This window comes from Aquarana catesbeiana, linkage group LG13 (assembly GCF_042186555.1).
Source record: "Aquarana catesbeiana isolate 2022-GZ linkage group LG13, ASM4218655v1, whole genome shotgun sequence".
Classification (NCBI taxonomy): Eukaryota; Metazoa; Chordata; class Amphibia; order Anura; family Ranidae; genus Aquarana; species Aquarana catesbeiana.
The window spans coordinates 184,731,814-184,803,902 of NC_133336.1; the positions used below are offsets into that span (position 1 = coordinate 184,731,814).

General features: G+C 45.1%; 1 protein-coding gene across 1 annotated transcript; it reads right to left on the reverse strand.

Moving 5' to 3' along the window:
* Positions 1 to 13,907: 13,907 nt before the first annotated feature.
* On the reverse strand, positions 13,908 to 38,611 carry ENSA (endosulfine alpha). Its single transcript, XM_073610138.1, has 3 exons — positions 38,438 to 38,611; positions 24,749 to 24,874; positions 13,908 to 14,778 (listed from the first exon to the last, which is right to left on the reverse strand). Exons 1-3 carry the CDS (start codon positions 38,492 to 38,494, stop codon positions 14,608 to 14,610), a joined length of 354 nt encoding a protein of 117 aa, XP_073466239.1. The 5' UTR covers positions 38,495 to 38,611; the 3' UTR covers positions 13,908 to 14,607.
* Positions 38,612 to 72,089: the final 33,478 nt, after the last annotated feature.

A 72,089-nucleotide genomic window follows, 5' to 3' on the forward strand; every position in this document is an offset into this window, starting at 1 on the left:
GAATTTTTTACTGTAACCTTTTCTTAACATTTTGTGCAATAAATTGGACATAACGTACTTCACCAAGGAGGGCCCCTTTGTTTTTTCTGTTGCTCCGGTATACTGGAGAGCTGAAGGTGGCAAACTGCTGTAGTATCCTGATCACATCACTATACTTCTTGGGAGCAGCGGTGAGGATCGAACGTTGGAGAGGACAGCAAGCAGACTTGGAGTGAATATCGCATGCCCTGGGACGCCCACTCAGTCGCTCGGTACCCCTGTAGGGGTGTTCATCTCTGGTGAGTGGGGTGTGATAGGGGGGCGTGCACCTGTAAGTCACTGTCCTGATTGTAAGGCACGGAAGTCACTGCAGTGTCCCCTAAAGTTTCAAATCTACAGCTTTTATAAGGGTGAATTTTGTCTTCTCCATCTTGGTCAGTAAAGAATGACCCCTGGCATGGACTTTTTTATGGACTAATGTGTGCTGAATGTGTAATTTTATAATTGGTCTTATGGCTGCTGTACGAACTTTTAAACAACTCTAAACAACTGTAATATACCCACTAGTAGTGTGCAATAGGGTGTCACAAACAAGTTTTCTATGTTTTTATGGTTCACACACAAGTGGCAGGGTGTCCTAATATTTTTGGTATTGTTAGGAATCTTTTTCACACACACATGGTAATGATACGTAGAGACCACAGTATCACCAACACACACACATCCAATTAATTATTTTTCAGCATAATAATTATATCACCTCTGGCGTTTTTTGTCCCAAAACTTTTGATTTTTGAGGAAACACTTATTGTACATTCAATCACAGTTCATTCTATCACTTATACTATGCACTTATTTATCTACTCACTGGGAGGATTTTAATTTACTAATTTGATGTATTACTAGAGTTGAAATTATTGAGATTGCGGCATCTGTTTTGTGTTTAGGGGTATTTTTATTGACTCATTGTATATAGAGTTAGGGGTCACTTATTATTACTTCATTAGTCTATTGAGGGCAGCGCCGTCTTTATTCCATTATCACTTTATTTACTTTCATATTGGACCTGTTGGGGTACTAATTGGGAATAGGCAGCAGCTCTCACACTGTCTTAAGCGCGGATTTTTCTACTTATAATGGGAGGAATGGTGCCCCAGCCTAGGTGTCAATGGGAGGAATGGTGCCCCATCGTTGGTGCCGGTGGGAGAAATGGTGCCCCATTATTGGTGCCAGTGGAAGGAATGGTGCCTAGTCATTGGTGTCAATGGGAGGAATGGTGCCCAGTCATTGGTGTTAATGGGAGGAATGGTGCCCAGTCATTGGTGTCAATGGGAGGAATGGTGCCCAGTCATTGGTGTCAATGGGAGGAATGGTGCCCAGTCATTGGTGTCAATGGGAGGAATGGTGCCCAGTCATTGGTGTCAATGGGAGGAATGGTGCCCAGTCATTGGTGTCAATGGGAGGAATGGTGCCCAGTCATTGGTGTTAATGGGAGGAATGGTGCCCTCCCATCCTTGGTGTCAATGGCAGGAATGGTGCCCCACATCCTTGGTGCCAATGGGAGGAATGGTGCCCAGTCATTGGTGTCAATGGTGGCCCATCATTGGTGTCAATGGGAGGAATGGTGGCCCATTGGTGTCACTTGGAGGAATGGTGCCCCATCATTGGTGTTAGTGGGATGAATAGTACCTCATCATTGGTATTATTGCAAAAGAGGAATGTCCCCTATGGGACTTTAATGCAGCCTAATATCAACAGCAAATATATAAAAAAGGATTTTTATTGTACAAATAAATTGAAAAACTCTTATCATTGGTATTATTGGGAAGAATCATACCCCACTGTTGGTGTCAGTGGAAGGAATTGTCAGAGGGATGAATACTATCTCTTAAGTGAGAGGACTAATAAAACTAAAAAAAGGACCATATAAAAGCAAGCAAATGTCTGCATTCGGCCCACAGTTTAGTGACCACTGCTCAAAGTCTCATTCACATGGGTGTATTTATGCAGGATCTTGTTGCCGTACACTATAGGCATGTAACGTGTGCTAACCTTGTGAGTGGTTACATATAAATAGATCCTCCAACTGACCCTGGTTAGACACTGTGTGGTTGTCAGTGTTTCTGCAAAACTTTGGATGCACACAATGTGCCAGCAGCTAGCCACAGCACAGAGCGTTGCTGCGTCCAAAGGCGGCATTTAGCGGCCTCCGAATGCAGAACACTATTAAAATCCCATTATCCACATGAATGGAGCATTCTTTGATCAATGGTTATAGGAAATAAAAAGGTTATGAAATTGTCAATCTATTAAATGCGTGGACTATAAATTCCTACCATTTAGAGTAACGCCAGTTTTGTTGAGGAAGAAAAAATAACCCCCTCTGTGTGATCAATGTACATTGCAGGGATTTTAACAGACCTTTTTTTTTTTTTTTTTGCAGTTTCCTGTTTTGAAGGAATGGCTCTGTGCTTATGTCATTCTGCAAAGTGAATCTGAAAGGGAGCCACTTTCTCCTTATTAATCAGCTGATGCACTCACAGTGTTCTAATGAAGAACTATGCAGGGTCTATATCTTTTTAGAAGTAATTAATCCTTTGGGAGCAACTAACCAAAAATATAAAAGTTTTGTTGCAGAGGATGCCTAAAATCTGACTTGTATCTTAGGGCAGACTTCTGGGAAAAATTAGTGAGCCAATCACACAAGCAGGAGGCGTTCTGTAGAACAACTGTGTACAGAAGGCCTCCCAGTTGCCATATGGTCTTGAATTTTACAGAAAAGTACAGTGGCTGCAGATTGAAAAGGAAAGGAGAATTTTTAAACCTTAAATTACTATAATGGCTTGTGTAACAACTGTATATGCTAAATAATTTTCCCACGAAAGTGGCGTTACCCTTTAACCACTTAAGGTCCGCCCTATAGCAGTTTACTGCTACAGGGCAGCACCTCTGCACTGGATCACGTATATACATAACACTCTGGGAGAGGAAGGGGCAGTCAGGTATAGTACAGGTGTGTGTGTGTGTGTGTGTGTGTGTGTAAGACCAGCGTCCCGCTTTTTTTTTTTTTTTTTTTACTGACCTTTTTCCGGTATGGTGTTTTTGGTCTTTTTTTTTTTAGCGGCATTATGCAGAGGACGGTGCTGGGGCTTCCTGTATACAGTGCTCAATCTGCTTTTCAATAGGTGTGTAAATCTTAGAACTGGATGGATAAAAATACAAATCCCTTGGCAGTTTAACCCCATAGAGCGGGCGCTTCCTGGCCCTTTAAGGGGTTTAGAATACCGGGAGGCGGAGCTGCCTTTATGATCATGTGACCGCCATGATTGGCTATCACATTATGGGAAAGCTACCGATCGCAAGCAGCAATCGGGAGCTTTCGGTTAGCTGGAGGTAACTGTGCTGGGACCGCGCTCTTGGCACAGCTGTATTTGCATGAATGCACGCAAATATGCGACCAATCAGCGTCTCTCCCTGTCAGGGGTGGGGGGTCTGTGCTGATAATCAGCACATTGATTATCAGTACAGCCCTCATCAGATGTGCAGATCAGCTGCCAATCAGTCCCCCATCAGAAACACCTGTCAGTTCCCTAAGTGCCAATCAGTGCCCACCACAGTGTCAATCAGTAAAACCTGTCAGTACCTCATCAGTGCCATCTATTAGTGTCCATCAGTGACACCTGTCAGTGCACATCAATTCTACATATCAGTGCCGTCAGTGAAGGAGAAAAAATTTTATAACAAAGAAAAACGTTTTTTTTTTCAAAAATGTCGGTCTTTTTTAGTTTGTTTAGCAAAAAATAAAAAAACCCCAGTGGTAATCAAATACCACCAAAAGAAAGCAAGAAAGCTCTATTTGTGGGAAGAAAATTATAAAGATGTATTTTGAATACAGTGTTACATGACCGCGCAATTGTCATTCAAAGTGCAACAGCGCTGAGAGCTGAACAATTGTCCTTGGAAGGAAAGGGTGAAAGTGCCCGGTATTGAAGTGGTTAATGTGTCTTTTATATCTGCCAAGAGTTCAACGTTAAGATATGAACACAAAAATAAAGTTTTCCTGCAAAATACGCTGGATTCATCACTTTATTTTAAAAAAAAAATTTATATATATATATATATATATATATATATATACTCTTTGTTATATTGCAGCCATTTGCTAAAATCATTTAAGTTCTTTTTTCCCCTCATTAATGTACACACAGCACCCCATATTGATAGAAAAACACAGAATTGTTGACATTTTTGCAGATTTATTAAAAAAGAAAAACTGAAATATCACATGGTCCTAAGTATTCAGACCCTTTGCTCAGTTTTTAGTAGAAGCACCCTTTTGATCTAATACAGCCATGAGTCTTTTTGGGAAAGATGCAACAAGTTTTTCACACCTGGATTTGGGGATCCTCTGCCAGTCCTCCTTGCAGATCCTCTCCAGTTCTGTCAGGTTGGATGGTAAACGTTGGTGGACAGACATTTTTAGGTCTCTCCAGAGATGCTCAATTGGGTTTAAGTCAGGGCTCTGGCTGGGCCATTCAAAAACAGTCACAGAGTTGTTGTGAAGCCACTCCTTCGTTATTTTAGCTGTGTGCTTAGGGTCATTGTCTTGTTGGAAGGTAAACCTTCGGCCCAGTCTGAGGTCCTGTCCAGGATATCCCTGTACTTGGCCGCATTCATCTTTCCCTTGATTGCAACCAGTCATCCTGTCCCTGCAGCTGAAAAACACTCCCACAGCATGATGCTGCCACCACCATGCTTCACTGTTGGGACTGTATTGGACAGGTGATGAGCAGTGCCTGTTTTTCTCCACACATACCGCTTAGAATTAAGGCCAAAAAGTTCTATCTTCGTCTCATCAGACCAGAGAATCTTATTTCTCACCATCTTGGAGTCCTTCGGGTGTTTTTGAGCAAACTCCATGCAGGCTTTCACGTGTCTTGCACTGAGGAGAGGCTTCCGTCGGGCCACTCCACCATATAGCCCCGACTGGTGGAGGGCTGCAGTGATGGTTGACTTTTTACAACTTTATTCCATCTCCCGACTGCATCTCTGGAGCTCAGCCACAGTGATCTTTGGGTTCTTCTTTACCTCTCTCACCAAGGCTCTTCTCCCGGACGGCCAGCTCTAGGAAGGGTTCTGGTCATCCCAGACATCTTCCATTTAAGGATTATGGAGGCCACTGTGCTCTTAGGAACCTTAAGTGCAGCAGAAATGTTTTTGTAACCTTGGCCAGATCTGTGCCTTGCCACAATTCTGTCTCTGAGCTCTTCAGGCAGTTCCTTTGACCTCATGATTCTCATTTGCTCTGACATGCACTGTGAGCTGTAAGGTCTTATATAGACAGGTGTGTGGTTTTCCTAATCAAGTCCAATCAGTATAATCAAACACAGCTGGACTCAAATGAAGGCGTAGAACCATCTCAAGGATGATCAGAAGAAATGGACAGCACCTGAGTTAAATATATGAGTGTCACAGCAAAGGGTCTGAATACTTAGTACCATGTGATATTTCAGTTTTTCTTTTTTAATAAATCTGCAAAAATGTCAACAATTCTGTGTTTTTCTGTCAATATGGGGTGCTGTGTGTACATTAATGAGGAAAAAAATGAACTTAAATGATTTTAGCAAATGGCTGCAATATAACAAAGAGTGAAAAAATTAAGGGGTCAGAATACTTTCCATCCCGTGTGTGTGTGTGTGTGTGTGTGTGTGTGTGTGTATATATATATATCCAGTTCACTCCCCTCCCTAATGTTATATTTGACCATCCACACAGCATGCTTGGAAAAGTAGTGGGCACTCTGTTTTTGTTGGTCAGCAGTATTAACCACAGACGGCCTGTCTGCAGCATCCCTATCCTTTACCCACGTCGGCGTCACTTAAAGTGCTTCCACTGCTGTAAAGGAGCCAAGATTGGTCAAGTGTGCTTCTGATACAATATACAACTTGTTAAGCCCTCTTGGCGAGAAAAAAAATGTTTAAACGCAGCAAAAGACAAAGCTCAACATTCAGAAACAATCCAAGAAAGATGCTCTCTCAGCACCAGCAATTAAGCTTCAATTTAAAATCAATCTGCAAGACCTATTTTCCAATAAAACAATGCAGGACACTGGCAATGACAAGGTATTAAATACATTTCTAGAGAGATGCTGAGTAAATGCTGAAAAGCGAGCCCTGGGAACAATGACACCAGCTACACGTCTCTTTACATTTCACCTAATGTGGTTATCGTTTCAGCTCCCTGTCCCTTCTCTCTTTTTTTCCCCCTTTTTCTGACAGCTCAGACAAGCTTTATTAATTCTGCACTTTGGCTGTAGAAGAGATTGCAGACAAACTGGTACAACTTTATACAAGGTGATACACAGAGATGAAACAAATCCATCTACATAAAGTTGTACCAGTTTATCTGCAGTCTCCTCTATAGCCAAAGTGCAGAATTTATAAAGCTTATCTGAGCTGTCAGAAAAAATAAGAGAGAGAAGGGGCAGAGAGCTGAAACTACACACAGCAGATCTCAGTGAGAGGAGCTCTGAGAGCTTATTGGCGGGAAGGAACACACCCCCTGGGAACACAGGAACAGAGCTGAGGCTGTCAATCAGAGGCTGTGTGCTGGAGCTCCTTCTCCGATTACCTTTATTCTCTTGGTGTTAGGAAGTGACTAAGGCTGATAGCAGAGATAGGAAGCAGCAGAGGGAAATTACACTTAGTGCTTTTGTAAAGACAAGTACACACTATAGAAGGATATACGTTGTTCATAAATCGTGTCTGAAGTTTACAACTACAATACGTGTATAAACGTTGCGGTTTGCAAGTTGAAGCCATTGGCCATAACCCTAGTATCTTTTTCTTCACCTGGTGGCTTTCTCATGAAAGCGATCTAAGCGCACCAGAGAAATGATGCGATTGTGTGGCTGGCTGGTCACAGAGGCTATAAAAGACTAGATCATCTTTGATTGCCTCTATGCCTTGGAGGACCGGAGCGACTTCATGACTTCCAGTCCAGGGTGGAAGTAAATTTTTTTTTTAAGCAAAAGATCACATTTTTGGGGGATTTTTTTTTTTTTTTTTTATAAAAGCAAGTTTAACCACTTGACAACTGGGCACTTAAACCCCCCTCGTGACCAGACCAATTTTCAGCTTTCAGTGCTCTCACACTTTGAATGACAATTACTCAGTCATGTAACACTGTACCCAAATGAATTTTTTGTCCTTTTTTTCATACAAATAGAGCTTTCTTTTGGTGGTATTTGATCACCTCTGGGTTTTTTATTTTTTGCGCTATAAATGAAAAAAGACCGAAAATTTTGAAAAAAAAACGCATTTTTCTTTGTTTCTGTGATGAAATTTTGCAAATTAGTAATTTTTCCTCATAAATTTTGGCCACAATTTATACTGCTACATATCTTTGGTAAAAATAACCCAAATTAGTGGATATTATTTGGTCTCTGTGAAAGTTAGAGAGTCTACAAGTTATGGTGCAAATCATAAAAAATTGATCACACCTGAAGTACTGACGGCCTATCTCATTTCTTGTGACCCGAACAAGCCAGGAAAGTACAAATACCCCCCAAATGACCCCTTTTTGGAAAGTAGACAATCCAAGGTATTTAGTAAGATGCATGGTGAGGTTTTTGATGTTGTCATTTTTTCCCAAAATTCTTTGCAAAATGAAGATTTTTTTTTTCTTTTTTTTTTTCCCCCCACAAAATTGTCATTGTATTAGGTTATTTCTCTCACATGGCATGTATATACCACAAATGACACCCCAAAATACATTCTGCTACTCCTCCTGAGTATTACAATACCACATGTGTGGGACTTTTTCACTGCCTGGCCACATAGAGAGGCCCAACATGCAGGGAGCGCCATCACGTGTTCTAGGAGCATAAATTACACATCGAATTTGTTGACTACCTATTACACTTTTGAAGGCCCTGGAGCACCAGGACAATGACACGTGACACTGACGTGGCACTGGTGACAAATGGCACTGATACGTGGCACTGATGACAGATGGCACTGATACGTGGCACTGACACTGATGTGGCACTGATGACAGATGGCACTAATACATGGCACTGATGACAGATGGCACTAATACGTGGCACCGATGACAGATGGCACTAATACATGGCACTGACAGATGGCACTAATACGTGGCACTGATGACACGTGACACTGATGACAGATGGCACTAATATGTGGCACTGATGATACGTGGCGATGATGACAAATGGCACTGATGACAGATTGGCACTGATGACACGTGGCACTGATGAAAGATGGCACTAATATGTGGCACTGATGACAGATGGCACTAATACATGGCACTGATGACAGATGGCACTAATACATGGCACTGATGACAGATGGCACTGATACGTGGCACTGATGACAGATGGCACTGATACATGGCACTGATGACAGATGGCACTAATACGTGGCACTGATGACAGATGGCACTGATACGTGGCACTGATACGTGGCACTGATGACAGATGGCACTGATACGTGGCACTCATGACACTGATGACAGATGGCACTGATACGTGGCACCGATGACACGTGACACTGATGACAGATGACACTATGTGGCACTGATGACAGATGGCACTTATACGTAGCAGTGGGGACAGATGGCACTGGGGACAGATGGCACTGGGGACAGATGGCACTGGGGACAGATGGCAGGGACATGACAGCAGGGACAGATGGCAGGACAGATGGCACTGGGGACAGATGGCTGGGGCAGATGGCAGGAGCAGATAACTGTGCTGACACTTTTTTTTTTCTGTTTACTCACCGCCGCAGCGGTTCCACTCTCCCTCCTCACACGCTGTCTCTGTGTGAGGAGGGAGAGCCGGCGATGAGAGATGATCTCACATGTTTACATATGAGATCCTCTCTCATTGGCAGAGCGATCGCACTGTAAACGGCCGCTGTCATTGGCCGTTTATGGCGATCTGTGACTGGCTGTGTCCGAGGGACACGGCCAGCACAAAACTTCCCCGATGCGCGCCCGCGGGAGCACGCAACGCGGAAGTAAAAGGGAGGACGTCCAGGGACGCCCTCCCTGCAATTGGAGTCCGCGCTGTAGCCGTCTTTCGGCTATAGCGCAGACGCCTAGTGGTTAAAGGAGAGCATTTGGGGTTTTTTTGACCCCAGATCTTTCCATAAAGGGGACCTGTCGTTCTTATTTCTACAATGGATGTTTACATTCTTTGTAATGTAAATAAAAATTATTAAAAGAAAAAAAAAACTGTAAAAATAAAATTAATAAGAAAAAAATATTTAAAGCACCCCCATCCCTCCGTGCTCACACGCAGAAGTGAACACGTGCGTAGGTCACACAATTGTAAACGGTGGTCGTACCACATGTGGGGTATCGCCTTAAACGTTCAAGCTAGAGTAATAATTCTAGCACTAGACCTCCCCTGTAACTCTAAACAGGTAGCCTGTAAAATTTTTGAAAGCATCTCCTAAGTACCGTAGTTTGTCGCCATTCCACAAACGTTCGCAATTTTTAAGCATGACATGTTGGGTATCTATTTACATCGTCTTACATATTTTACAAAACAAATGGGGTATATATTTTTTTTTTTTTTTTCATTAAAGTGTATTTTTTCCAAAAAAATTGCGTTTGAAAAACCACTGTGCAAACACCATGTGATGTAAAAAATTGCACCGATATCCATTTTATTCCCTAGGGTGTCTGCTTAAAAAAAAAAAAAAAATTACATATACATATATATATATATATTTATATATATTTTTTTATTTTTAATTTATTTGGGGGGGGGGGGGTTTAGAAGTAATTTTCTAGCAAAAAATACAGATTTAATCACTTCCAGCCCAAGGATGTCCTTGACTTTCAGTGGGAATATCTGAATGATGCCTGTAGCTGCCGGCATCATTCAAATATCCTCCTTTTTCAGCCCGCCATTCTGCGCACCGTAAGAACGATCATAGCGGCAGTTCAGCCATTAGATCATTCTTACAGGCGACGGCGAATCAGCTGCCGTCGGATGACGATCGTAGAGATTTCTGGTGGCCAGATAGTCACCTCTATGACAGTCGGAGGCCCGGGCCCCACGTTACGTCACGTCCGGGCTGCACTTGTAAACAAAGCTGTGATCGCAGCTGGAGAACATGGGATCATGAATTTTTTTTTTTGATCTGATGCTTTCCAGCCTGGAGGAAATATGTGGGGTCTTATTGACCCCGCATCTCTCTATAAAGAGGACCTGTCACACACCATTCCTATTACAAGGGATGTTTACATTCCTTGCAATAGGAATAAAAGTGATCAAAAAAAATTTAAAAAAAAAAATTAAGAGAGAAAGTGTAAAAATAAAAAAATAAAGTAAAATAAGCAATAAAAAGATTTTTATTTTTTTTTTAAGCGCCCCTGTCCCCGGTAGCTCGCGCGCAGAAGCAAACGCACACATAAGTCCCGCCCACATATGTAAACGCAGTTCAAACCACACATGTGAGGTATCGCCTTTTGAGTGAGCAACAATTCTAGCACTAGACCTCCTCTGTAACTCTAAACTGGTAACCTGATTTTTAAGTACCGAAGTTTGGCACCATTCCATAAGTGTGCGCAATTTTAAAAAACATGAAATGTTGGGTATCTATTTACTCGGCGTAAAATCATCTTTCACATTATACAAAAAAAGTGGGCTAACTTTACTGTTTTGTTATTTTTTTAATTCATGAAACGTTTGAAAAATTGTTGCGCAAATACCATGCGACATAAAAAGTTGCAACGACCGCTAATTTTATTCCCTAGGGTGTCTGCTAAAAAGAAGATATATAATGTTTGGGGGTTTTGAGTAATTTTCTAGCAAAAAAATTATGATTTTTACATGTAGGAGGAGTGCCAGAATAGGCCCGGTATGGAAGTGGTTAAACTTGTAAACAAAAAGTGCCAGAAAAGACTTAGTCTTTAAGTGCTTAAAACATAACTGCATTTACATAATGAAAAATCTACTACTCCTCCTACACTTGGAACTAGTATATAAAACTAGACACAGACTTGCCATCAGCACCACCTTGCTCAGAATCAGCAGCTCCTGCAGTAGAGTGCTGATCTTAGTGAACATTCAGCCTTAGGCTACAGCAGCCTGCCCATTGGCCAGGTCATCCGGATTATACATTCTTCAACTGGAAATGTGGGTGTCGATAGCATTGGGACAACCCTCTGTAATATTCCTGCTCAGTGAGAGTGAACCACTGGTAGGGTGTTCTGATGTAGGAGCCTCTGTGCTGGGTCCCCACTGCGTTACCTCTTGCAAAAGAGAAGTGACCACTATAAGAGCTTACCACACTGGTCATGATTAGGAACCTCACCTTTGGTCATTTACAACTCTTTAGGGGGGTGGCAAGAGTTAAAACAAGGAGCGCACCTGAACTAGCATAGTTCATAATGCTGATTAAAGGCGATGTAAACCCAGCATCTATGGCAGCCTTTCTCAGCACAGAGGAACCCTTAACATAACTTTCTGCTCAAAGTGAACCTCTGCTAAAAATGACTTTATCCACAACTGTGTGATGAACGATCCTTACGCTTGTGGTCATTGGGAAGGATTTGCCTCCTACAGATAAAAGATCGATGATGTCAGTGGGAACTTGTTTGAGAGGCAAAACGTGCTCATTACTCAAGGAACTCCTAGCAACCTCTGGAGAAACCTTGATCTATGGCATCAAGACTCACTGTATACATTTTCTTGAGCAAAAAGAAAAAAATGTTTCTTACCACTAGATCCGGTACAGCACTTCCCGATGCAGGTGGACAACGGTGAGCCACTGCTTCACGATTAGCAGAAGTGCCCTCAGCCTGCCATGTAAGCTACTTCAGTTTGCCAGACCTGATAAGAAGTGTGATGGCCAAATGAAGGAGCACATGTGACAGGGTGACAACATCGCTTCTAATTTTGAAGCAGTAGCTTAGCGTTGTCATCCAGCAACAGAAACACTTTGCAATTCCTGGATTTCAGCTTTAAGCAAAATGTCTTTTGTAAAAAAAAAAAAAAAAAAAAAAAAATTGCCTAAAGCTGAAATCCAGGAATTCAAATATATGTATTTATTGGCGTATAACACTTACTTTTTCACCATGAAAATCGGGTGCAAATAGCGTGCGTGTGTGTGTTATACACCAATACTTCATTTTAAGCTTTCTCGGAGGAGACTGGGGGGGGGGGGGGGGGGGCGGGACGAGCGCTGTCACATACATACAGTGAGAATCTCCTGTTTACTTGGTGGCCTTTGTAATAGAAAGTCTCGTCTCCATTGGACCACCGATCCGTCTATCATTGGAGATTCTCACTGTGGGCAATCGGTCGGCGCTCGTCCCGCCCCCCTCTCTGTCCCCTCTAGGCTGCAGATGGGCATCGATCAGGCTGCACTGATGGCAATGGTGAGGCTGCTGCACTGATGGCAATGGTGAGGCTGCTGCACTGGTGGCAATGGCGAGGCTGCTGCATTGGTATGGACTGATGAAGCTGCACTGATGGCATTTGTGAGGCTGCAGATGGGCATTGATCAGGCTACATTGATGGCAATTGTGATGCTGCAGATGGGCACTGTCCCTTATTTTGCTTCAAAGTTCCTTATTTAAAATTTTAATTTTTTTTCCTAAAACTTCCCCCCCCTAAAATGAATGTGCATGTTATACACCGATAAATACGGTAATTTGTAAAAAAAAAAAAAAAAAAAAAAAAAAAAAAAGGCAGACGTACCATAAGTCAAGTCAAAAAGGTGCCTGCCGCCTCATAGCCTTATCTCTAATATTTACATGTGCTCCAGGAAGATAAGTTTAGAAGCCCTGACGCTGCAAGGAACTGCTATGCCCGCCCCTCCTTCTGCCCATTCACAGAAGCCTTTGTATTATGTGAACTCATTCACATAATGCAAAGGCTTCTGTAAATGGGCAGCAGAGGGGAGGGGTGGGCATAGCTGCTCTGTGTGTTTCTGTCCTCTCACAGCCAGAATGTATCCTTCTGGAGTGCAATAAACATGTCACAAATAAGTATCTATTAGCGAGAAGTCCCAGTGGATGTGACATGCACCTAAGCCCCGGTTCACACAGGGGCGGCACGACTTGCAGGTCGCCTCACCAAGGCGACCTGCACACGACTTCCACGGCGACTTGCAAAACGACTTCTGTATAGAAGTCTATGCAAGTCGCCCCCAAAGTAGTACAGGAACCTTTTGCGTCGTTCCTATTAGAACGGTTCCATAGTACAGAACGGGAGGCGACTTGTCAGGCGGCTAGGTCACCTGACAAGTTGCCCCTGTGTGAACCGGCAGTAACTGGACTTGCCTTAACTGAAATCCTGGAATTTATATTTAAGAAAAAAAACTGTATATAATAAAGCATGATGTCAAACATGCTTTAAAAAACAGATTTGTGGTTTACATATGCTCTAAGGGTTCCTTCACAAATGCATAAAGCATATAGTTTTGTGTGCATCTGTACGCAGCTCTATAAAAGTCTATGGGCCCATTCAGACAGCGGTGCTGTGTTTATCAGCATAAAAAAAAAAGTGTTCAGCTGCCACCATCACTGGTTATAGCAAACCTGTAAATATCAATAATGTGTGAACAACGGTTGATGATTACACACTATAAAATGTCAGCCCTGAATGAGCGATTCATGCCACAGCACCGCTTGCGGCAATCATTCAAGAATGACTGAAGACCGGTCATTCTGCACGTGCGATGCATGAAGAATCATTCAGGGCGACGTGTGAACTTCAATAGTGTGCGATTCACATCCCATTGGAATGACCCCCAATGATCAAAAGGGGCTGCCTCTGACAAACATAAGTAACAGGTTCTCTTCAAGTTCCATATACCACCTCTGAAAAGAACACATCACTTATAAGGGTAACTGTTTAATTAAAAGCACAGAACCACCACAGAGAGTACAATTTAAAATTGTGAGTGTCAGTTTTTACTTTGTAGCTCCATGTGGCGTTAAACCAGGGCAAAGATACAGGCTCATCACAATGTACCATTTGCACAAAAGACAGACAAAGCCTACGTAAAGGATTTCATGACATCCGCTGGATTCCATAGTAGCTCACAATTACAGGGTAGATTTTCACGCTCTCTATTATCTTACACCACTGAAAGGTCGGACAATTTTTATGGTCTTTCTAATCCAGCCGAGGCCCTGATGAGTGGGTCATAGGCCTCATCCGCAGAAGACAATCGACTCCGTTCACTCACATGGTCAATTTTCCAAAGGGTGGCAATATCGCCACTGTGACAAGTCTCTAGCATGCCTGTGTCACACATACAAAGGAATGCAAAACCCATAGATATATTTTACACTATATAACAACAGTCAGTTAATTGTCTTAACCAATATATCTGCACCAAGAACTCATCACACTTTGTCCATCACCCACTGCAAGTCTCTAATCAGGCAGCGGTCTTGCTGGCTTGCTTGGAAAGCGATCAGAAGCTTATACTCAGGGAGGAACGGCCAGTGAAGCATTGCAGGACAATGAGGCACCGGCCTTTCCAGCACTGACAAGGTGACGTGTTAATGTGAGAGTCCAGCCATCCCAGCTCTATGGTACAGTGAACTGTGGACATGTCCGATCTGGGAAGGGGCAGGCTACCCGGCTAGCTTGCTGGTAACGAGTGATGACTTCCTCTGCGGAAGGTCCTGCGGCGTTGGGATATGATCACCAGTGACTAGGTTTTTATCTTGCCCGGCGCATGGCAGCTGCTTGTTCTTCATCTTGGCCTTTGCCATGTTGTAGTCTCCAGAATCAAAGTACTTTTGCTGCAAAAAGAAACAGAAGATGTCAAGAGCGGCCTTTAAAAGAAGAAAAAAGCCACATTATATTCAAAGATCGCTGCACTAAATATTCATATCTAAGGGCTAGAGGTCATCTAGTGTGGTCTATGGAAACAAGTCATAGAGCTCTGAAAAAAAATGTAGTATAATTAGCTGTGCAGTTATTCCATTAATCTCAGGATGCGATTGCTTTAAACTGCTGCTTTGCCTTAATTTTTATTACAGGTATTTTTATAGCGCTGTCAATTTACGCAGCGCTTTACATATATATTTTACATTCACATCAGTCCCCGCCCTCAAGGAGCTTACAATCTAAGGTCCCCATCTCACATTCATACATACTAGGGCCAAATTTAGACAGGAGTCATTTAATCTACCAGCATGTCTTTGGAGTGTGGAAGGAAACCGGAGTATCTGGGGGAAACCCACGCAGGCACAGGGAGAACATGCAAACTACAGGCAGGTAGTGCCGTGGTTGCAATTAAAACCGACACCCCCTAGTGCTGCCAGGCTGAACCACTTAGCCACCAAGGATGAGCTCAGGCGTGTTGGCACAGCCCACGTGCAGAGCCCGCCAGGAAGTCAGCACTGCGCTGACATTGTCCCGATCTCTGCAGCCACGCATCGGGACAATGTCTCACTGCCTGTGATTAGCGCAGTACAGTGACGACTTCCTGGCGGGCTCTACACGTGGGCTGTGCGAACACGCCGGAGCTCATCCTCATTAGTGACCATGCTGCCTTTATTATTGGTGCCATCATTTTGCTCTCCAGGGCCACTGTAAAACAAGAAATTCCACCATATAAATTTACTTAACGCGATTGTAAAAGGCAGAAGGTTTTTCACCCTAATGCATTCTACGCTTTAGGATAAAAATCCTTCTGTGTGCAGCAGCCCCCCTCATATTTACCTGTGCCCCATCTAGATCCAGCGATGTTGGAGTGTCTCGGACTCCCCTCCTCATTGGCTAAGACAGCAGTGCGGCACCATTGGCTCCCGCTGCTGTCAAAGTCAGTCAGCCAATGAGGAGAGAAAGGGGGTGGGGCCGGGCTGCAGCTCGGGTGCCCCCATAACAAACTGCTTGCTGTGGGGGCACCCAACAGGAGGGAGGGGCCAGAAGCTTCAGCCAGGGACCAGAGAAGAGGAGACGAGGATTGGGCTGCCCTGTGCAAAACCACTGCACAGAGCAGGCAAGTATAACATGTTTGTAATTTTTAACTAAAAATACGAGACTTTCGAATCTCTTTGAAGTGTAAAATAATCATTCCCTTCTGGGTGATCTATATGGAGAGATTTTACCAAACTTTGTTCCTACCTTTTCTTATTATTGTGTGTTTGTCTGTGTCCATGTGCTGTGTGAATCTGTATGGGGGCGTTTGATAATTATCAATCAGCTGCAGAACTTGCAGGGTTCTAACGGAGGAAAGTAACACGGTCTGCATCCCTTTAGATGGGATTTCCCTTTAGGAATAGCTCAAAAAAAAAAACAAAAAAAAAAAAAAAAACACCTTTTTGTTGCAGGGGATGTTCAAAATCTGACTTAGTGCAGACTTCTGGGAAAATCAGTGAGCCAATCACACAAGCAGGAAATGACATTTCTGGAGGTGTTCTGTGTACATAATTCAATTAAAATACGACTTGTGTTGCAACTGTATATGCAATATTATTGATTGTTTTACTTGCTAATTTATTTTCCCATGAAAGTGGAGTTACTGTTATGGAAAATACAATACCTTCCCTTACAAGTGGCTGCTATGGTACAGTGTTCACATCTACCTGTGTGTATAAAATATTTATTTTTTGCAGGCAGTCTTCTGCTTTACCAGGCTGTATGCAAGGATGCACCAATACCATTTTTTTTTTTTTTACGAGTACGAATACTTTTTGTTTAGTACTCTCCGTTACTGAGTACTGATACCTACCGCAACAGTTTGTTTACACTTCAGCTGTCAGGAATGGTACAAAGTCATTTACAAATGAAATACAATTTTTTTTAACTTTGCGCTTTTTAGAATGTGAAACAAGTAAATATATATGTTACAGGTGTAAAAATATTAACGAACAAAGAAAATGAAAAGTTTTAATTATTAATAATTTATAAAATTGAAGTGAACAAAAAAATAAAAAGAAAAGAAAAGAAAAATCAGCAGGAAAATAATAATTACATGGAGGAGAATAAGAAGTTTAAGTGATTGTAAAGTTTCTTTTTTTGTTAAAAATTATAAACATGTTATACTTACCTGCTCTGTGCAGTGGATTTGCACAGAGCAGCCCCGATCCTCCTCTTCTTGGGTCCCTCCTTCCTGACGAGTGCCCCCACAGCAAGCAGTTCACTATGGGGTCACCCGAGCCGAGCTGCAGCTCCTTGTATCCATTCAGACATGGAGCTGCGGCCCGGCCCCGCCCCCTCTCTCATTGGCTGACTGACTTGACAGCAGCAGGAGCCAATGGCGCCAAGCTGCTGCTTCAGCCATTAAGGAGGGGAGTCCCGGGCAGCCGAGACAATCCTGCAACATCACTGGACATATGGGGCTCAAGTAAGTATTAGGGGGGCTGCTGCACACAGAAGGCTTTTTATCTTAATGCACAGATTGCATTAAGATAAAAAAACCTTCTGCCTTTACAACCATTTTAATTAAAGTTGATTAGAGTAAATTACAGGTAATAAGGGGTTAAACAGGAACATTTATTAAAAAACAAGAAAATAAATACTTTTTTTTTTTACTTCACAGGTTGCTTTAAGTGCAGAGCCTACAGGAAAGCTGCAGGTACACTGAATTCATGGTGTGGGTAAACCGCAGTACATCAGTGTGAAAGCAGCCCTATACTATTATGCCCAGTGTATTGCTTCACATGGGCCTGAAGATCTCTTCTTTCCTGCGGCTGGCACCACTCTGGAGACCGCTAGCCAGGATAAGAGATGGAGTGTAGTTGGTGTCTTTGCATGGGACAGAAGCCAGCACTACAGAGGAGGCATCGACTTATGTGGCTTCTCATCCCTACCGAAGCTCTAACTTTACAAGTAGTCCCTCTGCATTGCACTGTTTGATGCTCTGGAATGGCGGGTCAACAAGCCCAGACCGAGATCTACCAGTCACCTGTCTACGATCTACTGGTAGATCACAAGCTACAGGTTGCTGACTCCCGTTTTAAACTGACTTCATCTGCAGATCGAATTTCATCCATTTGATCTGTAGTTGAATAAACAGAAAGATACAAAAAGAAACCATGTTTCTTTTTATCTTTCTGTTTTAGCAGCCAAGAAATGTCTTGACAGCTCCAATTGCCAGGATTTCCTTTACACTTCAGCTGTCAACAGGGGAACCCCACTGACAGCTGAATAAGTCATCCATTGTTAAGGACGCGGCGACCCAGTTTAACAACTGATAATTGCCTTTTTTTTTTTTTTTTTTACATTTTAGTTGTCGGTGAAAGAACCACTAAAAGAACCAAGCCTGAAAGTATTAGTTTCAGGTATCGGAGCATTTGCACGAGTACCGATACTCATACAAATGCATAGTATTGGCACAGGTACGGATATCGGTGCAACCCTAGCTCCATGTAATAAACTCTAATACAAAAACAGCTTTTCCATCCCATGAATATGCTTATGAACTCAACTCATCTGAGCTCCTGAAACATGAGTGAAGTCTCTTCCTGGGGCTGCTAAACTACTGACAGTCACTTCCCTTCCCCCTGCCTGGAACAGAATGATAAGTACAGTTGACAGACAGTATTTGTGCATTTCACCTCCATCATTTCAACAGCCAGTAACAACCATCCCAGTCAGCCTGATTTTAAACTTCAGTAGGGGTTCACTATACAGAAGGATTGAGACCAAACGACAATGAATTATAAAAATAAAAGACCCTTTTATCTCAGTATGGGGAGGGAGGAAAACAAGTTTTTAAAGTCTCCTGGAAATCCTCTTTAAAAATGAGGACAACGGAAGAAACGCAGCAATTAAATGCTGGATAGAACAATGTCTGTTCTGGAAGATAATGGAGACTCGCCTGCAGACTTAACCACTGTGTGACAATTCAACGGCTTCTATATTTACTACGGGGTTTATCAAAGCAGCTTATCACAAGGCCACATGTTTTACTTTTAATTAATTTTTAACTAGTGTATGATGAGACCAGCACAGATAAAGACACTGGCATACATGGAACACTATTTATATCCATGGGGCCTCTGCACACTGTCAGAGATGCATTTTAACAGATACAATATTGGCAGCACCAGATGGGAAGATGTAACATACATGTTTACCATGATCTACAGCCCCAGTGCCCATTACATGGCACTTTGCATGCAGCCTGATAGCTGTTGGGCACCAGTTAAGCGGCAGAAGGGTCGGGGCACTGAAATGCACACTGTGTTCCAGAACTCGGCACCGAAAGGAACACAATACAAGTAAAACCCCGGAGTACACATACAAAATTCCCACTAACACAGGCCTGAGACCCCCAGAAGAAGAAAGGGCTATGGTGTGCATGGAGGGAGGGGGCTGGGCTAAGAACTCTTCCTGATACGTCAGCTCCCTAGTAATTGCAGACACTTCCCAAGTCAAAAGAAAATGGTTTATAGTAAATGAAGAAAACACTGCAAGTAAGGATTTAAATATTATATTTTTTGGTGCTTTTACCTGCAAATGTTTGCATTGGTGACAGGGTCCGTTTAAAAATTACCTAGAGATCATAGACTCTTTGGACACAGCTGATCACAGATTGGGGTAAAGAGACAATCACAGCAGCTCTTTACCATGTGATCAGCTGTGTCCAATCACAGCTGATCATGATATATACAAACATGCCAGTTATCTGCATTCCTTTCCTCACACACTGTCACAGCTGAGGGAGAGCCGGTAACAGGCTAGGGTGAAAGGGGGTATCTGCACTGATAATTAGGGCGCTGATCATGAGTGTTCTGATGATCAGTGCAGCCCCAACAGTGCTGTCAATCAGTGCCGCCTATTAAAGTGGTTGTAAACCCTCTGGGACAACTTTCATCTACAGGTAAGCCTAGATTAAGGCTTACCTGTAGGTGCTTGCAATATCTCCTTAACCTACACGGTTTAGGACATATTTGCAAAAAATACTGTACCGATGTCTACCTATGCCATTAGTGAAGGCAAGCATACTGTCACTGACGGATCCCGTGCGCATGCACCAGAGTGAGGTAATTGCTGCTCCGGCCACTCACAGCGCCGGAGCAGCGATACCCGGAAGTCACTCCGGGTATCATGGTGCCGACAAAGGACGTGAACGAGGGTCACTTCGGGGGCTTCGATCTCAGGTTAAGTAATTCATAATGAGCTAGTATGCTATGCATGCTAGCTCATTATGTCTTTGTCTTGCAGGGTGCATTTTTTTTTTTTTTCTCCCTTCAGAGGCTTTACTTCCTCTTTAATGCCCATCAGTGCCGCCTCATCTGTGCAGCAGAAAAAATTACCTGTTTGCAAAACTGTATAAAAAAAAAACTAAGAAAAATTGTTTTTTTTTTCTCAAAATTTGTGGTCTTTTTTCCCTTGTTTAGCAAAAAATAGAAAACCCAGCGGTGATTAACCAGTTTCTGCCCACCCACCGTCAAATGAAGGATCGGTGGTGCGGTGCGGCTCTCGTTCTGGAACGATGTCATAAGATGTCATCCCAGAACAGCCGCTCTTGCGCAGCCATGTTGCTAGGACACGGCGCGACCCCGATCCTTGTAAAGAGTTGCGGCTCTTTAACCATGTGATCGGCTGTGTGCAATCACAGCCGGTCACATGTAAACACGGAGATGCCGGTAATGGGTGCTCCTCGCCTCACACTGACAGTGTGTATGGCTAGGAGAGCCGATCAGCGGCATCTCCTCGCAGGAGACACACATGTAATCAGGACACTGACAACAATAGTGCCACCAATCAGTGCCAGCAATGAGTGCCCACCAGTGCCATCAATCAGTGCCCATTAATGATGCCAGTCAGTGCCAGCTATCAGTTCTGCCCATCAGTGCTCATCAGTGTCACATATCAGTGCGGCATATAAGTGCCTCCTCATCAGCGAAGGAGAAAAATTACTTTTTCCAAATTGTCGGTCTTTTTATTCATTTTTTTTGTAAAAAATAAAACAGTGCTTAAAATACCACCAAAAGAAAGCTCCATTTGTGTAAAGAAAAAGATAAAAATTTCACATAGTTACAGTGTAGCATGACTGCGCAATTGCCATTCAAAGTGTGACAGCGCTGAAAGCTGAAAAATAGCCTAGGCGGGTAGGGGGTGCAAGTGCCCTGTATTGAGGTGGTTAAATACCACCCAAATAAAGCTCTATTTGGGTATAGTGCTGCATGACCGATCAATGGTCATTCAAACTGACAGCACTGAAAATTGACCTGGGCGGGTAGGGGGTGAAAGTGCCCAATAGGCAAGTGGTTAAGTCACCTGATCTACATAAATTGCAATACCAAGCGATTCAAGATGTCTGCCCAGCAGCAAATCAGACCATAGGTAAAGTGTGCCTGACTCTCTGTATTGCCGAGACAAGTTAAAAAAAAAAAAATCACTCACGTGATACCTCATGAACAGATTAAATTAACAAAACAAACAAACCAAATGTCCTGGTGGTGCTGGGCCAGGGATGTGGCTAAGCCCGAGACACCACACAGCGGCGGCACTGACCTGGCAACAAAGATGAACATAAATATACAAAAGTAGGAGATGGAATGTTAAAGAGTATGAAGCAACACAGAGGAGAGGGAGTCTGCGCAGAGAGAAGTGATCTTTACCCTAGATTCACATATGTGCGATGCGTGAACCCGTGCGATTACAGAGCTGGTTCCCACATCGTATCCCTCCTGCAGGCAGTTCACACTGTCTTCTGCAAACCGCTGCGGTGACACCCCCAGTTTAGTTCACAGATCGCAGTGTGAACTCGCACAGGAATCGAACTGTATAGGTGGGAACACCCATGCGATCCGATTCTAGTGCGGGAAAAAACAGGTCCCTGCACTATTTTTCCAATGCGAGTTCAGCCATACAACTGTATGGCTTAACTCACATTCCTGAGAGATCGTATGGGATCAGCACCTGTGGTGCGGGTGCGAATCACATGCGATCTCTGAGATCGCGCTAGTGTGAACCCAGGCTTAAGCTGATTGAATGCAGTTCTTTTCCTTCTTTTAATCAGCGGGCTTAATGGAAAATAGCCAACAGATTTTTCCATCCACACAAAATAGGTGGATGGAGGGGGGAAACCACTCCGCCAGGACACTACATTCTGACAAGGGATCACGCTGCTGTCAGAATACACTGATCTGTGGCTGCAGCTGCTGATGGAGGAAATCTTTCCAGCATGTCCCTTTCACAGAAGTTAATCAATCGACTTCTGATGAGCGGGGCTGGCCACACACAAAACAGGGATTTGGCCAGTCCCTGCTAAACTGGCCAAATTTGGATCAGTCAGCTTTAGTTAGGGGTAGCTTGTCAGTTAATATTGCATTGAGCAGCATTATTAAAAAAAGTGAAATCCTGCTGGTTCTCTCCCTTCCCCCCGTCTGTAACTAAGCTACAGTTCTTTTTTGGGGGGGAGCAAACATCAGTCAGGACCTGCTCTCACTTCTGAAACTCTTGCCCAGGGAAGGAGGATGCCCCTTAGCCTGCCCCCTCCTGGGACACATCATATGTGCCAGGAGGCTACAGGAAGCACAGTAGGAAGCCAGATGTGGTTCCCCAGGAAGCCACAGACAGCTCCCATATCCAAGATGGCAGTGCTGGCTACTCGATTTTTAAGAGAGTCAGCAGATACAGCATGTGAAGTTGCTGACAAAAAATAAAAATAAATAAATAAAAATATCAAGACAAAAGTTCCTCTCTAACCAAGAGACCTGCTAATCCAGAATAGCTGGAGAGCTATGGCTAACCGGATTTAAGTGGGTTTATAACTGAGGAAAATGTGAAATGAGGCCGCAATAACAACGAGAAAATTGTTCACGGGATAATTATGCAAGGTCATATTTGTAAGCTTGAAGTTGTTGAAATGCTCTGCACTAAAATGGTTAAAATGTGTTAAAGTGGTATAAAAACCAAAAAGAAAACATATATTGCAGCTTACCAATTCTTAGATGTGATAGCTGCATTTGTTTTTCTTTTTGTAGGCTTTTCTATATTTTAACCTGGTGATCTGGGCAGTCTATTTTTTATCTGTTTTTTAACAGAACCTGATGTAGCAGTTACAAGGTTGAGACAAACCATTTACCACTGACAGTGGTGCTTACAATGATCAATTACTTTTTGTAAAACCTTTATCCCCAAAAAAAAAAAAAAAAAAACTGCTTTAGTAATTGCTTATAAGGTATTATCTGGAGTTTGGCTTCAATTTGTTTTATCTAAATCTGCTAGTACATTTAAAGCTCCATACACACGGGCCGAATGTCAGGAGGTTTTTATTGAACCAGCCGATTTCGCCCGACATTCGGTCCGTGTGTACGGGGCTCTAAATGTACTAGCAGATTTAGATAAAACAAATTGAAGCCAAACTCCAGATAATACCTTATGAGCAATTACTACAGCAGTTTTTTTGCCAAAAGGCCGGCATCTGTCGAACGAGCATGCTGGAAAACCAGCAGCCAACCGGCTCCTTATCTGCGCTCTCAGCCAACAGCCGAAAAGCGCTGACCGGCGTGTTCTGGGGGGAGGGCCGTCCCAATCAGAACAAAAGAGAACAGCAGAAGGAGCTGTCAGGTTTTTTTTTTTTTTCCGGTTTGAACGAAAAACTAGTGGTGTGTACCAAGGTTAACACTCCCCTGCTATCCAAAAGGTGCCCCCTGTGCTCCTCCATCCAGAGTGGGGGCACTCAAATACAGGAAGTGTGTTACTGGCCAGATCGCTAGGTGAAAAACATTGGGGCCTAAGAAGAAAACCAATGCAACCAGCACATCTAATGATGGTTAAGCTACAATATTTTAAATTTTTGGGTTTGGGTTTAATACCGCTTTAATGTTAATCGGCAAATAATTTTGAGTCTAAATGAAATGCTATGGGAATTAGGGGTACGTAATAAAATTACAATGATATAATAATGAAGACTGAGTCCACTCCCATCCCAGACTTCAGCAGATCCAGATCTGATATGCTCAGCCCCATCATGATTAATATCCTGCCATATAAACAAACATTCAGAAGCATTCTGTGCCAGCCCTTTGCCCCTCCAGTCCTTGGAGATTGATGTGCATTAAGAGATGTACGCTAATGAGAGATGAAACAGGTGGCCATAAAACAAAAAAGGAGCCCAGCAAACTGGCCTTCCTGTCTATGGCTTTGTGGCTGTATACAGCAGGATGCTAATCTCAGTACAAGTAGTAAAGAAGGAAGTTTGGCAGACTGGCAACAGAAAAATGACAAAATTAGCATGCCAACCCATCACATATATTACAATCCCATGGATGCAGGCCTTAAGTGGTTAGTTCACCTTTTCACAAAAAATATAAAAAGGTGAACTAACACGATACAGCCTCCCAACCCCCCATTCCTGTCCCATTGCAGAGATTTCCCTTCACTTCCTCTTCACTACTCTCAGGAAGTGAGAGTAAATATATGCAAATTAAGGGAATCCATTGCACACCCCCCCCCCCCAGGCTTTCAAAACTAGTGTCACCACTCGAAAATTTCAGGGCGGGTCTTAAACAGCAAGGGCTGTGACCTTGGCAGGAAAAGGTGGGTCATATTTAAATTAGAGAGTGCACAAGTTTAGTCAGGCCTAGGGCAGCACAAAACCTAAATACAGCACTGACCAACCATTGCACAAGCTATGTGGGCACTGACAGCTCATTACCCATGAAGGCAAGTACAGTGGGGACAGTGTACAGTATTCTTTCACTTTTTAAAATTTGTTTTGAAAAGGGAAATTCACACTTCAGGTCTACAAAGCAATATAAAACTCAGGAAGGTATTTTTTTGTTCTCTAGACAGGCCACCTACCCCTTTCTGAAGCCTCTTCATGAGGAAGTCCGATCCTCCTGGCTTCTGCCCAAGATTGGGATATTTGGACTTCAGTTTTTGCTCTTCTGCTTTTTCAGGTGTAACCACTTCCTTTTCCTGGGAATCCTAAAAGGAAATTATAGTGATATAAGAGACACAAAAGGACCAAACAAAACGGCTGAATAATTTACCTTTTAACTAAAAAAACCTTATTTATTAAGAAGGGAAAAGTAAAAGTATATTTGTGGCAAAGGCAAGCTTCATGAGATTACAGAATGAACCACAGGGTGAACCACAGGGTGAACGTTTTTTGAAAAGGTTTTTCTTATAGGCAATGTATAGCGATTTTGTATACATTTTCTGTATTATCACAACTTAAAAAGTCACAAAAGATCACATGGTTTTCTGTCTCTTTGCTCTCCTGTTATACAGCAGTTTGTTGTTTACAGAGCTCAATAGTTCAAGCTTAAAAGGAGTTGTAAAGGCAGAAGGTTTTTTTCTATCATAATGCATTCTAGGCTTTTTTACATAATGCAAAGAATTACCCCCTTAGGTTTCAGAGTGAGTATAACAAGCATGCTTTACTGCATACACAGACTGAGTTTACTGTTGTGGGTTTAGTAACACTTTAAGTTTACTTAAAGTGGATGTAAACCCAATTTCTTTTTCTTTTTTTTTTTTTTTTTTTTTTTTTATATCATACTGTAGAGTATAAGATTTCCTATCATCTGAGCCCAGTCTTGTCACACAGATTTAATCCATCTCTGAACAATCCTCTTTTATTGTTCAGTGAGATAAATCTTGACAAACTGACAAAAACTTTGTCAAATCCTCCCCCTTGCTGTGAGTGACAGGTGATTTACACATCTCTGCACTAGCCTAAGAGACATGCAGTATTTTTTAATTCTCTCCCCTACTCCTTTCTTCAGCAGCTCTGCAAGGATTGGCTGTTCCACACCTCAGCATAATTTGGCATGCTGAAGTCATGTGGTTACTTTCCTGTCTTTTCACTGGATGTTAGAGATCATAGCAGAAGTTCAGTGTTAGAAATACACAGGGTAGTGTAGAGGTGGGCGGGGAGTCTACTGACATCACAACTCCACCCACCGAGCTCCAGACAACAGACCCGCCCACACAATCTGCAGTTTTTCAGCTCTCATAACAGACAGAGGGGAGACATTTGACAGGTAAAGATACATGCAGGAGGCATGTATATCCTTATAGATAACCCCTATGGCAGTAGTTGAGAAAGGATGACATTGGGTTTACATCCACTTTAACACCAAATGGGTTAGAACAATGATTCATCCCTTATTGGAAGGCTTTATCCTGGGTTTCAAACAATGAATCTGAAGCCCGGCAGCTTTCACGGTGCACGTGTGCAGTGCTCTGGGAATCCTTGGTCCTATAGTAAACCTACATGTGTGAAACAGTGTGCAGGTAGTTTTCCTCTAACAATTTAAAGGACAAGTCCAGGTTTAGAAAAAAAGTCCCTTGGGTCCGCTTACTACCTTCCTTGCCTACTAAAAACTAACCCAGGTACCTACTTGCCTCTCTTCAAAGGCGGCAGATTCACACAGTGTTTATATTCTATGTTCATACATCTTTTCAGTGGCAACTTTGCCGGCACAGTAACTTCCAATAGATTTGAATTATCTATATTGCTGCAGTAATGCCCCATATGAGTCTATGGGTGGTTGGTAAGTGGAGGTAGGTTATAGTCCTTGTCATTTAAAGGAAACCCGCAATAAGAAGATTTATAGAAGGTTGCCCTCTACCTTGTAATCTCAGCCTTTTTGGAGACACAACATTAAACAAGCACATAGCAATGAAGTTAACACTTCCAGCTGTTGCAACTGCTGTTCAGGACAACTCCCAAAAAATATTACGTTACTAGATCAGCATGACAGCCAAACGTAACATTTTCGGAAGAAAAGGCCAATACTGGAACCTACAAAATATCCCTCGGTACAAGTTTTAGGAATCGATGTAATGGGAAGTAATATTTTAAAGGACAATAGCCCAATCAAGGAAGTGAAGAGTCTTTAACCACTTAAGGGCCGGAAGGATTTGCCTCTTTAATGACTAGGCCATTTTTTTTGCGATACGGCACTGTGTTGTACCCAAACAATATTGACGTCCTTTTTGTCCCACAAATACAGATTTCTTTTGGCGGTATTTGATCACTGCTGCAGTTTTCATTTTCTCTATAAACAAAGAGCGACAATTGTGGAAAAAACAAAAAAACAAAAAAAAAAAAGAATTTTACTTTTTGCTGCAATACATACCCCCAAAAAATTAATATATATATAAAAAAATGTAAATATTAATTTATTCATCAGTTTAGGCTGATATATATTCTTCTACTTATTTTTGGTTAAAATCGCAATAAGCGTATATTGGCGTGATTGGTTTGCGCAAAAGTTATCGCGTCTACAAACCATGGGATAGATTTAGGGACTTTTTTTAAATTGCTTTTACTGGTAATGGCGGCGATTGCCAATTTTTAGTGGGAATGCGACATTGCAGCAGATAAATCTGACCCCAAATGATACTTTTTGGGGACCAGTGACGTTATTACTTTGATCAGTGCTAAAAAACGCACTGATCAATGTAAAAAAAAAATGACACTGGCGGTGAAGGTGTTAACACTAGGGGGCGATCAAAGGGGTTAAGTATGTTCCCTGGGTGTGTTCTAACTGTAGGGGGGATGGGCTGCCTGGGACATGACAGAGATCACTGGGAACAGTAGATCTATCAGAATGGGGATCTGCCTTGTTTACAAAAGGCAGATCCCCATTTTGCCTCTGTACTAGGCAATCACCGGCGAACACAGAGTTCGCCTGACCCCCAGGCACGCTTTCGCAGCGCGCGCGAGCCGCAACTGTGCCTGCGTACAATGATGGCGGTTTGCCCAGGAGAGCGATCATGCTGCAGTACAACTGCGGCGGCTGGTCTCTACGTGGTTAAAGAGGCAAGCAAGCTGAATATGCAATGGCCCCACAGGGGTCATTGTGAAAGATCATGTATATTTTTCAGGCCTAATGACTTCTTGGCTCCTATGACATGACCAGCCTAAAAGGATCTGGCATTTTTAAAAAGACCCGTATAATCCTATGTCATCCATGTCAGATAAAGGGGAAAAACAAACTGTCATTCTGCAGAGACCCAAGATCCTCTGATAATCACCATAGCAGAATCTACTATCTCGCCGCCATGCTGTAGATTCTCACTTATCTGACCTTGCACCAGTGTCTATGACAGTCTTACACACCATGTCCCATGACAATTACTCTGCACTTTCACAAAGCACTGCAGGAGATTAAATCAAAGATGTATGGAAGGAGCAAAGTCACTGAAATGTGCAAAATGTGATTGGTGAGATCGTCAGGGTCAGAAGAAGAGAAAGCCAAAGTGGCTGCCCATGACCCATTAGAAAGGTACTTTACTCATAATATCCAATTGTTTAACAGGGAGACGGGATGAAAGGAAAGTTGTGAAAAGCAGAAGATGAGGGTGAAGGTCTGCTTTAAAGCTTGTTTGGCTGTACTTCTCCTGTGGATCACAGGAGTACAGTTCATTCAGCATGCCTGTGACCCGTTTTTAGCAGACAACGGGCTGTCGGCTGATGTCACAGAGCCGGGCCAGGCTCGGGAAAAACTGTGACCATATGGTCGGGATCCGCCCACATGCCTGGACAGGCACCTGGCTCAGCCTCTCAGCAAACCACTGAGAGCCTGAGCCGGCCACTGCGGCTCCCTCCACAGCCCAGCGCTCCAGTGAGTGCTGGAGGGACAGAGCAGACAGCGGTGACTGACAGTCTGCAGATCTCTGCTCAGGAAGCTCTGAGAACCGAGCGTTCGGCTGTGTTTAATCGCTCAGTTCTCAGCCTTAGAGCTGGTGGGGGAGATGCAGCATCAGACCTATGCTGCATCCATATAGGCAAGTATGATTCTAAAATAAAAATAAAAATCCCATACTTCTCTTTTAAGCAAATCATTTTTTCTTGAGTCTGCTAAAAAAAAAATGTTATTACTTGGAGAGAGTGCCAGCAACAGCGTTTCCTGTTGAAGGCAACAACTGTAAGCCCTTACCCCACAATTAGCAGAAACATTGTCATCCTGCCATGTGATCTTCAGTTGGCTGTGGATCCGCCTATAAGATAAGCAGACAAATGGCCAACTTGACAACACTGCTAGAAGTATTAGTCTGAGTTAATACTATCTAAGCTTCAAGTGGTTGTAAACCCCGTTACACCACTTTTACCTACAGGTAAGTCTACAATGAGGCTAACCTGTAGGTACCTTGACTATCTCCTAAACTTGCAGATATTCACTGTATAAGCATGTGCTAACGTCATCGGCACATGCGCACTGAAGAAACTGATTCCACCCCCATTCTAAGCCCTATACTGACTATCCTGTAAAGGAAAGAGGTCTATGCTTACTTAATCTGAGGGCACTCTGGGTCTGGTCACATGATTGGCTCCCAGTGGTGGCTTCAGCTTAGAGGAGGTACAGCGAACATCGGATGCCCCATGGTAAGCCTATAGGTGATGTCACCGCCCAGGCATTGCAGCCGTTGTCACTGCTCTATCCTCATCCTGAACCCAGCCGCTGGGGAGATCAAGTGACTGGCCCACAACACTCTTAGATTACAGTATCTCACAAAAGTGAGTACACCCCTCACATTTTTGTAAATATTTTATTATATCTTTTCATTTGACAACACTGAAGAAATGACACTTTGCTACAATGTAAAGTAGTGAGTGTACAGCTTGTATAACAGTGTAAATTTGCTGTCCCCTCAAAATAACTCAACACACAGCCATTAATGTCTAAACTGCTGGCAACAAAAGTGAGTACATCCCTAAGTGAAAATGTCCAAATTGGGCCCAAAGTGTCAATATTTTGTGTGGCCACCATTATTTTCCAGCACTGCCTTAACCCTCTTGGGCATGGAGTTCACCAGAGCTTCACAGGTTATCACTAGAGTCCTCTTCCACTCCTCCATGAAGACATCACGGAGCTGGTGGATGTTAGAGACCTTGTGCTCCGCCACCTTCCGTTTGAGGATGCCCCACAGATGCTCAATAGGGTTTAGGTCTGGAGACATGCTTGGCCAGTCCATCACTTTTACCTTCAGCTTCTTTAGCAAGGCAGTGGTCGTCTTGGAGGTGTGTTTGGGGTCGTTATCATGTTGGAATACTGCCCTGCGGCCCAGTCTCCGAAGGGAGGGGATCATGCTCTGCTTCAGTATGTCACAGTACATGTTGGCATTCATGGTTCCCTCAATGAACTGTAGCTCTCCAGTGCCGGCAGCACTCATGCAGCCCCAGACCATGACAATCCCACCACCATGCTTGACTGTAGGCAAGACACACTTGTCTTTGTACTCCTCACCTGGTTGCCGTCACACACGCTTGACACCATCTGAACCAAATAAGTTTATCTTGGTCTCATCAGACCACAGGACATGCTTCCAGTAATCCATGTCTTTAGTCTGCTTGTGGGCTTTCTTGTGCATCATCTTTAGAAGAGGCTTCCTTTTGGGACGACAGCCATGCAGACCAATTTGATGCAGTGTGCAGCGTATGGTCTGAGCACTGACAGGCTGACCCCCCACCCCTTCTACCTCTGTAGCAATGCTGGCAGCACTCCTACGTCTATTTCCCAAAGACAATCTCTGGATATGACGCCGAGCACGTGCACTCAACTTCTTTGGTCGACCATGGTGAGGCCTGTTCTGATGGGAACCTGCCCTGTTAAACAGCTGTATGGTCTTGTTCACCATGCTCCAGCTCAGTTTCTGGGTCTTGGCAATCTTCCTATAGTTTAGGCCATCTTTATGTACTGTAGAGCAACAATTCTTTTTTTTTAGATCCTCAGACAGTTCTTTGCCACGAGGTTCCATGTTGAACTTCCTGTGACCAGTATGAGAGAGTGAGAGCGATAACACCAAATTTAACACACCTGCTCCCTATCGACACCTGAGACCTTGTAACACTAATGAGTCACATGACACCGGGGTGTACTCACATTTGTTGCCAGCGGTTTAGACATTAATGGCTGTGTGTTGAGTTATTTTGAGGGGACAGCAAATTTACACTGTTATACAAGCTGTACACTCACTACTTTACATTGTAGTAAAGTGTCATTTCTTCAGTGTTGTCACATGAAAAGATAGAAGAAAATATTTACAAAAATGTGAGGGGAGTACTCACGTTTGTGACATACTGTAGCTAAGTATACACATCTTTCTTTACAGCAGCGGTTTCCAAACTTTCTAACCAAAAGGGCCAGTTTACTGTTCTTCAGACTTAAGGGGGCCAGAGTGGCCTGTGGGAGAAGAAAATGCCCCAGTGTCAGTTGGAGTAAAAAAAAATTTACACAGTGCCTGTAGTCAGTAACAGAAGGAATAGTGCCCCATCATTGGCATTAGTGGGAGGAATAGTGCCCCATCATTGGCATTAGTGGGAGGAATAGTGCCCCATCATTGGCATTAGTGGGAGGAATAGTGCCCCGTCACTGGCATTAGTGGGAGGAATAGTGCCCTGTCACTGGCATTAGTGGGAGGAATAGTGCCCCGTCACTGGTATCAGCGGAAAAAAAAAAAGTCCCATTGTTTGTGTCAGTGAGAGGAATGGCTTCCCACTGTTGGGATCAGTAGAAGGAATGGTGCCTCCTTGTTGGGGTCAGTCAAAAGGCCAGATAAAGGCAAGCAATGGGTCGCATTCAGCCCCTGGGCCGCAGTTTGGAGATCATGGTTTTACAGGATAGTTAATATAGGGCTTAGAATGGGAAGGGGGAAAGCAGGTTTAAGCTTTAATAGTATTAGCCTGAACTTCCACTTTAATTGTGGGGGAGTGGCTTAAATTCTTGTTTTTTTAAATAACAAACATCTCATACATACCTGCTCTGTGCAGTGGTTTTTCCAGAGCAGCACCGATCCTCCTCTTCTCTGGGCTCCTGGCCCCTCCCTCCTGCCAAGTGCCCCCTAAGCAAGCAGCTTGCTATTGGGGCACCCAAGCAGGCTTGATTCCGAGCTGCAGCTCTGCGTGTCACACACAAAAGGTGTGACTCAGCCCCGCCCCCTCTCTCCCCATTGGCTCACTGGCTGTGACTGACAGCAGCGAGAGCCAATAGCTCCCACTGCCATCTCAGCCAATGAGGAGGGAGAGTCCACGGAGAGCCGCAGCACTTGTACACATTGCTGGATCGCGATGAGGCTCAGGTAAGTATTGAGGGGCTACTACACACACCTAGAGCAGACATGCAGGCAGGAGGGTGTGCTGACATGTTCTCTTTAGAGGAGCCTTCCGATGCCGACATCACCCGTTTATACCAGTTACAGTTCTGAAGAAGAGGATTTATTCCAGGAACACACCGAGCACTCACCTTCCTTCACTGCAATTTTGGAACAATACTGTCTGATGTTCAGATATCACGTACAGCACTAATGCGGTTGGGATTAGGGGGTGTTTATTTATGGGTTTTTAAACATATTTATGCACTGATAGGGTTTTAATGTTTTTGTAGAATGTAGGTTATTTAAATTTATTGTGCTAAATAAATTCATGTATTATAAAACTCTGTGTAAAGTAGGTATCCTGAAAGGCTGCACATTTCTTGGGTTTTTTATGATTATGTCAGATTTTTTTGTTATGATCTACAAGAAGGTCATCTAATCACTTACTAAATTCTTCCTGTGCCTGTTTGTTACATTGTTGGAATACAGTGTTATCCGTCAGACTGAGCCAAACCCAAAACTCAAACAAACCATTGTGTAAATTGTTCCAAGTTCACAGAGCAGGAATTAAAGGGGTTGTAAACCCTCGTGTTTTTCCACCTTAATGCATCCCATGTCACTGACCGGTCCCCCAACCCCCCCTGATTTACTCACCTGAGTCCTGTGATTCACACACCAGTGACGCGCTCTTCCCCTCTGCCCTTTGTCCCAGCTCTTGTATGGATAGATTAATAGCAGCGCAGCCATTGGCTCCCGCTGCTGTCAATCAAATCCAATGACATGGGCACCAGGGCCAAGTTGGCATTCTGCGTCTATGGACGCAAATGCTGGACTCGGGAGTGCGCCTGCAAGGTAATCCCTAGTGCTTCTCCTAAGGGGTTATGTGATGCGGGGAGGAGCTACCAGCGACACCGGGGGACCCCAGAAGAGGAGGATCGGGGCCACTCTGTGCAAAACGAACGGCACAGTGGAGGTAAGTATGAGTGTTCTGCTTTGTATATTTACAACCCAGTATATTGCCCCAATTTTTCCATACGATCACTGCCGCTGACTATTTCCGACAGCAGTGATCAGTGTATTCTGACGGCGGGGAAACCTCCCACTGTCAAAATATAAATCCCACAGTGGGAGGGGTTTCCCCATCAACACGGACTTCAACCTTCAATTGCATAATGTACAGATTTAGTGATAAATTTGTAGTAGTAATTATACATCCCAGTATAACCAGGACACCCTGCATTTGAACTTTATAAAATAAATAAAATAAGACAGAATTGTGATGATTGCATATCAAAACAACCAAATACAGAATCTGTAATCCAGAAATCCCAATCTTCACCCTGTTCTTACTTGTCCTGCAACCGCATACTCTGCAATATTTACCATTAATAACACCAATGTGAACACCTCTCACAAATGGGATGCTGCACCTGTGCCTTCTCTCCCCCTTCAACCACTCCTTCCTGCCTGTCAGCGCACTCCGTCTCTGCTCTGCCCCGCCACTGCTCATATTTGGGGCTGTCACTGCCAGCCGCTCGATTAGAGGCGGGCATACCACACTGTAAATCCTTTCTAATAACGAACATTCTAAATAGCTATTTAGAGCTGTCTTAAGGTCGGTCACATGACTCACAACCGCTTTACAGCTCCGAGACAGGGCTTCTGTGGGAGGAGCCGAGCGGCCATGTGATCTCCCCGGCTGACGTCAGAGGGAGATCACGGTGCCTCCTGCAGTAGCCGTGTATCGGAGCTGAAAAGCGGCTGCGAGTCACGTGACCGGCCTGAAGACAGCTCTAAATAGCCATTTAGAATGCTGGTTTTTATAAAGGATTTACACAGTGTGGTATGCCAGCCCCTAATAGAGCGGCTGGCAGTTTTTCATAAAAAGGCTTAACAAACACTTTAAAAAGACTTGTTCACACCATGTGCATTGAGATTGCATTGATTGACACAGGCTCAACACAACCACACTGAACACAATAGTTCCCTTATGTGCCCTCTTCATACCATATGTGTGTGTGGATGTGCATGGAATAAAAATGCAACATCTACACATTTTTATGCATTACAAAGCATTGTAGTGCTACAACCCTATTGTTTGCCATAGAGTTGAACAAGTATATGTCTGCCCTTCAGAGGTTTGGTGGGATTTTTCTTTGAAGATCGGAAGGATCTCAGGAGACATGTCCCCGGGAATTAAAGAGGTTGTAAAGTCTCCAAGTCTTGCACCCTAATGCATTAAGGTTTAAAACCTTCTGTGCTGCAGTTGCCCCCAGAGCCGCCCCCCCCCCTTTTTCTTACCTTAGCCGATCTGTTCCAGCGATGTGCACAAGCCCAGCGACTTCAACCGCTGTCTCCGTCCTCACTGGATAGATTGAGAGCAGCGCTTGAGAGCAGCGGGAGCCATTGGCCCCCCGCTGCTCTCAATCAAATCCAGTGACACAGGAGCCAGGGCCGAGTCCTGCTGTCTGTGTCAATGGACACAGCAGTGGAACTCGTAAGCGCACCCGCACGAGTGCCCCCATGGAAAGCGCCAAACCCCCCCCCCCACTCGATGAGGAGGAGCCAGGAGCACCGCTGGGGCACCCAAGAAGAGGAGGATCCGGGCTGCTCTGTGCAAAACCAACTGCACAGAGCAGGTAATTATACAGTGAGTGAAAAAAGTATTTGATCTCCTGCTGATTTTGTACGTTTGCCCACTGACAAAGAAATGATCAGTCTATAATTTTAATGGTAGGCTTATTTTAACAGTGAGAGGCAGAACAACAAAAATATCCAGAAAAACGCATTTCAAAAACATTATAAATTGATTTACATTTTAATGAGTGAAATAAGTATTTGATCCCCTATCAATTAGCAAGTTTTCTGTTTTCAGGGTGTCTTCTATACAGGCAACGAGCTGAGATTAAGAGCACTCTCTTAAAGGGAGTGCTCCTAATCTCAGCTTGTTACCAGTATAAAAGACACCTGTCCACAGAAGCAATCAGATTCCAATCTTTCCACCGTGGCCAAGACCAAAGAGCTGTCCAAGGATGTCAGGGACAAGATTGTAGACCTCCACAAGGCTGGAATGGACTACAAGACCATCGCCAAGCAGCTTAGTGAGAGGGTAACAGTTGGTGCGATTATTTACAAATGGAAGACACTCAAAATAACTGTCAATCTCCCTCAGTCTGGGGCTCCATGCAAGATTTCACCTCGTGGAGTTTCAAAGATCATGAGAACAGTGAGGAATCAACCCAGAACTACACGCGATAATCTTGTCAATGATCTCAAGGCAGCTGGGACCAAAATCACCAAGAAAATAATTGGTAACACACTACGCCTTGAAGGACTGAAATCCTGCAGCACACGCAAGGTCCCCCTGCTCAAGAAAGCACATGTAAAGGCCCATCTGAAATTTGCTAATGAACATCTGAATGTTTTAGAGAACTGGGTGAAAGTATTGTGGTCAGATGAGACCAAAATCGAGCTATTTGGCATCAACTCAACTCGCCGTGTTTGGAGGAGGAGGAATGCTGCCTATGACCCCAAGAACACCATCCCCACCGTCATACATGGAGGTGGAAACATTATGCATTGGGGGTGTTTTTCTGCTAAGGGGACAGGACAACTTCACTGCATCAAAGAGAAGATGAACGGGACCATGTATTATCAAATCTTGGGTGAGAACCTCCTTCCCTCAGCCAGGGCATTGAAAATGGGTATTCCAGTATGACAATGACCCAAAACACACGGCCAAGGCAACAAAGGAATGGCTCATGAAGAAGCACATTAAGGTCCTGGAGTGGCCTAGCCAGTCTCTAGACCTTAATCCCATAGAAAATATGTGGAGGGAGCTGAAGGTTCAAGTTACCAAATGTCAGCCTCGAAACCTTAATGACTTGGAGACAATCTGCAATGAGGAGTGGGACAAAATCCCTCCTGAGAGATGTGTGTAAACCTGGTGGACAACCAGAAATGTCTGACCTCTGCGATTGCCAACGAGGGTTTTGCCATGAAGTACCAAGTCATGTGTTGCGAAGGGGTCAAATTTTTTTTTTACTCATTAAAATGTAAATCAATAACTTTTTTGAAATGCATTTTGCTGGATAATTTTGTTGTCATTATGTTTCTCACTGTTAAAATAAACCTACCATTAAAAGTATAGACTGATCATTTCTTTGTCAGTGGGCAAATGTACAAAATCAGCAGGGGATCAAATACTTTTTCCCTCACTGTAAAATGTTTGTTATTGTAATAGAAAAAAAAAATGAAACTTTACAATCACTTTAAGAAGTAGGACATGTTCTAACCACTGAGGAGGCGCTGAGGTGATGAGTCCTAACCGCTGAGGAGGAGCTGAGGGCACCAGCCCTAACCGCAGGGGAGGAGCTGAGGGGACTGTGTCCTAACCATCGAGGAGGAGCTGAGGGGACTGTGTCCTAACCATCGAGGAGGAGCTGAGGGGACTGTGTCCTAACCATCGAGGAGGAGCTGAGGGGACTGTGTCCTAACCATCGAGGAGGAGCTGAGGGGACTGTGTCCTAACCATCGAGGAGGAGCTGAGGGGACTGTGTCCTAACCATCGAGGAGGGGCTGAGGGGAATGTGTCCTAACCATCGAGGAGGGGCTGAGGGGAATGTGTCCTAACCATCGAGGAGGGGCTGAGGGGAATGTGTCCTAACCATCGAGGAGGGGCTGAGGGGAATGTGTCCTAACCATCGAGGAGGGGCTGAGGGGAATGTGTCCTAACCATCGAGGAGGGGCTGAGGGGAATGTGTCCTAACCATCGAGGAGGGGCTGAGGGGAATGTGTCCTAACCATCGAGGAGGGGCTGAGGGGAATGTGTCCTAACCATCGAGGAGGGGCTGAGGGGAATGTGTCCTAACCATCGAGGAGGGGCTGAGGGGAATGTGTCCTAACCATCGAGGAGGGGCTGAGGGGAATGTGTCCTAACCATCGAGGAGGGGCTGAGGGGAATGTGTCCTAACCATCGAGGAGGGGCTGAGGGGAATGTGTCCTAACCATCGAGGAGGGGCTGAGGGGAATGTGTCCTAACCATCGAGGAGGGGCTGAGGGGAATGTGTCCTAACCATCGAGGAGGGGCTGAGGGGAATGTGTCCTAACCATCGAGGAGGGGCTGAGGGGAATGTGTCCTAACCATCGAGGAGGGGCTGAGGGGAATGTGTCCTAACCATCGAGGAGGGGCTGAGGGGAATGTGTCCTAACCATCGAGGAGGGGCTGAGGGGAATGTGTCCTAACCATCGAGGAGGGGCTGAGGGGAATGTGTCCTAACCATCGAGGAGGGGCTGAGGGGAATGTGTCCTAACCATCGAGGAGGGGCTGAGGGGAATGTGTCCTAACCATCGAGGAGGGGCTGAGGGGAATGTGTCCTAACCATCGAGGAGGGGCTGAGGGGAATGTGTCTTAACCATCGAGGAGGGGCTGAGGGGAATGTGTCTTAACCATCGAGGAGGGGCTGAGGGGAATGTGTCCTAACCATCGAGGAGGGGCTGAGGGGAATGTGTCCTAACCATCGAGGAGGGGCTGAGGGGACGTGTCCTAACCATCGAGGAGGAGCTGAGGGGAATGTGTCCTAACCATCGAGGAGGAGCTGAGGGGAATGTGTCCTAACCATCGAGGAGGAGCTGAGGGGAATGTGTCCTAACCATCGAGGAGGAGCTGAGGGGAATGTGTCCTAACCATCGAGGAGGAGCTGAGGGGACGTGTCCTAACCATCGAGGAGGAGCTGAGGGGACGTGTCCTAACCATCGAGGAGGAGCTGAGGGGACGTGTCCTAACCATCGAGGAGGAGCTGAGGGGACGTGTCCTAATCATCGAGGAGGAGCTGAGGGGATGTGTCCTAATCATCGAGGAGGAGCTGAGGGGACACATTTCGACCATTGAGGAGTTGTTAAGGTGGTTGTTAAGGAGGACCTGAAGGGACATGTCTTTGGCCAGTAAGGAGGAGTTCCGAAGACAGATTCTGGTCATTAAAGGAGGAGCTCCGGGGACAGATTATAAACATTTAGGGCCAAGCTCTGGTTATACATTCCAGTCATTATGGAGGCCCTCTAGAGACATTCCTGGCCCCTTCTGATATAGAACCCCCCCCCCCCCCCCCCCGGAGGTCCCAGGAACAGTGAGGACCCCAAGGTGAGCGGTGTAGGGACACCCAGCACCGGGGTCACCAGGAAGCAGTCCCCATACATAACACACCGTATGAAGGGTGATGGTATCCAGGGGCCCCTGTGCTGGGCCCTCCATATGTCCCCCCAGACATAGAGACCTCAACATTTCACCCAGAAGGTGCCAGCCCCGCCCACTCATCCCCACCTCCCACAATGCACCTGGTTCCCACTTACGACCCTCCCCCCCCCCGCGGAGCCATCTCCCTGGGGGTCCCCCGCACCTGACAGCTGTCACTCCGCCTCCCCCGGCAGGCAAGCCCCCATTACCTGCTTCTCCTCGCCGCTCTCTTCCAAGGTCACGTCCCCTTCGTATTTCTCCGACATGATGCCGCGACAGGGACCGAGAACGGCGGCTTCCCCCCAGCAACGGGCGCGCTTCACTTTCTCCGCTTCAAAATGGCGGCCGCCTGACGTCACACGAGAGCGAGAGGCGACCTCTCTACCCACCGCTGCCAGAGGAAGGCGGGAGGCCGCCAATCCGCTCCAGCGGTGACATCATGCGTGGCCAATCGCCGGAGAGAGCGGAAGGGGGGCTGACCAATAAGCGGGCAGGACGGAGTGTGGAGGCGGGTGAGGGAATTTAAGCGGCCAATCAGAATTAGGTCGTGACTGGGCTCTGTTGCCATGGGAGAGATGCATCAGAGTGCAGAGATATGCGTGTGTGTGGTGATCAGAGGGATGGAGTGTGCTGTGTACAGCCTGTCATCTGATCATCATACACTAATCATCATCATACACACTGATCATCATCATATACTGATCATCATACACACTGATCATCATCATACACACTGATCATCATCATACACTGATCATCATCATACACTGATTATCATCATACACACTGATCATCATCATACACTGAAAATCATACACACTGATCATCATCATACACTGAAAATCATACACACTGATCATCATACACACTGGTCATCTTCAAATACACTGATCATCATACACACTGATTATCATCATACACTAATCATCATCAGGGTGTACTTGCCAGGGGAAGTGCATACCTCCCAACTGTCCCTGATTTCGAGGGACTGTCCCTGATTTCGAGCAATGTCCCTCATTTCTCCTCATTTGTCCCTCATTTTGGTCTGATCTATATAGTTGTATATAAAATGCACTTTTTATCTTTCAAAAAGTGTTTCCCAGTGCTAAACCTTTCATCCAATTTCTAAATTGCAGCATTTGCACATTTTAAAAGCCAATATAAAGGAATAGTAGTGGTAAAAAAAAGCACTTGTGGATTTATTTAACCTTTTTTTGGGGTTAATTCTCCTTTAAGGGGGTGTGGCAGGGGGCGTGTCTTATGCCTACATACGTTTGTTAGTAGGTGTCGCTCATTTCCATCTCAAACTGTTGGGCGGTATGGAAGTGGTGATCATCAGGGTGTATGTGCCGTGGTGGAAGCGGTGTGGTCAGGGAGTATGTGTCGGGGGGGGGGGGAGCGGTGTCGGCAGGGTGTATGTGCTGGGGGGAAGCGGTGTCAGTAAGGGAGTATGTGTCGGGGGGGAGCGGTGTCGGTCAGGGTGTATGTGTTGGGGGGGGAAGCGGTGTCGGTAAGGGAGTATGTGTCGGGGGGAAGCGGTGTCGGTCAGGGTGTATGTGTCGGGGGGGGGAAGCGGTGTCGGTAAGGGAGTATGTGACGGGGGGGGAAGCGGTGTCGGTAAGGGAGTATGTGCCGGGGGGTGAAAGCGGTCTCGGTCAGGATGTATGTGCCGGGGGGGGGGGGGAATTGGTGTCGGTAAGGGAGTATGTGACGGGGGGGGAAGCGGTGTCGGTAAGGGAGTATGTGCCGGGGGGTGAAAGCGGTCTCGGTCAGGATGTATGTGCCGGGGGGGGGGGGAATTGGTGTCGGTAAGGGAGTATGTGTCGGGGGGAAGCGGTGTCAGTCAGGGTGTATGTGCCATGGGGGAAGCGGCGAGCGGTGTCAGTAAGGGAGTATGTGTCTGGGGGAAGCAGTGTCAATAAGGGAGTATGTGTCGGGGGAAAGCGGTGTGGTCAGGGAGTATGTGTCGGGGGGAAGCGGTGTTGGTCAGGGTGTATTTGCCGGGGGAAGCGGTGTCAATCAGGGTGTATGTGCCGGGGGTGAAAGCGGTGTCGGTCAGGGTGTATGTGCCGGGGGGGAAGCGGTGTCGGTCAGGGTGTATGTGCCGGTGGAATCGGTGTCATTCAGGGTGTATGTGTCGGGGGGGAAGCAGTGTCTGTAAGGGAGTATGTGCCAGGGGGGGAAGCAGTGTCGGTAAGGGAGTATGTGCCGGGGGGTGAAAGCGGTGTCGGTCAGGATGTATGTGCCAGGGGAAGCGGTGTCGGTCAGGGTGTATGTGCCGGGGGGGAGCGATGTCGATAAGGAAGTATGTGTCGGGTGGGGAGCGGTGTCAGTCAGGGTGTATGTGTCGGGGGGAAGCGGTGTCGGTAAGGAAGTATGTGTCGGGTGGGGAGCGGTGTCAGTCAGGGTGTATGTGTCGGGGGGGGAAGCAGTGTCTGTAAGGGAGTATGTGCCGGGGGGGGGAAGCGGTGTCGGTAAGGGAGTATGTGCCGGGGGGTGAAAGCAGTGTCGGTCAGGATGTATGTGCCAGGGGAAGCGGTGTCGGTCAGGGTGTATGTGCCGGGGGGAGCGATGTCGGTAAGGAAGTATGTGTCGGGTGGGGAGCGGTGTCAGTCAGGGTGTATGTGTCGGGGGGAAGCGGTGTCGGTCAGGGAGTATGTGTCAGGGGGGAAGCAGTGTCGGTCAGGGTGTATGTGCCAGGAGGGAAGCGGTGTCAGTCAGGGTGTATGTGTCGGGGGGAAGCGGTGTCGGTCAGGGAGTATGTGCCAGGACGGTATGTCAACACCCCCTCAGTACTTTCGCTCTCTTCTTGTACGAGTTGGATTGATTTCTTGGTGAGACATTCATGATGCCTCATTACCCTCTGTCCCTGTTGCTGATTTTGTGTCGGGGTAATTTGGCCCCTTAAATTGTGGGGTGCGGCCCCTTGTCCCCTCTGTACAGGCCGGTTGTTCCCATCCGATGTTGATTCAGGCTGATTGTTCTCATAAATGGGTGGTAGGTCATCTTCAGAGAGATGGGGGACACTGCTGCCCCCCGCTCAGTGAGGGCACATTCACACCAGTGTAGGCGTAGTAGAGTCTGCAATGTCTTCAATCTTTATTAAAGGGGGACACAAACTCCTAGAAAATTAATATTTACATTTTTTTTTAACTTTATTTAGGCAGGGCGGAACCTCATAGAAGTGTTTTTTTTGTTTACTTCATTTATCCTGTTGCCACCCATTTTGCACATGTGAAGTGACAGAGGGGTGTGCTCCAACGCTGACATGCTGCACATATGTGTCAACAGGCGCGTTTCCTGTGCCAAAGACAGCTCTTGGTCCTTTGTAAGGATTGGTAGCCAGTGGGACCTGCTCCCGATCATGTGACCAATGTGACAGCCAATCATAATGGTCAGATGATTGCCAAACCCTCCCTTCCCCCTCAGGAGCACAGACCCTATTAAAGGGTTGCGGGGGCTGGGAGGGAAAAGGTTAGGCAAGACTAAGCCTCCTAGAATTTTTTTAGGTTGAATGTATTTTGTATTCATTTTTTTTTCCAATATTAGAAAAAAAAAATCAAGCAATGAGGGGTATAAAAATAGAAAAGGGGAAAAAGTGTTGAACAAATATGGTAACTTAAGTACCATAATAAATACCAAAACGTTTCGACATAATAACTTGTGGGGCAGTAATCTGATCCAAATCCAGTTGTATGTTCCAGGACCTTTGTTACAGGTGGGGGTTGCTGGATGTAGGCCTCCAGGTTTAACAACTGGACAGTGTTGTCTCCAGGTTCAGGGATTCTCTAACGCAAGCAGTGGATGCTCTAGTGGCTCCATGGGATGAGTATGAGTATGAGTTAGGGGTGACACAGTGGTGTAGTGGGTAGCACTTTCACTTTCACCTAGCAGTAAGAAGGGTTGCTGGTTCAAATCCCAACCACAACACTACCTGCCTGGAGTTTCCATGTTCTCCCTGTGCATGCGTAAGTTTCCTCCGGGTACTCTGGTTCCCTCCCACACTCCAAAGACAAGCTGGTAGGTTAATTGGCTTCTGTCCAAAATTGGTCCTAGTGTATGAATGTGAGTTTGGGGACCTTGGATTGTGGGCTCCTTGAGGGTAGGGACTGATGTGAGTGTGCGATGTATGGAGCACTTTGTAAATTGACGGCACTATATGGGTACCTTAAATAAATAGGGTTAATTGTAGCCACGCACCCACACTCACTCACTGGATGGACTGGTGTCTTTATTCAACCTTACTAACTATGTAAGTATACCCTGACCTATGCCTTTCTCCCTAAAACTTCTTTCTCGACTGCTTTGCAGGGTTGGGATTGAAGGCATTCCAGTGATCTGCCAAAGCAATGATGACAAGCCCATTGGATAAGACTCTGTGGGCTCTTCTAGATAGTCAGAATCCTCTATGTCAAGGATTTAATTGCCATCCTGCTTCATGGTTGCTGCCTTTAGCAGAATGGCTGGCTTTTGAAGCCTAGTTTTGGGAGACAGGGGTGAGGTGGTGTTTCCTATTATGATAAAAATTAGGAATATTACACCTCACAAGGTCTATCATTAGACATGGAAGCCCTATTTCACTTTTGTGAGTCTTGGGGTATCCACCCTAGGACAAATACTCCCTGCAGTTGGGTCTGGAGCATTGTTAGGCTCTCAGAACTGTCCAAGTTCGGGTGTTTGTCTTTTCTATCTTGTTTCAGAGACCATTGGCCTTTTTGATTTTTTTTTATTAAGATCTTTGTTTCAGAAACTGCAGTTTGATTCCTTTAGAGACATCCCTCTCTGCTCTAACCCACAAAGTGGTATTCCTGGTAGCTATCACCTCTGAGGCAAGTGTCTGAACTGGTGGTCTTTTCCTGCAAGTAATTTTTCAAAAGGGCAAGGTGTTGGCGAGATCCAGGTCTTCTTGTCTAAGTTAGTTTTTGCCTTTCACCTCAATCAGGACATCATTCTTTCATTCCTCTATTCTTAAATCCAGTTCACCAAAAGGAAATTTACTTCCATTGCCTGGGTGTGGTTTAGGCTGTGAAAGCCTTTCTTTCAGAAAGACTGACTCCTTTTTGTCTTCCCAAATGGTCCCCGTAAGGGTTCTCCAATTTCTTGCTCCACCATTTTTAGGTGGCTGAGACAGACCATCATCCAAGCTCAAGTTCTCAAGGATCAGGTTCCACTCTTTTCTGTCAAGGTGCTCTCTACTAGATCCTTCAGTGCTTATCAAGTTTTCGGAGTTCTACTAGTTACAGAGATGATGCATTGCTGTCCATCCTCTTGCCATCACTCTTAGCATACAGTGGCATCACCCTTTGTACTCAAGTTCACATTAAAAAAAAAAATTCGGTAAAATATATAAATTACTTTAAAAAAATAAATGTAAAACTTCCCTCAATTTTTTAAGTCAACATTTCAACGGTGGTCTTGTTTTATCATTTGGACAAAGCTGATTTTCTTTTGAGATTTGAACAAATTGTTTAGATTACTTGACCATTGTATATAATAAAGTGATATGTTTTGTGCTTTTTTTGAAGTTTTTTTTTATTCATTAAGGGGGACCTTGCACTAAAGTACAAGGTTTACTTATGTGGCAGCCCCCCCCCACCCAATTACAAAACGCAAGATTAAAGTACCAGTAATAAAAAAAAAAATCAGTCCCCTTGCTAGATCCTGAGAAACTTGTTGATTCCCAAGTCCTAAACTTTCTCAAGGTCTTGCTGTGATGCCCAGTGACATTAGCATTCAGCATTGAATTAATGGATGCAGAAAGCGGTCAGAATCCTAGAAGTAAGGTAAATATTTTTTATGTTTTTCTTTCAGATTTTTTTTTTTTTTGCTGTTTTAATCAAATGTTTTTTCATCGGGGTGCTGTCCTTCCTCCCTATATCATCTTAAAGTAGAGTTCCGCCAAATTTTTTTGTTTTTAAAAAGTCAGCAGCTAAAAATACTGCAGCTGCTGACTTTTAAAATATGGACACGTACCTGTCCAGGGCGCCCGCGATGTCGGCACCCGAAGCTGATCTGTCCCTCGGCTCTCGGGTGGAGGTGCCGCCATCTTCGGTATGGGAATCAGGAAGTGAAGCCTTGCGGCTTCACAACCTGGTTCCCTACTGCGCATGCACGAGTTGTTCTGCACAATCCCACTGTTCCCTGCTGTTTTCTGGGACCTGTGTGTCTCCCAGAAGGGGGAGGGAGGAGGCGCCGGACATGGCGTAGATATCCGCGGATACTGCAGCTATCTATGCCCTGAAGTGGGAGCAAATACCTGGATTAGACAGGTATCTGCTCCCCCCTCCCCCCTGAAAGGTGCCAAATGTGACACCGGAGAGGGGGAGGATTCCAGGAAAGCGGAAATTCCGATTTCAGGTGGAACTCCGCTTTAACTACTCCCCTATCATAACTAAAATGATAGCCCAACTAGAAAATTGGTCCAGCCTACCACTCTCACTATTTGGACGTTGCCATTTATTTAAGGTGGTGAGTTTCCTGAAACTTCTTTACCCCCTACAGACCATTCCTCTTCTGTTGAAACATATAGACATCCAAAAACTTCAAAAAGCTATAAGTACATTTATATGGCAAGGCCGCAGACCCCGGATCGCCTTTTAAAAGCTCTACCTCCCGAAACGCGAAGGAGGTATCAACATGCCAAACATACGCCTCTACAACTTGTCTTGCCTCTTGAGAGTGGGTTTAGATGGGATAACACAGTCATCCAGGTATTCTAAGTACGAATTGGAAACTCAAATGGTATACCCCGATGGACTGTCTGCCTTGATGCACTGTGGGATCAGATCTCTCCCACCATCGCTAAAACACAATCTCTTGATAAGGGACACAGTGCTAGCCTGGAGAGAACTCAGAAAAAGTCTCCCCTCAACTCTCCCTACATCTTCCCATCCTTAGGCACCCCCTGTTCCCACAGGTGCAGCAATACACAGCTTATACATCATGGACTTTGCAAAGGCTTATCCAAATTTTCTCAACTCTTTGAGGGTTCCACAGGCAGACCCGTTACCTTCCCCCAGATAGCCCAAAGGTATGACTTACCCCCTCATCAACTCCTATACACCCAGCAAGCAATTTGTTTTGTCTGTAAAACATGCCCACCCAGAGAATTGCGATTCAAGAACTCTCTGATAGACTCTTTCATTGACCTTCAATGCCATAAAATCTCCAACCTATATAAACCACTGAACTCCCTATTTCCAAAATAACATACCTCAACATCTTCGTGGAACAAGGACTTGCAATCTCCAGAAGCACTACACCATGTTATAAATGGCTACAACACCACCTGTGCATTCATAACAAACGAATTCTGGCGCGAACAGCAATACAAGATCATGCAATATATATAATCTTTGGCCGCCACAGTCACTGGAACCCAACCTTGCAAGAAAATATATTCCGTACTCTTTGGCTCTTTAAATACTCCTTCCTCTGACCAGCTAAAATCACAAACCAGCATCATCCACTATAACAAACCTGTTATATGACCGCCAGAAGGGCCATTCTCAAATTATGGACCTCATCCTCCACCCCCACCATCAATGACATCAAATCGAATCTGATGCATAAAGAAAAGCTGGACCTGATACTAAACAACCACCAAAAAACAACCCGCTTTCACCACAAATGGGACCTCTACATCGCGAAAATATTACCGAACTCGGTGGGCCACCTCCTCGGGGGAATCTGACCCAGTCAACCATGTGCCCCAACAAAACCACCTCATTTCCACACAAGACCACAACTCTGATATCTCCAAACAACACAGCTGCCTCATCATTCTCTACTCCTCATCCCTCTTTCAGCATTCCTGCCCTAATTGTCTACTGGGAGTACCAAAGGAAAACGCTACTTCCCTCCATGATCACCTCCTATCAACCAGTTTAGTATATAAATATACTAGAATAGATATATGTGTACGATTTGAACGTTTATCGTGCTCAGCCTGCCCTGTGCAAGCCATCGGTCGACTTTAATATTAGATCATCTTGCTTGACTTCCCCCCTCTCACTTATACTCAACATTCCTTCATTTATCTATAATCTGTATACAACATTATTACTATTTTCTATGTTTGCATTAGATATCTGTACTGATTTCTTTGTATGCAAAAATTACCAATAAATTCTCATTAAAAAAAAGTCAAAGTGAGCATGTGCTGATACTTTTGTCACCATATATTGCATGTGTTATATTTTGTTTTTTGGTGACCAAGATTGGACATGAATCAGCACGATCTTCACTGATAGTATGAGTACTGCCTATTCCACCCATTAGCTTACTTTCCACCACGCCGTTCCGGATAGTAAGATTTCCTCCAAAAATGCATGAAAACAGTTGCCCTGTCTGCCATTCTTGAGCACATCGTCCACCTTCATATTGTTTTTCCTGAAAACATGAAACTTTTCGACTTAGGTGGTCTGCCTGCCTGTTTTTAAGAAATGGCCAGCCCAAACAAAGGGGTGATGCCTCATGATCTGCTCATCTAGCTTTGACCATTACTCTTATCTTCACATAACTTCTGAGGTCTTGTCTTGTAGGCCTCCTAACTTATTTTTTCCACCATATTAACTTTGGAATGCTCAGATAGTTAAGACCCATCTAATCTGCTAATATACTGTTTTAAACACTCTACAATTCGCTGAGAGATGAATTGACATGGCATCTAAATTTCTCCGGTTCTGATAACCACTTCAGACCCAGAAGACTTTACCCCCTTCCTGACCAGAGCTCTTTTTACAATTTGACATTTGCGTGACTTTAACTGACAATTGCACGGTCGTGCAACGCTGTACCCAAACGAAAATTGCATCCTTTTTTCCTCACAAATAGAGTTTTCTTTTGGTGGTATTTGATCACCTCTGCAGTTTTTATTTTTTGCGCGATGCTTTTTAACTTTTCTGCTATAATACATATCCTCAAAAAATATATAAAAAACAAATTTCTTCCTCAGTTTAGGCCGATATGTATTCTTCTACATATTTTTGGTAAAAAAAAATCGCAATAAGTGTATATTGATTGGTCTGCGCAAAAGTTATTGCGTCTACAAAATAGGGGATAGATTTATGGCCTTTTTTTTTATTATATTTTTTTTATTATTAGTAATGGTGGTGATCTGCGATTTTTAATCGGGACTGCGACATTGCGGCAGACAGATCGGACACTTTTGACGGTATTTTGGGACCATTGACATTTATACAGCAATCAGAGCTAAAAATAGCCGCTAATTACTGTATAAATGTCACTGGCAGGGAAGGGGTTAAACACTAGGGGGTGATCAAGGGGTTAAGTGTGTTCCCTCAGCATGTTCTAACTGTAGGGGGGGGGGCTACCACTGACCTGACAGAGATCGATGTTACCGATGACAGGGAACAGTAGATCTGTGTCATGTTACTAGGCAGATCAGGGAAATGCCTTGTTTACATAGGCAGTTCCCTGTCCTGCCTCTCCTCGCCGTGATCGCGGGCCGCAGACGGACATCGAGGACCAGCGGGCACACTCCCACGGCGTGCCCGCTATCCTGCTTTTGCAGACTGATGTACAGGTATGCCAGTTTGCGCATGCTTGCCATTCTGCTGACGGTGTGAGTCGGTTAAATATCATCACCCCCTTTTGCCCCTTTTGTTTAACTTCAAAATGGCGTCCCACCACGCATCTCTCACCCAATCCTTTCTTGATCCTCCAAACTAGGAAATTTATTTTATGTGGTCATGCCAACTGTTCCGGCATTACCTCTTCCTGAAGAAGAGCGGCCTAGAGAAACACAAGAATCTAGGGAACACATCCAACCTATGGAAAGTCCATCTTCCAAATCCAGAGAGATTCAGGCTTGCTCTTTAGACACTGGTAGCCCCCTAGCACGAAGCTCAGAAAGTTAAGTTTTGCACTCTGATTTGGCTCCAAATCTGGTTATTCAAGATGTTAGTATGATCTTCCAAACGACTGAACAGCTAATGGCCAAATTACAAAGGTTACAGGTAAGAGCTTGTGACTTCGCAATTTTATTGTCTGATTTTTAAACCAGACAATAAAATTGTGAAAAGTCACAAGCTCTTACCTGTAACCTTTGTAATTTGGCCGTTAGCTGTTCAATCGTTTGGAAGATCATAGTGGCATGATTTAGAGTCCGCTAAACTAGGCTTTCAAGCTTTTAAAGATTGCATTCAACCAACACGAATATATATTTGGAATGGTAGAGGACAGTATTTTATTTTTATGTGTACCTGGAAGGTCATTGCTGCTGTCCATACTGTAGATTAAATGCTGTTGCTCTGAATGATGCCCAGTATCATATATTGTGAGCCCAGGTCTTGGGTGAAAAAGTAAAGCTGCTTATATAGGTGCTACAATTTATTCTTTCATTAACCGCTTCCCGACCAGCCGCCACAGTTATACCGCAGCAGGTTGGCTCCCCTGTGCGAGCCGTCGTAGCTATATGTCGGCTCGCGGGGTCGGGATAGCAGGCGCGCTGCACAGCGGGGGTGCCGATGCTCGTGGCCGACGGTCGCGATGACCGCCGGCCAGGAGCGATCGTGAGCAGGCGACACAGAACAGGGACGAGTGTGTGTAAACACACACTTCCCTGTTCTGTTCTGAGAGGAGTGACAGATCGTGTGTTCCTATTAGCTAGGAACCACGATCTGTCACTTCCTCTAGTCAGTCCCCTCCCCCTTCATTTAGAATCACCTCCCAGGGAACACAGTTAACCCCTTCACCGCCCCCTAGTGTTAACCCCTTCACTGCCAGTGACATTTTTACAGTAATCAGTGCATTTTTATAGCATTGATCGCTGAATTAATGCCAATGGTCCCAAAAATGTGTCAAAATTGTCCGATGTGCCCGCCATAATGTTGCAGTCACGATAAAAATCGCAGATCACCGTCATTACTAGTTTAAAGAAAATAATAATAAAAATGCTATAAATCTATCCCTTATTTTGTAGACGCTATAACTTTTGCGCAAACCAATCAATATACGCTTTTTGCAATTTTTTTTTACCAAAAATATGTAGAAGACTACATATCGGCCTAAACTGAGAAAAAGTTTGCTTTTTTTTTTTTTTTTTTTTTAAATAGGGATATTTATTATAGCAAAAAGTACAAAATATTGTATTTTTTTCAAAATTGTCACTTTTTTTTGTTTATAGCGCAAAAAATAAAAACCGCAGGGGTGATCAAATACCACCTAAAGAAAGCTCTATTTGTGGGAAAAAAAGGACGTCCATTTTGTTTGGGTGCAACGTCGCACGACCGCGCAATTGTCAGTTAGAGCGGCGCAGTGCCGAATCGCAAAAAGTGCTCTGGTCAGGAAGAGGGTAAATTCTTCCGGGGCTGAAGTGGTTAATGTTAGATTTAGTCGTGCTAGGAAGTTTTTAAAAATGGTTTCTGGCAAAATATAGTCACAAAAAATAAGAAAAATAACACAATCAAAGAAGAAGGAAAGAAATGAAAGATAGAAGGGGAAAATACGTATATACAGTATCTCACAAAAGTGAGTACACCCCTCAAATTTTTGTAAATGTTTTATTATGTCTTTTCATGAGACAACACTGAAGGAATGACACTTTGCTACAATGTAAAGTAGTGAGTGTACAGCTTGTATAACAGTGTAAATTTGCTGTCCCCTCAAAATAACTTAACACACATAGGGATGGGCGAACGCTTTGGCCTGAGCATAAGTTCGGGCCGAACTTTGGTTGTTCAGATGCTCGGCGAACACCGAACATTATGCGGTGTTCGGGGCAAATTCGAAGCACCGTTAAAGTCTATGAAAAATCAAAAGTGATAATTTTAAAGGCTTATATGCAAGTTATTGTTCTAAAAAGTGTTTGGGGACCTGGGCCCTGCCCCATGCCCACATGTATCAATGCAAAATGTTTTTTTAATAACGCCCGTTTTTTCGGAAGCAGTGTTTTTTTTAATGCTTACAGTGAAACAATAAAAATGAAATATTCCTTTAAATATCGTGCCTGGGGGTTGTCTATAGTATGCCTCTAAAGTGGCATACTATAGACCAGGGATCCTCAAACTACGGCCCTCCAGCTGTTGCAGAACTACACGTCCCATGAGGAATTGTAAAACTCTGACATTCGCAGACATGACTAGGCATGATGGGAATTGTACTTCCTGAACACCTGGAGGGCCGCAGTTTGAAGACCCATGCTATAGACAGTACCACAGCAAAATGACATTTCTAAAGGAAAAATTGTCATGTAAAACTGATTGCGGCTGTAATGAATTGTCGGGTCTCGGCAATATAGATAATTGAAAGATGATGACGATGAAAAAAGAAAGCCTAAAAAAGAAAAACAAATGCAGCCATCACGTCTATGAATTGATAAGCTGCAATATAATAAATGTTTGCTTTTGTGTTTTAAAACTGCGTGAAGAACGTGATATATGTAAATTCGATCGGTTCCGTACTTGCTGATATTACCAGTCAGTATGAGAGCTCTGGTCTGTCCACATTATCAGTCCTCCTTCTGCTCTAAGTGAGAGACCCGGCTGGGGAACAGAGCAAGGCCCCCGGGTTGTTTGGGTCTCAGACACTGAGAGGTATGGGGTGGGGGAGGGGAGGGAGGACCGGGCCCTGTGCAGATAAGGAGAAGGCAAATGTATCACCACAGGAAATAAGAATGACAATGAAAGAAAACAATGACTATGAACGAGGAGATGGCTGTATGTCACATGGATATGTTTTTATTGAAGGCTCATAGAAAAAAGGTACCTTGTTACCAATACACACTGATTTCCAATACAGATATTAGCACCCCCTCTAATTAAATACCCAAATGCCCATTTTATTGATCTAATGCCACAGTCACATGACCATCCTTCTCTCTCCTTCTGTTTACTTCCTGGGGTCCTTCTTTGGGTGTCTACATCACTGCCTGCATGGTGTCCACACCTCCTGTTGGCGGGGCGACACTTCCATTGGTCGGATCCTCTCTCCAGAGACAGGAGAACTCACGGGGGAGGTGAGGAGAGCGGTGCCCAAGAAGATAATGAGCGGGGACAAATGTCTGGAGCACAGGGTGGGAAATGCGCTTGGCTCATAGAGGAAGCTGTGACTTTGATCCGTTACTCTGCAGGACGGCTTAGGAAGAGATGTTCAGAATCCAGGCTGAGGAGTAAAGTAACTGAGGCCCAATGTACTATTTACACTTCATTTCTGCCCAGAGTTGGGCTTTAGTTACCCACTTCAATACGGGACACTTTTACCCCCTTCCTGCCCAGGCCAATTTTCAGCTTTCAGCGCTGTCACAATTTGAATGACAATTGCGCGGTCATACAACACTGTACCCATATGAAATTTCCATTTTTTTCACACAACTAGAGCTTTCTTTTGGAGGTATTTAACCACTTAAAGACCAAGCCTCTTTCTGAGATTTGTTGTTTAAAACATTTTTTTTTTGCTAGAAAAATACTTAGAACCCCCAAACATTATACATTTTCTTTTCTAACACCCTAGAGAATAAAATGGCGGTCTTTGCAATACTTTCTGTCCGTATTTGCGCAGTGGTCTTACAAGCGCACTTTTTTTTTGAAAAAATACACTTTTTTGAATTAAAAAAATAAGACAACAGTAAAGTTAGCACAATTTTTTTTTATATTGTGAAAGATAATGTTACGCTGAGTAAATTGATACCCAACAGGGGTGGGCTCTCCAATTAGTAAGCTACATCAGTTCAAATGACGCTTTCAGAATAAGTAGGGATTGAGATTGTTTTTTTTTTTAACTAAAATGGTTTGACAACAATATGGATAACGTAAGTCCCTACCAAAATTGTACTTCTGAGGTTGTTCCACTATGAATGGTTTATCCTGTTTTCTATGTGCTCCTGTATGTGACATATATCTTGCATTCTCAAGTGTAATGTACATTCAGTAAACATTACCTGTGTTTAAAAAAAAATTGATACCCAGCATGTCACACTTCAAAATTGCGCCTGCTCGTGGAATGGTGACAAACTTTTACCCTTAAAAATCTCCATAGGCGATGTTTAAAAAATTCTACAGGTTGCATGTTTTGAGTTACAGAGGAGGTCTAGGGCTAGAATTATTGCTCTTGCGCTACCGATCGCGGCGATACCTCACATGTGTGGTTTGAACACCGTCATATGCGGGCGCTACTCAAGTATGCGTTCGCTTCTGCACGCGAGCTCGGCGTGACGGGGCGCCTTTAAAAAAATTTTTTTTTCCTTATTTATTTTACTTTTTATTTTTTTATTTTTACACAAAAAAAAAAAATAATTGTGTCACTTTTATTCCTATTACAAGGGATGTAAACATCCCTTGTAATAGAAAAAAAAAGCATGACAGGACCTCTTAAATATGAGATTTGGGGTCAAAAAGACCTCAGATCTCATATTTACACTGAAATGCAATTTAAAAAAAAAAAAAATTTTGTCATTGAAAAAAAAAAAAAAAAAAAAAAAGCCCTTTAACCAGTTGTCCACCGCCTAACGCAGATATACTGCGGCAGAATGGCATGGGCAGGCAAAATCACGTACCTGGTACGTGATCTGCCTCCCGCGGGCGGGGGGGTCCGATCGGGACCCCCCCCCCCGGTGCCCGAGGCGGTCGGCTTCTGTCTGGGAGCGATCAGAGGTTAGGAGGAGACCATCCATTCGTGGCCCCCCCCCTCGCGATCGCTCCCAGCCAATGAGATTCTTCCTCTGCTGCTGTATAGTAAACAGCAGTAGAGGAAATGATGTCATCTCTCCTCGGCTCGGTATTTTCCGTTCCGGCGACGAGGAGAGAAGACATCTGAGTGAGTTGCACAACACAACACACACAGTAGAACACGCCAGGCATACTGTACACCCCCCCATCACCCCCCGATCCCCCCCCAATCACCCCCCCCCTTGTCACACTGACACCAAGCAGTTTTTTTTTTTCTGATTACTGCATTGGTGTCAGTTTGTGACAGTTATAAGTGGTAGGGCAGTTAGTATTAGCCCCCTTTAGATCTAGGATACCCCCCTAACCCCCCCTAATAAAGTTTTAACTCCTTGATCACCCCCCGTCATCAGTGTCACTAAGCGATCATTTTTCTGATCGCTGTATTAGTGTCACTGGTGACGCTAGTTAGGGAGGTAAATATATAGCTTCGCCGTCAGCGTTTTATAGCGTCAGGGACCCCCATATACTACCTAATAAAGGTTTAACCCCTTGATTGCCCCCTAGTTAACCCTTTCATCACTGATCACAGTATAACTGTTACGGTTGATGCTGGTTAGTTCGTTTATTTTTTATAGTGTCAGGGCACCCGCTGTTTATTACCGAATAAAGGTTTAGCCCCCTGATCGCCAGGCGGTGATATAAGTTAGGTTTTAGGGTCAGATAGGGTCTGCGTCGCCCCAGGCAGCGTCAGGTTAGCGCCAGTACCGCTAACACCCACGCACGCAGCATACACCTCCCTTAGTGGTATAGTATCTGAACGGATCAATATCTGATCCGATCAGATCTATACTAGCGTCCCCAGCAGTTTTGGCTTCCCAAAAACGCAGTGTTAGCGGGATCAGCCCAGATACCTGCTAGCACCTGCGTTTTGCCCCTCCGCCCGGCCCAGCCCAGCCCACCCAAGTGCAGTATCGATCGATCACTGTCACTTACAAAACACTAAACACACATAACTGCAGTGTTCGCAGAGTCAGGCCTGATCCCTGCGATCGCTAACAGTTTTTTTGGTAGTGTTTTGGTGAACTGGCAAGCACCGGCCCCAGGCAGCGTCAGGTTAGTACCAGTACCGCTAACACCCACGCATGCACCGTACACCTCCCTTAGTGGTATAGTATCTGATCGGATCAATATCTGTTCCGATCAGATCTATACTAGCGTCCCCAGCCGTTTAGGGTTCCCAAAAATGCAGTGTTAGTGGGATCAGCCCAGATACCTGCTAGCACCTGCGTTTTGCCCCTCCGCCCAGCCCAGCCCAGCCCACCCAAGTGCAGTATCGATCGATCACTGTCACTTACAAAACACTAAACGCATAACTGCAGCGTTCGCAGAGTCAGGCCTGATCCCTGCGATCGCTAACAGTTTTTTTGGTAGCGTTTTGGTGAACTGGCAAGCACCAGTGGCCTAGTACACCCCAGTCGTAGTCAAACCAGCACTGCAGTAACACTTGGTGACGTGGCGAGTCCCATAAGTGCAGTTCAAGCTGGTGAGGTGGCAAGCACAAGTAGTGTCCCGCTGCCACCAAGAAAAAGACAAACACAGGCCCGTCGTGCCCATAATGCCCTTCTTGCTGCATTTGCCAATCCTAATAATTGGGAACCCACCACTTCTGCAGCGCCCGTACTTCCCCCATTCACATCCCCAACCAAATGCAGTCGGCTGCATGAGAGGCATTTTCTTTATGTCCTCCCGAGTACCCCTACCCAGCGAACCCCCCCAAAAAAGATGTCGTGTCTGCAGCAAGCGCGGATATAGGCGTGACGCCCGCTATTATTTTCCCTCCTGTCCTGACAATCCTGGTCTTTGCATTGGTGAATGTTTTGAACGCTACCATTCACTAGTTGAGTTTTAGCGTAGGGTACAGCATTGCACAGACTAGGCACACTTTCACAGGGTCTCCCAAGATGCCATCGCATTTTGGGAGACCCGAACCTGGAACCGGTTACAGTTATAAAAGTTACAGTTACAACAAAAAGTGTAAAAAAAAAAACCACAAAAAAAATATAAAATAAAAAAAAATAGTTGTCGTTTTATTGTTCTCTCTCTCTCTATTCTCTCTCTATTGTTCTGCTCTTTTTACTGTATTCTATTCTGCAATGTTTTATTGTTATTATGTTTTATCATGTTTGCTTTTCAGGTATGCAATTTTTTATACTTTACTGTTTACTGTGTTTTATTGTTAACCATTTTTTTGTCTTCAGGTACGCCATTCACGACTTTGAGTGGTTATACCAGAATGATGCCTGCAGGTTTAGGTATCATCTTGATATCATTCTTCTCAGCCAGTGGTCGGCTTTCATGTAAAAGCAATCCTAGCGGCTAATTAGCCTCTAGACTGCTTTTACAAGCAGTGGGAGGTAATGCCCCCCCCCCCTTCCGTGTTTTTCTCTGGCTCTCCTGTCCCAACAGGGAACCTGAGAATGCAGCCGGTGATTCAGCCAGCTGACCATAGAGCTGATCAGAGACCAGAGTGGCTCCAAACATCTCTATGGTCTAAGAAACCGGAGGCTACGAGCATTTCATGACTTAGATTTCGCCGGATGTAAACAGCACCATTGGGAAATTGGGAAAGCATTTTATCACACCGATCTTGGTGTGGTCAGATGCTTTGAGGGCAGAGGAGAGATCTAAGCTCTAATAGACCCCAATTTTTTCAAAAAAGAGTACCTGTCACTACCTATTGCTATCATAGGGGATATTTACATTCCCTGAGATAACAATAAAAATGATTTAAAAAAAAATGAAAGAAACAGTTTAAAAATAAGATAAAAAAGCAAAAAAATAACAAAGAAAAAAAAAAAAAAGCACCCCTGTCCCCCCCTGCTCTCGCGCTAAGGCGAACGCAAGCGTCGGTCTGGCGTCAAATGTAAACAGCAATTGCACCATGCATGTGAGGTATCACCGCGAAGGTCAGATCGAGGGCAGTAATTTTAGCAGTAGACCTCCTCTGTAAATCTAAAGTGGTAACCTGTAAAGGCTTTTAAAGGCTTTTAAAAATGTATTTAGTTTGTCGCCACTGCACGTTTGTGCACAATTTTAAAGCATGTCATGTTTGGTATCCGGCCTAAGATCATCTTTTTTATTTCATCAAACATTTGGGCAATATAGTGTGTTTTAGTGAATTAAAATTTAAAAAAGTGTGTTTTTTCCCAAAAAAAATGCGTTTGAAAAATCGCTGCGCAAATACTGTGTGAAAAAAAAAAAAAATGAAACACCCACCATTTTAATCTAGGGCATTTGCTTTAAAAAAATATATAATGTTTGGGGGTTCAAAGTAATTTTCTTGCAAAAAAAAATAATGTTTTCATGTAAACAAAAAGTGTCAGAAAGGGCTTTGTCTTCAAGTGGTTAGAAGAGTGGGTGATGTGTGAAATTTTTTATTATATTTTTTTTTTAATAACAAAAAGTAGAAAATATCATTTTTTTTTCAAAATTTTCAGTCTTTTTCTGTTTATAGCGCAAAAAATAAAAAATGCAGAGGTGATCAAATACCATCAAAAGAAAGCTCTATTTGTGGGAAGAAAAGGACGCAAATTTCGTTTGGGTACAGCATTGCATGACCGCGCAATTAGCAGTTAAAACGACGCAGTGCCAAATTGTAAAAAGTGCTCTGGTCAGGAAGGGGGTAAATCCTTCCAGGGCTGAAGTGGTTAAGAGCTGTGGAGTGAAGTGATGTTTTGACGTCGCTTCCGCCCTGCAATGTTATGGAGACGGGTGGGGGCCATCTTCCCCTCACTCTTCTCCATGCCCAGCAAGGTGAAGATCCGATCACCTCCGCCGCTGCCGACAGCTCCGATAAGTGGCAGAGGCCACCGGAGCGGCGGGAGGGGGGGAGCCCTCCTGCCACCGATAAAAGTGATCTTGCAGCGAATCTGCCACAGTGACCACTCTTATCGGAAAGCAGACCGCCAGCCGAAGAAGAGGATACCGGGGTTATGGAAGCTAGCTGCTGCCATAACAACAATATTCCTCTTCAAACTTAGGATGTATATTGGCATGCGGCAGTCTGTAAGTGGTTAATCACCAGTGGGTTTTTCATTTCCTGCTAAATAAACAAAAACGACAGAAAATTTTGAAAAAAAAAATGTGTCTTTTTTTCATTTCTGTTTATAAACTTTTGCAAATGTAGCAAAATCCCGGGGTCCCTGAGGCCTAATGGTGACCTCTAGAGTTAGGGACAGCTGACATTCTTCAGTGTAGAGTGGGTTACAAGGCATGGTGGGTGTAATGCAAGATAAAATGGTGGGCGCCAGACACTTTTTAAATGCAGATTTATTGTCTCTTAAACAGAACTGTGGGAGAGAGGATTAGGGCCAGGACACCCTTAGGTAGATGCAATGTTAATTGGCAGACTCTGGGACTTCTATAGGTAGACAGCTATACAGGTGAAGGCCTCCAGCCGGACACCACTTCTGTATAGGTAGGACCGCTGTCTCCTATGGCAACAATCTTGTAGCTGTTACTAACAGTAAAGGTATTCAACTATCTGCAACACGAACAGTTCTCTTTACCCCACACTCACTCACTGTGGGTCTTCACTCAATGAGCTCCCAGTCTCTCTCACTAGACTTCAGATCCACTAGCCATTGGATCCCCTGAGCTCTTTCACTGTAGCACTCAGTATTTTCCTCAAGCGTCACCCCCGCTTCACTGCTGGTCCCTGGCTTGGCACTCACAGATACTCCTCAAGCTTCACCCCTGCTCAGGGATGGACTGGCCATCGGGACTACCAGGAGTCTCCTGGTGGGCCGATGGCTCAGTGGGCTGGTTTCAGCGGCCGCTTATTGCATCTGCAGTGTGCCACGATCTACCGGTCAATCGCCGACAGATGGCGCCTGATGGGTAGATCGAGATTTAGCCAGCATGCAGAGTAGCACAGGAAGCGTCTCTGATAGGTTCTCCCTCATGTCACGCAGCGCTGCTCCCCGGCGGCCCCTCCCCTCTTCTCGTCCACCCCCATTTGCTTGTGACATCATCTGGTATGGACGAGAAGAGAGGACGGGCCGCCGGGGAGCAGCGCAGAGAGAACTTATTACAGATGCTTCTTGAGCTACTCTGCATGCTGGCTAGTAAACAATGTGCCCCATAATGTGCCATGTGCCCTGATGTGCCCCATGATGTGCCCCATAATGTGCCCTGATGTGCCCCATAATGTGCCCTGATGTGCCCCATATTGTGCCCTGGTGTGCCCCATAATGTGCCATGATGTGCCCCATAATGTGCCATGATGTGCCCCATAATGTGCCATGTGGCCTGATGTGCCATGTGCCCCAAGCCCTGATGTGCCCCGTGCCCCGATGTGCCATGTGCTATGTGCCCTGATGTGCCCTAATGTGCCATGTGCCTCGTGTGCTATGTGCTCTAATGTGCCCCATGCCCTGATGTGCCCCGTGCTCTGATGTGCCCCATGCCCTGATGCGCCTCGTGCCCTGATGTGCTATGTGCCCTGATGTGCTATGTGCCCTGATGTGCCCTAATGTGCCATGTGCCTCATGTGCTATGTGCCCTGATGTGCCCCGTGCCCTGATGTGCCCTAATGTGCCCCATGCCCTGATGTGCCCTGTGCCCTGATGTGCCCCGTGCCCTGATGTGCTATGTGCCCTGATGTGCCCCGTGCCCTGATGTGCTATGTGCCCTGATGGGCCCCGTGCCCTGATGTGCCCCATGCCCTGATGTGCTATGTGCCCTGATATGCCCCATGCCCTAATGTGCTATGTGCCCTGATGTGCTATGTGCCCCGAGCCCTGATGTGCCCTGTGCCCCGATGTGCCATGTGCTATGTGCCCTGATGTGCCCTAATGTGCCATGTGCCTCGTGCCCTAATGTGCCCCGTGCCCTGATGTGCGCCGTGCCCTGATGTGCTCTAATGTGCCATGTGCCCCATGCCTTGATGTTCCCCGTGCCCTGATGTGCTATGTGCCCTGATGTGCTATGTGTCCTGATGTGCTATGTGTCCTGATGTGCTATGTGTCCTGATGTGCCCTGTGCCCTGATGTGCTGTGTGCCCTGATGTGCCCCGTGCCCTGATGTGCCCTAATGTGCCATGTGCCTCGTGCCCTAATGTGCCATGTGCACCGTGCCCTGATGTGCCCTAATGTGCCATGTGCCCCATGCCCTGATGTGCCCCGTGCCCTGATGTGCTATGTACCCTGATGTGCTATGTGCCCTGATGTGCCCTGTGCCCTGATGTGCTATGTGCCCTGATGTGCCCTGTGCCGTGATGTGCTATGTGCCCTGATGTGCCCCATGCCCTAATGTGCTATGTGCCCTGATGTACTATGTGCCCCGTGCCCTGATGTGCTATGTGCCCTGATGTGCCCTGTGTCCTGATGTGCCTTGTGCCGCCGGGGAGCAGCGCAGAGAGAACTTATTACAGATGCTTCTTGAGCTACTCTGCATGCTGGCTAGTAAACAATGTGCCCCATAATGTGCCATGTGCCCTGATGTGCCCCATGATGTGCCCCATAATGTGCCCTGATGTGCCCCATAATGTGCCCTGATGTGCCCCATATTGTGCCCTGGTGTGCCCCATAATGTGCCATGATGTGCCCCATAATGTGCCGTGATGTGCCCCATAATGTGCCATGTGCCCTGATGTGCCATGTGCCCCAAGCCCTGATGTGCCCCGTGCCCCGATGTGCCATGTGCTATGTGCCCTGATGTGCCCTAATGTGCCATGTGCCTCGTGTGCTATGTGCCCTAATGTGCCCCATGCCCTGATGTGCCCCGTGCCCTGATGTGCCCCATGCCCTGATGCGCCTCGTGCCCTGATGTGCTATGTGCCCTGATGTGCTATGTGCCCTGATGTGCCCTAATGTGCCATGTGCCTCATGTGCTATGTGCCCTGATGTGCCCCGTGCCCTGATGTGCCCTAATGTGCCCCATGCCCTGATGTGCCCTGTGCCCTGATGTGCCCCGTGCCCTGATGTGCTATGTGCCCTGATGTGCCCCGTGCCCTGATGTGCTATGTGCCCTGATGGGCCCCGTGCCCTGATGTGCCCCATGCCCTGATGTGCTATGTGCCCTGATATGCCCCATGCCCTAATGTGCTATGTGCCCTGATGTGCTATGTGCCCCGAGCCCTGATGTGCCCTGTGCCCCGATGTGCCATGTGCTATGTGCCCTGATGTGCCCTAATGTGCCATGTGCCTCGTGCCCTAATGTGCCCCGTGCCCTGATGTGCGCCGTGCACTGATGTGCTCTAATGTGCCATGTGCCCCATGCCTTGATGTTCCCCGTGCCCTGATGTGCTATGTGCCCTGATGTGCTATGTGTCCTGATGTGCTATGTGTCCTGATGTGCCCTGTGCCCTGATGTGCTGTGTGCCCTGATGTGCCCCGTGCCCTGATGTGCCCTAATGTGCCATGTGCCTCGTGCCCTAATGTGCCATGCCCCGTGCCCTGATGTGCCCTAATGTGCCATGTGCCCCATGCCCTGATGTGCCCCGTGCCCTGATGTGCTATGTGCCCTGATGTGCTATGTGCCCTGATGTGCCCTGTGCCCTGATGTGCTATGTGCCCTGATGTGCCCTGTGCCGTGATGTGCTATGTGCCCTGATGTGCCCCATGCCCTAATGTGCTATGTGCCCTGATGTACTATGTGCCCCGTGCCCTGATGTGCTATGTGCCCTGATGTGCCCTGTGTCCTGATGTGCCTTGTGCCCCGATGTCCTGTGGCCTGATGTGCTGTGCCCTGATGTGCTGTGCCCTGTACCCTGATGTCATGTGCTGTGTCCTGTACACTAATGTACTGTGCCCTGACGTGCCCTGATGTGCTGTGTCCTGCACCCTGATGTGCTGTGATCTGATGTGCTGTGCCCTGATGTGCTGTGCTCTGTACCCTGATGTGCTGTACCCTGATGTGCTGTATCCTGATGTGCTGTGCTCTGTACCCTGATGTGCCTTGTACTCTGATGTGCTGTGCTCTGTACCCTGATGTGCTTGTACCCTGATGTGCTGTGCCCTGATGTGCTGTGCCCTGTACCCTGATGTGGCCTGGTGTGCTGTGCGTTCATGTGCTGGGCTCTGTACCCTGATGTGCTGTGCCCTGATGTGCCCTGTACCCTGATGTGTAGTGCCCTACTGTGCTGGGCTCTGTACTCTGATGTGCCTTGTGCCCTGATGTGCTGGGCTCTGTACCCTGATGTGCTGTGCCCTGTACCCTGATGTGCTGTGCCCTGATGTGCTGGGCTCTGTACCGTGCCCTGATGTGCACTGTACCCAGATGTGTTGTGCCCTGGGCCGGTCTGGATGAAGTCCAGAGCCACATTTTTGTCCCAGTCCAGCCCTGCCCCTGCTGACACATTAGGTCCCTGGCTTGGCACTCACAGATACTCCTCAAGCTTCACCCCTGCTGACACGTTAGGTCCCTGGCTTGGCACTCACAGATACTCCTCAAGCTTCACCCCTGCTGACACGTTAGGTCCCTGGCTTGGCACTCACAGATCCTCCTCGAGCTTCACCCCTGTTGACACGTTAGGTCCCTGGCTTGGCACTCACAGATACTCCTCAAGCTTCACCCCTGCTGACACGTTAGGTCCCTGGCTTGGCACTCACAGATACTCCTCAAGCTTCACCCCTCCTGGCACATTAGGTCCCTAGCTTGGCACTCCACAAGCCTCACCTCTACTGTCCCGTTGGGTCCCTGACTTGGCACTTGCTGAAGTTTTCCCACTTCTTCCCCATCCCTGGTTAGTGAGAAGTCTGCTCTGGTACTGGCCTCAGCTTACTCACTGTGATCTCCGGTAGCAAGGTGGATGGTCCCTTTGTGGCGACAGCTGCGCCTCTACCTCCAACCAACTGGTTCCCCGGCCGGCAGAACCGTTACTTCTGGTTGGACTACAAGCCCGCAGTCCCAACCCTGCACTACTTCTGGATAGGCTCTCAGATAGCCTAGCAGCCAGATGTCCCCGGGATAGGTCTTAGGTTTCTGGCCTAGCAGCCAGGGCAATATGACACACGTTCACCCAGACAGCTGTCCAGGTGGCCCAGAACCCCGATCACCTGACTCCACCCAAATAAATAGGCTCTCCCAGCAGGCCAAGGGACCCAAGAAAATCCCTGCCCATTGGCTGGGTCATTTGGGTAGTTTCTGTTGTCATTATGATTCAAAAAGAGTAAACACAGTTGATTGATAATAAATGGCTTCAGCCAAACACTAACCATGAATGAAAGAAAAGTTTTTGTGTTATCATTCCTATTCTCTGAAAAATGGACAAGAAATCATAAATTCTGCCAGGGTATGTAAACTTATGAGCACAACTGTACATTCTCTGTAGAACAGAGTCCATAAGTTTGGTGGTTTCTATCAATCTAACTTCTCTGTAGAACAGAAATTGAAATATGTCTTTGTTCAAATCCAAATATCTTTACACATACTGTATACATAACCCATCATGTGCATCAATCCTCTGCACACTGCCAGACATTTCTTGCAAAATTTGCATGCAAACAGGGATTTTTGGTTCACACTATCTCGGATATTTATTTTTTTTTTGGCAAAATGACAAAGATTAGGATCTATGAATATAGAACTCACTTGTTCCGTTTTTGAGGATCAGTGCTGCCTGTTTCCTCCTAATAAAGAAAGTTATAAATTCTGCTAGAGACGGTTGTCATCTTGCCTGTGGGCATGTGAAGCCCACAGGCATCCTCTTCCGGGATACTGTAATGCTGATCGACCAGCATGCACCGCCCATTCTATTGCTGATCTCGCGCATGTGCAGTAGACCGTCATCGGAGCGCCGTCAACAGCTCCGGTTGCCATCACAACGAGCGGCGTCGTAGGAAGTCCCGCCCCGTTGTGATGGCAACGGAGATAAGCAAAGACAAAAAGAAGATAGTTCCGAGAAATATAGAGGAGAGAGCGGCGCTGGAGTTAGAGGAAAGGTAAGTATAAAAATATCTTGTTCAATGCTGATAAAATCCTAATGTATCCTATGCATTCTATGCATTTTCATTTTTAAAAAAAAAAATTCTCGTTCTAATATATATATATATATATATATATATATATATATATATATCTTTTTCTCTCTCTATATCGATATATATATAGATATATATATATCGATATCGATATATATAGATAGATATATATATCTATATATATCTATATCGATAGATATATATAGATATATATATCTATATATATCTATATATCGATATAGATATATATAGATATATATAGATATATATATCTATATATATCTATATCGATATCGATATCCTTCTATTCACACAGAAAGCAGGACTCGGCCCCACCCCACGCGTCATTGGATTTGATTGACAGCAGCGGGAGCCAATGGCTGCGCTGCTAATAAGCCATCCAATCAGGACCCGAGACACCGGCTTTTGCTGGTGTGCTCATCCCCGGCGCGAGATAGAGGGGGTACAGGTAAGTAAAACGGGGGTTTGGGGGGGCTGCAGCATTACAGGAGGTTTTTCACCTCAATGCATTGAGAGGAAAAATCTTGAGGGTTTACAACCCCTTTAAGGATGAAATAGGTAGGCGGGCAGAGGCGGCTGGTGCTCAAATTTTTTGGGGGGGCGCAAACAAACTGAAAAATACTGAACACCCCCACCCCATCAATTGCAGTGTCACTGTGCCCATCAAATGCAGCCATTGTGCCCATCAAATGCAGCCACTGTGCCCATCAAACGCAGCCACTGTGCCCATCAAATGCAGCCACTTGTGCCCATCAAATGCAGCCACTTGTGCCCATCATATGCAGCCACTTGTGCCCATCATATGCAGCCACCTGTGCCCATCAAATGCAGCCACTTGTGCCCAGTATATGCAGTCACTGACCCCCCCCCACCCACTCGTGATCTGACGCCCTGCCTCCTGATTGGCGGGGAGGAAGGTTAGTGTGGAAATAGTGAAAATGAATTCGCTACCGTCACACAATTGGGTGGGATCAGGGTGCACTATGCGCCCTGAGCCCACCCTATTTTGAAACCCATTAGAGCCTCTGGCTCTAATCAGGTGCTTCAAAACGTACCACCCCCTCCCACCCCTGCCATAGGAATCCATGCGCCCAGCGTCCTGAAAGGGGCCGGGCGCTTTGATGGGGGGGCGGCGCCCGTGTGCCCACAGTGCATGGGCCGCGACTGTAGGAGGGTGTAGTCCAGAGACAGTTGGAAGCAATGTAAGTGATAACAGTGCAGCCCAGACACAGAGCACAGGTATGACAGATATGTTTGCACTTATTGAACAAATATCACAAATGTTAAAAATTGTATATTTACATTTTCAGTTGTATGTTTAAAAGTCCAAACGGAAGCAGTTCATTGGGTTTATAAAGTCCCATACAGTATGACATTAAAGGAGGTGAAGGAGGAAAGAAGTTCTAGGACCCAAAGTATTAATTAACCCTCATTGACAAATTGTATCTGTAGCACCATAAGTCATGTCCGGCTATTGTTACCTTTCTCTGTCTCTGCAGTCTGTGTCACCCTACAGCCACCCTGCTGTGCCCCCTCCTGGTCAGAAGTACAAAGTTTTGGTAGGGACTGATATTAGAGTGGGCATGCATGTATAGTATGGGCTGGGTGCAAGTAATTATGGGGCATTTAGTCCCAGTGCAGAAGGCCACCTGATGGTATTATGTGGGCATGCATGTGCAAAGACAAAGCAGTGGCGGAGCTGGGTGAGAGGAATCATGGGGCATGTACTGTTATGGCAGGAAATCACCTGACTCTACAGTGAACGCTCCCCGATCCGGAAGTTCCGGAAAGCAGCACTCTGTCATCTGGAGCCGTCTGCATTGAGGAGCACAAAATGTAAATGTTTGCACACACATATGCTGTAATGGCCGGCTCACAATACCTGCACGGTAAAACACTTGACCATACAGGAAGTGTTGGTTTTGGTTTGGCTATGACATAAGCCCTTATGGGCTGAAGCGAGTCAGAACTTCATGTGCCGGATCTTTTGCCCCTGTTGGAGACTTAATAAAGAATTTATGATGAGTAACATTGTTGCTGACCATGTTTTATACAGATGTATGGTTTAACAACTTGTAGAGGCTGCAGGTCAAACCCAGGTGCAGATCCTTCTTTCTTGGATTGGAATCTAAGGTATTAGCACCTTATTTCTCTACTTCAGAAAAAAACAGGCCAGGGTCAGTACAGGCCGCAGGCAGAGGCAACACTGCACTGGTGTGGTAGTGATCAGGAAAGCTGTTGCTGGCTGCATTGGTCTGGTGGCACTGGGACTGGTGTGACACCAATCAGGGACACTGTTGCTGGCTTACACTGGTCTGGTGATACTGTGACTGGTGTGGCAACAATCAGGGACACTCTTTCTGGCTTACACTGGTCTGGTGACACTGGAACTGGCGTAGCAACAATCAGGGACACTGTTGCTGGCTTACACTGGTCTGGGGATACTGGGACTGGTGTGGCAACAATCAGGGACGCTCTTGCTGGCTTACACTGATCTGGTGACACTGAAACTGGTGTGGTAACAATCGTGGACACTGTTGCTGGCTTACGCTGGTCTGGTGACACTGGAACTGGCGTAGCAACAATCAGGGACACTGTTGCTGGCTTACACTGGTCTGGTGACACTGGAACTGGTGTGGCAACACTCAAGGACACTGTTGCTGGCTTACACTGGTCTGGTGACACTGTGACTGGTGTGGCAACAATCAGGGACACTGTTGCTGGCTTACACTGGTCTGGTGACACTGGAACTGGTGTGGCAAAAATCAGGGACACTGTTGCTGGCTTACACTGGTCTGGTGACACTGGAACTGGTGTGGCAAAAATCAGGGACACTGTTGCTGGCTTACACTGGTCTGGTGACACTGTGACTGGTGTGGCAACAATCAGGGACACTGTTGCTGGCTTACACTGGTCTGGGGATACTGGGACTGGTGTGGCAACAATCAGGGACACTGTTGCTGGTTTACACTGGTCTGGTGATATGTCCACAGCTCAGGCCCAAGGTCAGACTAGGGAGTGCCTTCAAAGGCCATGACAGCCTTAAAACTCCATCTCCAGCTTCCATCCAAACTCTCCTCTCCAGCTGGGCTGATCCAGAGTATTTGAGGGGGCCTGCCCCCCTGCCAACCCAGGTTAAGGATTGGTCAGGGCTCTCAGAATACCCCAGGCAGCTCCACCTTACTTCCCATCCAATTTTCTTAGAAGATTCCAGTACATTCTAGAAGTAGGGGGAGGTCTCAGTGATGCTGCCTGTGAGTCATCCAGCTCTCCCTGAATCTGTATCCAACCCAGGAAAAACATAGACAGGTTTGGCTGCCATCCAAGCCTGCACAAATTTACCAAAACTAAACACACACAAAAAAATATATACACTTCTAGCACTAGAGGGTGCTACAAATAGAAAGTGAGAAAAAAACAAGGACAGGGGCGCCTCTGAATGTATAAGTAAAACACCTAAAAACAATATCAACTCACATGGGAGAAGGTAAAGTTGCACATAAGTGGGCTGAATAACGTCCAGGAGCGGGATCAGGAAGGGTGACCACGTCACGGTAAATTCCACTTCTCACTGGTATGGTAGAAGATCTGTCAAGCACATCAGATTTCCCGAAAAGGTGGGGGCTTGACAGATCTTCTACTATACCGATACCGGTGAGAAGTGGAATTCACCGTGACCTGGTCACCCTTCCTGATCCCGCTCCTGGACGTTACTCAGCCCACTTATGTGCAACTTTACCTTCTCCCATGTGAGTTGATACTGCTTTTATTATTAAAGTGTTTTACTTATACATTCAGAGGCGCCCCTCTTCTTGTTTTTTTCTGAGCTTCACTGGATTTTGGGTTCTGATCTCCATTGGTGGCAGCCCGGACCCACGGACCCACTACCCACTTTATATGTATTTTGGACTATTTTGGACTGTATATGATTACTTCTGAGGTATTTACTTGTCTATACAAATAGAAGGTGGTCTTATCAATTTATTAAGGCCGTAGTAAAACCATATAAATAAAATATAAATAAAAAGCCTGGTGCGCTATGATCCATGAGGTCATGAAGAGTCGGACACGACTGAACAACAACAACAATAAAACCATAATTTCCATTAAAAATGACTAGGTGACATTTGATACAAAATTAAAATCATCATGGATACAAGCTGATCATAATCTATATAATGCATAGAACATAATCCAATAAAACATGTAATGTAAAAATAAATCTTAGTATAGTATTGAAGTATAAAAAAGATGTAACCTTGGGAAAAATATATATTGTTAGTTTAATTTTTGTTATTTTGGAATGGTAAGTGATTAAAGTTTATCTAATATCTTTTTAACTACCGAACACTTATCTGACTATTATCATTTTTGACTTTGATGAACTTACCATCCCTAAAAAAGAAAGAAACATAAGGAGGGCAAGACCTAAATAAGTATTGTTTTTTTTTTTTTTGTTTTGGTTTTTTTTTTTGTTTTTGTTTCTTAGCTTGTCATTCTTCATATTGGCCACAAGATGTCCCTGTAGAATCATTCTATTTCATTAATGTCAGTATCCTCCATCAGTGGTTTGAGTATCCTAAAGGTAAAACTGATAGGGTCAGAGTACTTCTACTTCCCACAGCAATCTCATTGTAACAATCGGGAGCTATTGCAAATCCTAAATCATGTATACAATTAATATTATAAGCAGAGAAAAAATATTTTACAGCAGAAGATATTTATGTATAATTACATCTATTGCAAATAATAATTAAAATAATTTTAAAAAGGGGTTTACTCCTCATATAACTGTGTGGAGCCACACAAATAATTGTGTTATTCTCCAAAGACTAACTACTGATCTATAGTATAGATATAGTATAGCCTAAAGCTCACCACCCACATTACAATCTGATTGCACAATCTCCTTTAGGCTCATTATCTGACTGTATAATCTCTCTATAACCAGCCTTAGATCTACCAAACCCATGTAATATGAGGGCCTATATTATCTATCCCAATCATTGTATATCCAATTAAGCAGGCCTTGCACTACATACTTGTTGGTAAAGCTAAAGGCAGTACTGTCAGATTGTATTGTGGTGAGCGTATGCTCTACTAACAACTACTGTATGTAATGGAAGGGCCGTCCCGAGTGGATAGACATTGATGGGTAGCTATGGAAGGCCCTTATATTACATGGTGAATCTATAGTTGATGGTACAAAGATTGTATGGCTAAATTGTAACCTGTATGGTGACTCTACTATAGGAGTGTTTACTCCAGTCCTCAAGGTGCCCCAACAGGTCATGTTTTCAGGCTTACCATTATTTTGCACAGGTGATTTGATCAGTTTCACTGTCTTAGTAATTATCACAGCCGTTTCATCTGAGGGAAATCCTGAAAACATGACCTGTTGGGGCACCTTGAGGACTGGAGTTGAGAGACACTGTACTATAGAATTAATTTATTTCAAACTGCATATAGCAGCAGGATAATTGGCCAGCATCAGTTCAGTGTATAGAGGCCAAGGCTCCTATAGGAAATGTAAGAATAATCACACACACAGGTCATAGTGGTATAAGGACCCAAAAGTCCCCCACTAATCACAGCAGAGATTTCCTAAAGTCATTCCATCATTTCATCACCGATTGCCAAAAATAAGAACTTTCCAATAGAAGAGGGTGTACACCCTTCTGTACCACTGCCCCTTTCTTTGCTCTTTGCTCTTTTGTAGATCTATGGCTTCACCACGCACTTCTAAGAGGGTCAGACTCCTGGTCACCATTGTACACTGCGTTACTCCAGCCATCCCCCCTACATCGCTACAGGACACAAGTAGTGACATAGGAATCAGCCACAGTACACAATGGAGTATGCGGGCAACTGCACTCCCAGAAGTGTTGAATGTGAAGGTTCTTCAGGCAGTCATAGCTCTTGAACAGATCGAAGATCAGAAAAACGAACAGGAAACGTATGATCATATAAACTCTTTTTTTTCATAGGTTGGTGGGTTTTTTTTTATTATTATTTTAATAGCCATAAAAGAAATATTGGCACCGGGGACTTCTCCTTTTGGTAGTTGTAGTGTCAGCCTCATCACACACACTTCCAGGTGGGTCAGACACCTGGTTACCACTGTACACTGCGTTCCTCTAGCCAGCCCCTACATCGCTACAGGACACAGTAGTGACATAGGAGTCAACCACAGTACACAATGGAGTATGAGGGCAACTGCGCTCCCAGAAGTGTTGAATGTGAAGGTTCTGCAGGCAGTCATAGCTCTTGAACAGATCGAAGATCAGAAGAACGAGCAAGGAACGTATGACTATATAAGCTCTTTTATCTTCATAGGTTGGGGTTTTTTTAACTTTATAGCCATAAAAGAAATATTGGCACTGAGGACTTCTCCTTGGTAATTGTAGTTGTCGGGCTATCGTCCTTATCCTCTGGCGTCAAAACTCTCAGTTGCCAGCTTGGAACCTCTAGACAGCAACTCCCGACTTATTTTTGACTTCCCGTTTCTGCATAGTAGTTCCCAGTCAGAGACTTGCCCAAAAGGCCCAGTAGATTAGACATTACTTTGACTCCACCCAAAGCTGGCCATACACCGTGGGAATTCTGTTTCATTTTTCAATTTTTTAATATTTAATGGGATCAAATCGACAATAATTTTTGACCATAGTGAAAATTGTAGACGGATGGACATTTTTTCTCAAAAGAACAATATTATGACAGTCAATGTGGTTTTTGTTCAGCAACAATCGTACTTATTTTAAAGCACATGTGCATCCCAAAATCAAATGAAGAATGCGAAACATTGACATGGCAACCTAATGGATTTGTCAGGATTTTCATTCAAAATTAATTGAATCCATAATGGTACCATTGATTGGTCTGATGAACCATTTTTCGAAATTTCCATATGAACATGAAAGGCCCCCGTAGATGGCTAAAATTTTGCCCAATTCCTGCTATCAGATGCAGTCACTGTTCAGCAGTACCACTGCAATCAGGCAGCTGCAGGTGCCGTGGCTTACCATGCTTACCATAATCCATGGTCCTGTAGTCCTGCTTCCTTCCACTTCCAGTTGTGATGACTGGTCCCCTGAAGACTCCTTCACTTTCAAATCTCTGACTGGCCTAGGTACAGTAGGTTCTACATTGTATGTGTACATAAGAGAGCCCATCAACATTAGGGCACTAGAAATAAGAGGAATAGACCACCGGCTGCCACAGGAATCTGGATTACAGTAGATATTCCTCTCTATTACACCATCCTCTAAAACCAGCATTATATTTAGCATCAGCTGAGAAGGGTGGGGGTGTGGGTAGGTGCAGCGTGGTGCGGCATCAGTAAACACTTATGCCCCGTACACACGATCGGACTTTCCGACAACAAAACCGTGGATTTTCGTTTGAAGGTTGTTGGCCTCAACTTGTCTTGAATACACACGGTTATACAAATGTTAGCCAACAATTACGAACGTAGTGATGTACTAGATGTACGTGATAGCTCCATTACGAACTCTAGTTTTACAAGACCGAGCGCTTCCGGCTCGTACTTGACTCCGAGCATGTGTGAACTTTTGTGCAACGGACTTGTGTACACACGATCGGAAATTCTGACAACAAAGTTTTGTTGGCAGAAAATTTGAGAACCTGCTAGCCAACATTTGTTGGCGGAAAGTCCGCCAACAAATGTTCGATGGAGTATACACACAGTCGGAATATCCGCCAACAAGTTCACATCCAACATTTATTTCGGAAAATTCAATCGTGTGTACGGGGCATTAGAGTCAAGGTGCAGAGAACAGAGATATGTGTTCTAATTGAAGTTCGCAAAATACAACAGGCCTGAAGGCAAGGCAGCCAGACTGGTAGCACTCACAGGATGTAACAGCAATGAGTAGCAGCAGAAGGTCCCAGGTGTGCCGACGGCATCTGTCTTGAGGGGCGGAACGTAGCTTGGCTGGTCTGTACTCAAGTGGGGTAGCTTTTAGAAGGATAGTGTGTCCCTGCACTTTCCCTACTCCTCAGGAACCTCTCCCTGACCCTAAGCACTGTCCCTGACAGACTGATGACCTTTCCCTACTCTAGCCAAGCCTGGGAGCCAGGGTCTTAAATAGACTCTGCCTGAACCAAGATGGCCTCTAAAGTCACATGGGGCACCAGCATCCAATCTGTTAGTTGTCCCCTTGTGAACCAGGAAACCATAGAGGAACTAGGTTCCTCTTGACTTCCTCTCCCTCTGCAATACCACTGCAGTTGAGCGCCACCTGCAGTGGAGAAAATAGACAATGCCTGCCTACAGGGGGCTTTGATATTTAAAGCTAAATTCCAGGTATGGATATTTTTATATAGGTACATTGTTCCAGCTTGGACCAATGTAAGTATGTGCTGCGTGGCACGGGACTGGAAGCTCGTGGTGATCACTGTAGTATTGGGGCCTACTATGGTGATTTTCAACTTCCAACGAGATCCCACAGGTATGGCACATACATATTTTCATTGGCCCAATGTAAATATGTAAAAATTACCATATCTAACCTTCAGCTTTAATTTATGTGTGCCTCAAGTTTCACTTTAAATCTATGGCTGATTGCACTCTAAACAAAAATAGGGCCATCTTCATAATGTTCTTTCCATACCAACATGATGGGGCTTATAAGGACATGGGATTCCATTTACTGATAGCAGAAAACAAACACTCCTGTGCACAAGTGAGTTACCAGGTGGACTAAATTTTGTAGTGGATAATGCCTCAGGCCTTGCTGCCCTCAGGGATAGGGGTATCCTAGCAATCAAAAAGGAAAGAAAGAAAAAAAGGGCGCACCAACCTTGTGCATTATCCTTAGATAAACATCATCATCTCTCTAGTAATCACAAATTTTAAATTTTTAATTAAGATATCGCTATTATTGTTATTATTTTATATATCGATAAGATTCTAATTGATTTTTTATTCATTTCAATTGATTTTTATACCATTTGATTCATTTGATATTTTATCAATTTACGTGTTTGGTTTGCCTCGTTCTACACATTTTATATGTATGCACACACGGTCTGTGTTTTTTAAATGTATATACATTGATTTTTCATATGGGTTTGTGCAGCCCATGTATTTATACTGTGCAGAATTATTTTTGCTCCTTCGGCTTTGGTTTGGGCACATGCACATAGCTTTTGTGTATGTGCGCATACATGTGTGTATATGTGTGCACCTTTGTGCATGCCTCTATGCC

Bases quoted from the DNA above. Each gene is read 5' to 3' on its own strand.
- ENSA (XM_073610138.1), bottom strand. From the start codon at position 38,494: ATGTCGGAGAAATACGAAGGGGACGTGACCTTGGAAGAGAGCGGCGAG. The intron at 24,875-38,437 runs GTAATGGGGGCT...ATTTCCTTTTAG, and splicing joins AGAGCGGCGAGGAGAAGCAG to GATTCCCAGGAAAAGGAAGT. The intron at 14,779-24,748 runs GTAGGTGGCCTG...TTCTTTTTGCAG, and splicing joins TGAAGAGGCTTCAGAAAGGG to CAAAAGTACTTTGATTCTGG.